The following is a 72,089-nucleotide window of genomic DNA, read 5'->3' on the forward strand; positions in this document are numbered from 1 at the left end:
TTTTTCAAAGACATTAACTCAATGTTATATAAATTGAGGGTATAATAAGGATAATTTTTTATATTTAACTATGAAATTATTATACTTCATTTGTCACATGTAATCATAAACAAGCGTAGCCAAATATTATTATATTTAGCTATGAATTTTTTTTTGTCACAAATAGTTAAATTATTTAGCTACAAATTTTAAGTCGCTGTTATTTAAACATTGCATATTTAATGACAAAACTATGTTGTCACTACAACACTCATTGATTAGATACAATACAATTATCATCACTCATTGCTTATAGTATTAGTGACAAAAACTAAGGTCACAATTAAATATAAAATTTTGTGGCTATTTCAACAATTTTTTTGTGACAAAGAGTTTCTTGTGTACAAAATTGTAACTAATTTTAAGACAAATAATAGTTTGTCACAAATTGGATACATTATTAGTGACAAAATAATTTGTAGTGACAAAATAATTTGTCACTGATAAATTAAAATTTGTCGCTAATGGTACTTAATAAATGGCGCCAAATTATAGTTTGGTGGAAAACTCTACTCGATGAATTTTTGATACAAAATTTATGTTTCGTCATTAAAAGTGTGTGGTTCATACATTTTAATACGAAATGTAATTTTTGTCACAAAACGTGAATAATTAGTGACGAATTATGTGTCGTACCTAATAATTTTGTAGCTAAATATCATGTTTGCTATAGTGACCCTAGTTTTTAAACAATTTGCCAATTTTGAAAAAAAGAGTTGAAGGGCTTCATGGAGAAAAGTGTTCCATGAATCAAGGCTCACATACATTAATTGAAGCTTCTCCCACTAATTGAAGTTGAGAAGATTGATTCTTGAGTCCTATTCTTCAAGTTTTTCTTGTTCTTCAATGAAGGAACTCTAGAGAGATAAATATTGAGAGGAGAGGATTTTGGGGAAATATTTGGGTGTTGTGAATTAATGACGAAGTCTTGTAAAATTTGACTTAAAAAAACCTATATACTTCCACTAAAAATACCCAAAACAGCCCCATATAATTGGACTAAAAAGGAAATGACCCTTAAGTCCCTCATTTAATGGTCCCCGTCAGGGACCACGAGCCACCCTTCACGAGCCGTGGTGTGAACCACCAACCGTGGTCCTGCCCATGATGGTGAGGTAGTAGCCTCCATTTTTTTGGTGACAAGGTTCATTCGCCCAAGTCATCTCAACGGGCCTCATACCGGGCAAGTCATCAGGGAAGACTTCTAGATACACTCTCACTACGGGGACCGACTCCAAAAAAGGAGTCTCGAACTTAATGTCCATAACCCTAACAATGTGATACATGCACCCCTTTGAGATCATTTTACTAGCTTTTAGACATGAAATGAAATGACCTCTAGGGATATAGTTTCCTCCTTTCCATTCTAACATAGGCTCATTAGGAAATTGAAACTCCACCACCCGGGTTCTATAATCAATGGATGCAAAACAAGCATGCAACCAATCCATCCCCGAGATGACATTAAAGTCCAACATATCTAATTCTACTAAATCAACCAATGTGACTTTATGAGACAGTGAAATGGGAAAACTCCTATAAACTCTTTTAGCTATAACCGAGTCACCCATAGGGTTCTTCTAAGACATCAGGGAGTACATCAAATTTCATAGCCACAAAAGGATTAACAAAACACAAAGTGGCACCGGGGTCTAATAAGGCATAAACATCAATTGAAAAGACTTGAAACATACCTTTTACCAAGTCCGGGGAAATCTCTTGCTCACCTTGGGATTGGAGAGCGTAGAAGCAATTCTTCTTGGGAGCATCGGGATTTGAACCACTTGGAGGAGCTTGATTACCCTCTCTTCCCTTGGACATATGGGTTGGGCAATCTTTTAATTGATACCCACTTTTTCCACATCTATAGGACATGCCCATACTGGCAAGATATTTCCTCTCATACTTCTTACCACACTTGGCACATGTATGCCTGTCCATGGAAGATCCACCCCTATTGCCTCCTTTAGGCTTAGGGATAGACAGCCTATCCTTGTTGGTCTTATGAGCACTAGAGGAGCTTTGGTTGGAAAATCTCTTCTTGAACCTTGGTCCACTGTGACCCTCAAACTTACCCTTAGAAGAATTTCCATCATCAGTCCTTTCCCTCTTTGTCTCTCTATTATTCTTCCTAAGCCTTGTCTCCTCAACTTGTTGAGCATATACCATTAACCGTGATATATCCATTTTGTCATGGAGCATTGCTGCACGACATTCTTCTTCAATGGAATCGGACACGCCCGTTACAAATCGACTCATCTAATCTCTTGGGTCACCAAAGATGGGGGCATATTTGGACAACTTAGTGAATTTAAAAGAGTATTCTTGGACACTAATTCCTACTTGATGAAGGTTTATAAATTCCTCCACTTTTGCTTCCCTCTTTTCCCATGGAAAGAACTTATCAAGGAATGCCTTTTTGAACACCTCCCAACTAATGGGACCCATTCTTATAGCCCTATTATATTTCCATTTAGTGTATCATACATTGGCCACATCCTTCAATTGATACCCGACTAGTTCGACTTTCTTAATAGAAGTCACCCCCATAGCATCCACTATCTTGTAGATCTCTTCCAGAAACTCTTGTGGGTCTTCATCCACTTTGGAACCAAAGAACATAGGAGGGTTCATTCTATTAAAGTCTCTCAACCTTGAGGCCATGGTGCTCACATTAGGATTTACCCGGGGCCCAACTTCTCGGTTGGCTTGGTCCATTATAGCTTGGGCTTGAGTGGCGACAACTTGAGTTTGAACCATCATGAGTTGAGTCAATGTTTTGAAAGCCGCCCTTATCTCCACATTACTCATAACCCCTTCATCATTAGGAACTTTAGGGTCTTAAGGAGCGTGGGGTGGAACGCTCTCATTGACATTCTCCTCTTTCACCCTCCTTGCATTAGCCCTTCTTGTATTCATTGCCTATAATCACATATCGATTAAGAAAAAGGACTCCATAGGGTTAGGACTCCAAAGCACAACTAAAGAGTAATGAAAGAAGTGAAAGTTCCTAAATACCTTATAGCCTCTCATTCATAAGTGTGGCACGCTTCACACTCATGAACAAGACTCTACTAGATGCAATTCATGAGACATCAACCTAAATATCATTCCCAAAACCTTATGCTATCATACCAAGTTTGTCATGACCCAAAGGTACCCCCTAGATGTAACAAGGAGTACTTCACCTCGGAAGGTGTCATACAAGCCCTTAGCATAATCATACACATAAATCCATAAGAATAATGCTGAAAATTTAAAACTTTTTACAATCAAAGTCAAACTTCTTTGGGAGCAACAAGTTTTTGGCACCACTGCCGGAGACTTAAAAATTAACTATTCTCCTAGGTTACACTTTTTCTTTTTATGTATTTATTTACCCTTTTTTTTCAATTAGTTTAGTTTTTCAACAATTATTATTTTTCTTTCTTTGAATAATTTGGTACTCTTATTGATATGGATCAGTGGGATAAACCGTGGTTGGGTGATGAATGTCCTTTATGTCATATATGTGGTCATCAATATATTCATTGGAATGGTTGTCCTAAATCTTCCCTTCCCCAGAACCCCTACTATGAATCTTCTATTATTTGTGATGTTGGTAGGGGCGATGAAGTGGAGAATTCAAAACCATAGACGTGTAATGGGAATTCACTTTTCGAATGTACGGACATGCTGGAAAAATTTAATTCAAAAATCACCGAGCAATTATTCGAATGCACGGAAGAGTACAAAAAAATCATGAAACTGTTAGATGAGCTTGAAGCTATTCAATTAGATATTACTATCCTAGCTAAATTAGAAGAGATTGCATCCCAACAAAGAGAAAGCTATGAAGTTGCAGAGATAGTGAGCCAATCTTGGCTACAAGAACAAACTCAACTTCTACAGTTTGAAGAGTCTATTTGTGATGGTCTGACATACATGACAACCCAACTGATCGAAGAAACAGTTGAGTTCACACAAGAAATAGATTAATTTGGCTCAGATATTCATGACTTACAGGCTCACTTGAACAAAACGATTGAGGCCTTTGAAGCCCAATTACCATTTGTTGTGGATGATGACCAACTAGTGGAGCAAAAAGAGGAATTCCAACCATTCAACTACACATTATTCTTTAATATCGATGTTAATAAAGAGTATAAAAGTGTGAATGTTGTAAATAATGATGCTTTGGAGTTGAGACAACTTGAATCTCATCCAAAACACTTTTCTGTAATATCTGAACTAATGGATGAGTGTATAAAGGAGGAACAAGGCCCCTACATTCTAATGTTTTTTATTCCACATAGACAAAACAACATTCCTCACCTAAGGGCCAAGAAATACAAGATGCGACATAAATTACTTGGTTCCTTTATCTTTATACCACCTCTCCTTGAGAGAAGAAGAAAAATAGATGCAAAGTTAGGGGTAAAATTCATAAGTTCAACGTGGAAAGAAAACTGGTGAATTTATTTCTGTCGTGCCACGACATTAAATTAAGCGCTTATTGAGAGGCAACCAAATTAATGGTGTAACTTCTTATTTTTTGTTTTATTTTTTTAGTGTTATTTTTTGTGTGGTTTTTTTACATGTTTTGGAGAAGTCTGATTATCCAAAATTTGGAGCTAAGGACCACGTTTGGGCTTAAGTGTGGGGTGCGTACAACTCTTGACGAAAATAAAGAGAACATGCTACTAGCTAGGCATAAAGTCCTCAGGGAGTTTTTCTAACCCTAGTTTTAAATTTTTTTTGATGCTTTGGGGACATAGCATCTTCTTAAGTGTGGGGTGGAAGAATAAATTCCTAGTTTTTTATTGTTTTGTTGAGTCTTTTATTTTTTTTAGGATGGGTTCTTTGGCTTTTATTTTCGGTTCTTTCCCTGAGGATAGTCCCTTTGAACCGAATGTCTTTTATTATTTTAGAAATAAGTTTATTTTTTGAGAGAAAAGAAAATACTCTTTTGAGTGGTGTGATACTTGCTATTTAGATCTAATTTTTGAGTATTACTTTCTTGTGAATGCTCGTTAAAAAAAATACAAACTCTTTGACATCTAAGCTCATAGTTGTGACTTTTTATATAACTTATTTTATTTTATAGTTTGTTATGATCCCGTCTCTCTTAGAAGTGGGATTGATCCATGTTAATTGATACTTGTTCCATGTGTGGTGAGAATTTGGTTATTCCATATTTTGCATCGTAGCCTAGAACTTGCCTTGCATGTTATTGAAGCGAAATAAAAAGTGTTGCTTTGTTTAGAAGATGATAATAGGATTTCTTTGATTTGACTGGTAATTTTAGCCTTTTTGAGCCCGTAGCCTTTAGTTGGTAGTCATATTTTACCCTTGACTATTTTGTAGAATCCCTAGTTTTTGCACCTTGCTTCTTTGAGCATTATACCATATACTTATTCTAATTAACAAGTTTGAGAAAAGGTATGATTGAGTGAAAGGTAATCAATGATAGCTACAAAATGCTTAAAAAGCCCTCTTTGAAAGAATGTGATAAAAAAATTGCTCTATTATGTTGTGCGAAAAATAAAAGTATTCTCAAACATTGCCTCTAGTCCTACCATGGCTATTGTGCACCTCAATTGAGGGTGGCTAGTGAAAACGCATATATATTTTTAAAAAAAAGAGAAAAAAAAATGGCTGAAGCATTCTTGAGATGAGGAGAATTACTTGTGAAATAATTGTTCAAGAGAGGGCTGAAAATAAAGAGAAAAAAATAATGGGTGATGAAGTCTTAAAGTGCATAGTGCTTAAGGAAGTGTAAGTCACTATTATATAGTTTTCCTACCCGCCCTCTAGCCTACATTACAACCCGTTAAAGTCCTATTTGATTATATTCAAGCATGCTTAATTAGTGGAGATGTACATAATGGGAAAACCTATGGTTCTTCGTGTATACATGTGAATTTTATTTCTGAGTGTGAGAGTTGTTCTGTGATGCTAAGTCCTTAATTTATATTCAATCTTTTGAATTGAGTGTGTGGACTATTACTTTTTGTGAGGGCACTTGTTTCAAGATAGATACGTGATTTTATTAGCTTTCTTTGATGAAAGTAGGTGAGCAAGCTTAAATTTGATGAGTTCAAAGTCTTTCTTTGAGGTTAGAGGTTTGTTTTTTAATTGGATGTCTTGCATAATGATTGAGAATTGTACCTGATGTTTTGAAATTAGTATATGGCCTAATTGTTTGTATTAAATAAAGTGATGACATTCCTAGTATGAGTATTTGAGATTAACTTTAATATGTGCTCGAGGACGAGCTAAAGTTTAAGTACGGGGTGTTGATGTGAGGCCAAAAATATATATTTTTAATCATTATTTGTCTCACATTTATTATTTATATCTATCCTTTTTGAGCATGAATTTTATGAATTGTGCTAAATGTTGTATTTTATTTATAGGAGTAAATTGATGTAAAGTTGAAGAAGTTTGAAGCTAAAACGAATTAACTATGAAAAGTTGAAGAAGAAAATCAAGCACGCAGCTTAATGGATTAAACTTTATGAAACAATATATATGTTGGTCGAAGTGAAACATTGAAATTGGAATTGGAAGGAAGTCTGCCACATGGCAATCTCTAAAGGGACTGCCCAATTGATGCAAGGCGGTGCAGAATCAAATTGTTGAAGCGGTTACACAGAATACGCGGACAGGGAGGAATCCAATTCCGTACAGTTTTGGTTCCTAATTTATTTTGGACTCAATTATTTTATTTAGGGTTTATTATATCTATAAATAGTCCATAGAAATAATTATTAGAGGAGATCAAATAAAGAGGAGATCAATCGGGCATCAAGTAGAAAGTCCTCAATACTTTTAAGGGTTCTTTTCTTACAGATTTTTGGTCAAACTCCCTTGTTCTGGGACTGTTGCTACGAATTGAATGTCGATTATTTAAGGTTTTTGAATTAATTATCGATTGTCATTATAAGTTACTTATGTATACTTGTTTTAATATTTTATGCTTGATCACCATAAGATAAATATATTGTCTAATCTTAAAATCGGGAAAGAAGAGGTTAGATAGACTAGAGAAAATAGAGAGCTCGGTCCACCCATTAGATTGAGGTTATTAGTATTATGGAGTGACGCCCGGACGAACACTTTGCTTGGTTATGAAATAGGATTAAATATAAATGCTCACCAGTTAGTCTATATATCTATGCTCAATGATGTAGTTATATAGCTAACTGTAACAGGAGACGAGAGGTGTATAGCCCGACTCATATAACTAACCCTATAAATCAGTAACCTGACAACTAAAATTAGTTCTAAGCCAATAATATGATATATGATATTCATTGTATGCTGCAGCCCTAGAATTTTCCAACGATTGTAAGTAATTTTATTATTTTGTTCTTGCATTCTTTTCTTTTGGAACTCTTAAATAAATAATTAGACCAATATAATTTAGTAAAAATAGTTCATTGACAAGTCCTTTGGGTTCGATAATCTGGTTCTTTTAAGAGCCACTATATTACTTGCGCGACCGCGTACACTTGAGTGTGCAATTGGGAGCAACAACTTACATAATATCTTTTAGGTGGATCCACTAGCTAAAGACCTATGTGGGCATATAGTTATGGGATAAGGAGATTGCTACTAGAAACACAAACTTTCTAACATAAAAAGTTTCCATCTCATGAAATAACTTACATCGGAAGCTGGACTATCTAACGTAAAACCTTCAAATTCATTTTCATATCCACTCAGTGCTAAGCATAATTCCCTTTAAAAGTCATATTAAGTATTTACTTAAGTTCATTATCATGAAAGAATGCACTAGGCACTCAAGTTAACATGGTATCATAATATCTCATGGATTCATTAGGGGAGAATGTCCTTTCAACCTTAGAATCATCAATATGTGAGTAAACCTTTCACATCATATTTATAGTGTTTCATGAGAATAGCCTTTCAATCAAATCAACCATAGTATCATAATCATAGACCTTTCATGCATAGTCATGTGTAAGGGTATAGGGGAAAGGATCTTACAACAATACCACAATTACACTATAGTCATAGGATTCTCATTATCTAAGTGAATCATGAGTTCACATACAATCTTCATCAACATGTATAAACCCTAACTAGTTTACCTTCAAGGCTATGAATCAAGATCAACCCTAACTTCTAGAATTACAACATTAGATAGAGGAATATCATGATTCAATAACTTAATCAACGGAAACATAATCAATTGTCAAGCTCCCATCATCAATCAAGCCATACCATAGTTGACAATTTAGGAAAAAGGGGGAATCATGGGTCCAAGGGAGATTTTCATCAAAATGCAACATTACTCCATTATTCCAATCATAAATCATTATAATAAATCATAATAAACCATAATTAAACAATTTAAAACGTTTTGGAGAAAGACCCATAACATAGATTGAAACCCTAGATTTTTGGAGAAATTGAAAGTCTTAAAAACATAGTTTGAAGTGGCTCTTTGGGTGATAGATACCTAAAGATGAAAATCATCCATACCTTAGGTTGATTTACACAAGAAATTGGAGAATAAAGGAGTTTTCTTGAACCTCTAGCTTAACCTTGTTCTTGCTCTTTAATGGAGTCTTAGAAAGAGAATTTTTTGAGCGAAGAGGTAGTTTCTAATTTTTGAGTTTGGAGGAATAATGAGTTGTCAGGGTATTTAATAGTCTTAAAATCCTTAAATATGTATAATAAAACCATAAAAATCTTCCCCTAACACTAACTAATCAATTTGGAATTTACTAACTTACCCCTCCAATTAGCCAAATCTAGGAGAGCTTCAGGTGTGACTCACTAAACCCCCACCCACGGACCGTGGGTGGGGTCACGCCCCATGATGGTAATCCTTCGTTTGCTTCAGAGCGTGGGAGGACCAGGGGAGGCCAATTCTTGACCCACGATCCCCACCTATAGGGTGTGGGTCCACCCACGGTTCGTGGGTACCCATCCGTAGGTCCTGCTGTTTTTGACAACTTTTTGGGCCTTCTCTAGGGTTCTCCTCAAGGACCCTTGGTAGGTCCTTGGGGGTCATTCCTTGATGTTTAGGTCTTAAAATATTAGTACTAAGTAGGGGAGTTTATTTTACGAGGGGGACCTACGCTCCATAGGGGGGTCCACGACTTGTGGATGAGTTTCATGGGGCTAAGTCCAAAGCAAAAAGATGCAGACCTCAACCCATTCCCCACAAGTACGGGCCTAGGTCAGTCCATGTCCCATAGATGGTGACCGTGGATGGGGACTGCAAGATGTCAAAGTCAGTTTAAGGGAGGGGTAGTTTGGGTAATTCATATAGTGGTTAGTATTAAGTGAGGTCATTTTGTTTAGATCTAATCCACCTATATATGTCATTATAATTCATTAATCAAACCATTCACTACATAAAATCCCAACTCCCAAATCAATAACCAATTTTCCCCCAAAATCCTCTATTTAGAACTCCAAGGAAGAAGAAGAGGAAATCTTAAGTTAGGGTTGAATAATCAAGCTTTTCTCCTCAAATTCGTGATAATTTTTCAATAAGGTATGGTACATCTTCATCCATTGGTACCCTTCACCCATGGAGCCCCTCCTAATCCCCAAATTTCAAAGCTAGAAAACCCCAAAGTTAGGGTTTGACTTCTCACAGATTCCTTTCAAATTCATTTTTAATGGCTTAATTATGTTTATTTATGGATATATTGATTATTTTACATTATTTTAAGTTGAATTCCTCAAGAATCCATGAATTACCCTATTTTCTCAAATTGGATCTTAATGTGTGGGTATAGATTGATGCAAGTAGAATGTTATAGAATTATAAATGTAATGAAACAATTAGTTGAATTATGTTATAATCCATGTATAATGTAGTAATTATAGATTTGCTGATGAATCTTGATCTATGGTCCTTGAAGGGAAATTTATGAGAATTATGCATGACTATGAGATTTATATATATGTTTTATGAACACTTTGATAGTAATGTGATTATGACTATGATGTAATTGTGGTGTTTTTGAAAGGCTATTAATACTTACACACACTTATGAAGGAAGTACAAATAAAGTTTCTATGATTATGCTAATGATGATGTGTTGATTGAAAGTCTATTCTCAATTAGACACTTGTGAATGAAGATGACATGTTGTGAAAGGTTTTCTCAAAAATTTGGGATTCTTAGGTTGAAAGGCTATTCATACCTATTGAATCTATGAGCTATATTATGAATTATGTTGGGATGAGATGGAATCCCTCACGTGAGTTGAGGCGGGATTTCTAGAAACAATCTTTTGGGATGGATGCCCTCACATGAGTTGAAACGGGGTATCTAGTAGCAATCTTCATATCCCATTTCTTCTATAATAATGAACTCAAGTGATGAAATGTTAAGTACTCCATGGGGAATAATGCTAAGCACCGAGTGCATCCTGATTTAGATGGAAACTCATATGTGAGTTGAGGCAGGGCTTCTAGTAGCAATCTCTTGAGATGGATGCCCATACGTGAGTTTAGGCGGGGTATCTAGTAGTAATCTCCTTATCCCATAACTATGTACCCACATAGGTTATTAGTTAGTGGATCCACCTAGGCTAAGTTAATGGCTTTAACTTAGGCAAGTAGGACACCCTTTTCGGTGTGGGTAACAATAGATTCCATGATTTTCTTACATGGTCTATGTTAGTTAAATCTTACCCCCACAATGAATGCTTATGAACTATGAATTCTCAAGAATGCTCTAGTTAGTGTGGATGGGAGTATGAGACTTCATCCATGCATTGCACAACTAGGCTTTGAGAGTAGTTATGATGTGTTCCTTTGATGTTATGATGGTTTATGAAATGAAGTATGCTTAATGTGTATTTTTTATATGATTTGCTTTACCGGATATGACTTAGTAAATGTTAAGGTTTCCTTGCTTATGAGTATATGGAGTCTTATCTATGCACTGCACAAGTATTTGTAGTATAGATGAGATTATGGAGTCTTATCTATGCACTGCACAAGTATAACTTAGGGATAACTATAAGATGGTTCTATTATGCTATGATGATCTATATATTGAATATACTTATGACTTGTGCTTTTACGCTAATGTGCATGATGAATCTCAAACTAGGTAAAGTGCATGCTTTTAAAGTAAATGTCCCTTTTGAGCATATTTTCAAGGTTTTTATGCATGGCTATCATACTTAGTGCACTTTTGTACTAACCCATATTTTTCTACATTTTTCTACAAGTGTAGGGTCCGGTTCTTAACGCGATCTTCTTCGGGTTTAAGCTTGGATCAACTATCCTCCTAGCTTGTGGTGAGTCTTGAAGATTCCAGGACGTATGAGTCATTTTTAGTTCCTTTCTAATTAATTCATTTTTGAACTATATTGTAAGGGTTGTGTCCCTATTTGATCCAAAGATTGTATTAGATGGCTAATTGAGACAAGTCTAGACTTCTGCTTTCTTTTATAAAAGACTTCGATTGTATGGATAAAGTTTTAAATTCTGCATCATTTCTATTATCTATGTTATGATATGCTAAGGGGATTGTATGAAACCTTTCGCAGTTGAGTACACCTTGTCCCATCTAGGGGTACTCCTGTGTTCTGACAAACTTGGTAATCAGAGCACAAGGTTTAGAATGATTCGAGGATGATGTCCCATAAGCCACGTCTAGTAGAGTCTTATTTATAGTGTGAAGCGCGACATATTTATGAATTAGAGGCTAAAAGATGATTAAGAATTCTCACTTCTTCATTCTCTAAATATGCCATAGAGTTTAACTCTATAAGGTCTTTCTCCCTATCCGATGGTCTTCATGATACAACCTGAAGGGCTCATGCTACAAGGAGCGAGGGAGAAAATTCTAGTGTGATACCAATTATTACTATGTCACTGGGTAACGCTTGATATGTTAGATTGAGATGATATCCTTTGGATGGATTGGTAGTATTATTGTTCTGCTCCTATGTGATTGTAGAACCCGTATAGTTAAATGGTTAATTACGGAGTGAGCCTATCCATGAGTGGAAGGGGAGAAAGTCTATGTCCTAAGTTTGAATTATGTTTTGTCTTAAAGTTAATTTTGAGGTTTGCATTTACTACCTAGTTAAGGTAAGGGAGAAGAGTTCAAGTGTTGACTAACTTCACAGAGTTAGTTATCTTTAAGATTGATCTTAAGTACGGTCATTTTGAGTATGGTGTTTGGATAATACTTGAATATGATTGGTTGGTAGGTCCCACCAAAGGTGATGATATGACTTGAAATAGTTTACAATCGGCTTTCTCCAACCTTAGAATTGAAAATAAATGATGGTTTGAAGAGGTCGTATAGGGTTACTCCCGAGGGGGAGATGATGTGCCTATATAGCAAGTTCGTTGAGTGTTCTTGATATTCATGATTTGGATTGGCTTCAAGTTCTCACCTTGAGAGATATAATGAGTTTGGGAAATTTAGTCCCGGTTTTATAGGGTCATATGATATCTTAAGGTTTTAGTAGGGGGCTTCCTCCCAAGAGGGAGATGGTATGCTTAGATAACAAGATTGTTGAGAGTGCAGATATCCTCATCTATTTTCTTCTATTCCAATTCTAGCTAGACAGAAAGAGTTCCTCTTGGCTTGTTTTATGATTTGCTGTCGTGTGTGTCTTAGAAATTTCCATGATCTCCTTATGTTATGCATGTTCTTGAGAAATCCATAATTAGTAAGAAAATAAGTTGAAGATTTATGTGTTCCTCATGTTGTTGTGCATTTAGTATGAATTGCCTATATGTTTAATGAGATGAATTGTCAAACATGCTTTAATATGCATTCGAAATTAATTGCATAATTTTCTTCATGTTATTGAGTTGAGAATGCTTTGAGTTGGAGAAGGTAGTTCCTCCTATGAATACGTGAAATATTGAAGTTTTCATGCATAATGGGTTGTTAGATGTAGTTCCTAGTTTCGTGTGTTGCACTGAGTATGTTGAGATGGAGTTGATGTTTCCTCCTTTGAATTGTGTATTATTTTGATGTTTCATGAAAGATGTGTTGCTAGTCTTGAGTCTATAATTCAGTAAGGTGTCTAGACCGACATTCCAGGATGAATGTTCCCAAGGGGGATATAATGTAACACCCCGGAAACTAGTAGGCTTAACTAGAGCTTGTCCTAATTCTTAGAGTCGTAAAAATTGCTTCTCATACTTAGAATGTAGGGTTTAGGGGTTAAAAGTCAAGGTAAGACCCCCCAAAAACCAACCAAGGGTCCTTGAGGAGGACCCAAAAATCCACTTTAGAAACTTCCTAAGACAGCACCCACGAGAGGACCTACTCCCCGTATGGGGTTCCACCACTCGTGGATGAGTTTCGTGGGTCTAAGGCAAAGTCAAGGAGATGCAGACTTCAACCCACGACACACTAGTATGGGTCATGGGTCAGTCCATGCCCCGTAGGTGGTGGCCATGAATGGGGCCTGCAAGTTATCCCAAAGTCGGTTTAAGGGAGGGGTAGTTTAGGTAATCTCTATAGTAGATAGTATTAAGTGAGGTAGTTTTATATAGCTTTAATACACCTCTATAAGTCTTTTTAAGTCATTAACCAACCCATTCACTTCATAAAATCTCAACTCCCAAATCAATAACCATCTTTTCCCAAAAATCCTCTCTTTAGAACTCAAAGGAAGAAGAACAAGAAGAAAGGTGAAGATAGGGTTGAAGAATCAAGTTTTTCTCCTCAAATTACTGAGAATTCTTCAATAAGGTATGTTACCTCTTCATCCATGGGTAGCCTTCACTTATGGAGCCACTCCAAAACCCCAAATTTCAAAGCTAGAAAACCCAAAAGTTAGGGTTTGACTTCAATCTCATGGATTCCTTTTAAATTCTTTTTTAATGGTTGAATTATGTTTGCTTGTGGATATATTAGTAATTCTACATGATTTTAGGTTTAATTCCTCAAGAATTCATGAATTATCCTATTTTCTCAAATTGGATCTTAAAGTGTGGGTATGGATTGATGCAAGTAGAATATTATAGAATTATAAATCTAATGGATTGATCAATTGAATTATGTTACTATCCATGTCTAATTTAGTAATTCTAGATGTGTTGATGAATCATGATCTATGGTTCTTGAAGGGAAATTTATGAGAATTATGCATGACTACGAAATTTATGTATATGCTTTATGAACACTTTGAGAGTAATGTGATTATGACTATGATGTAATTGCGGTGTTGTTGAAAGGCTATTCTCTCTAACACACACATACACTTATGAATAAAGTATGAATGAAGTCTCTATGATTATGATAATGATGATGTGCTAATTGAAAGGCTATTCTCAATTATACACGTGTGAATGAAGATGACATGTTGTGAAAGGTTTTCTCACAATATGGGGATTCTTAGGTTGAAAGGCTATTCACACCTATTGAATCTATGGTCTATCTTATAAATGATGTTGGGAGGAGACGGAATTCCTCACATGAGTTGAGGCGGGGTTTTCTACAAGCAATCTCTTGAGATGGGTGCCCTCACGTGAGTTGAGGCGGGGTATCTAGAAGAAATCTCCATATCCTATTTCTTCCATAATTATGAACTTAAGTAATGAAATATTAAGTACTCCGTGGGGAATAATGCTAAGCACCGAGTGGATATTGATGGATATGGAAACGCATATGTGAGTGGAGGCGGGGTTTCTAGTAGCAATCTTGAGATGGATGCCCATACGTGAGTTGAGGCGGGGTATCTATTAGCAACCTCCTTATCCCATAACTATGTGCCCACATAGGTTATTATCTAGTGGATCCACCAAAGCTAAGTTAATGGTTATATCTTAGGCAAGTATGACACCCTTTTCGATGTGGGTAACACCGAATTCCATGATTTAGTCACATGGTCTATGTCGGTTAAGGCTTACCCCCCACAATGAATGATTATAAACTATGGCTTCTCAAAAATGCTCGACTTAGTGTGGGTGGGGGTATGGGACTTCATTCATGCATTTCACAAGTAGTGTGTTCTTTTTATGTTATGATAGTTTATAAAATGAAGGATGCTTAATGTGGGTTGTTGCTACGAGTTGCTTTCCATGATATGACTTAGTAAATGTAAAGGTTTCCCAACTATGAGCATGAAAACAAGATGAGATCAAAGAATGGTAAGTATGATTGTGGTGGCCTCAAAGTGGTATTATGGGATCCTATCTATGCATTGCACAAGTGTACTTTAGGGTTAGTTATGAGATGGTTCAATTATGCTATGATTATCTATATATTGAATATGCTTATGACTTATGTTTTTACACTAATGTGCATGATGATTCTCAAACTTGCTAAAGTGGATGCTTTTCAACTAAAATGTTGCTTTTGAGCATGTTTTCAAAGTTTTTACACGTGGCTATCATACTTAGTGCATTTTTGTACTAACCCATATTTTCCTACATTTTTCTACAAGTGTAGGGTCCTATTCTTAAGACGATCTTCTTTTGGTTCAAGCTTAGATCGACTATTCTCCTAGCTTGTGGTGAGTCCTTAAGATTTGAGGACGTATGAGTCATTTGTAGTTCCTTTCTAGTTATTTCATTTTCGAACTATATTGTAAGGTTTGTGTCCCTATTTGATTCAAAGATTGCATTAGATGGCTACTTGAGACAAGTCTAGACATCTGCTTGCTTTTATAAAAGACTTCAATTGTATGGATAAAGTTTTAAATTCCACATCATTTCTATTTATCTTATCTTATGATAAGCTAAGGGGATTGTATGAGACCTTTTGGGGTTGAGTATACCTTGTCACATCTAGGAGGTACTCCTTGGTCGTGACATACCCAAATTGAGTCAAGCTTCCCCAAGGTCTTGGGAAGACTAACCAGGAAATTCATAGGTATCTTTTCCCACTTCCATTTAGGAATTGGCATTTGCTAAAGCAAACTTGTAGGTCATTGGTGCTCATACTTTACTTGCTGACAATTTTGGCACTTAGCCATAAACTCAGCTATGTCATTATTCATGCCAGGCCACCAATAAAGTTGTTTCAAGTGTCGGTACATTTTGTTCACTCGGAGATGAACGGAATACCGTGAACCATGGGATTCTGCCAACATCTTCTTAATAAAGTCATCTATTCGGGGAACAAAAATTCTTCCCTTAAAACTGAGCACACCACCTGCATCAAGAGCCATATGTTGTGCCTTGCCAGACACTGTCTTCTTTCTAACCTCATTCAAACTCTAATCCTCAAATAGCTTGGCCTTGATCTCCTCAATGAATGTGGTCCTAACCTCAATGAGGGCTAACACCCCAACTTTCTGTGAGATGCCCAAATGCATGAATTTAGACTCCAAGGTTTGAATCTCTATGGTCAAAGGTCGCTTGGACACCCTCAAGCAAGCTAGATTACCCATACTCATCGCCTTTCATCTTAAAGTGTCTACCCCCACGTTAGGCTTACTGGAATGATACTTGATGGTAACATCAAAATCCATGAGTAACTCCATCCACCTTCACTGTCTCAAATTAAGGTACTTTTGAGTGAATATATGTTGTAGACTACAATGATCAGTAAATACCTCACAATTAACACCATAAAAGTAATGCCTCCAGATCATGAGAGAAAATAGTACCATTTCCAACTCCAAGTCATGCGTCGGGTAGTTTCTCTCATGCACCTTAAGCTGTCGTGATGCTTAAACTATGACATTCTTATCCTGCATCAACCCAACACCCAAGCCCCGAATGTGAAGAATCACAATAAACTATGAAATCTTTACCTTCCACCGGTAGTGCCAAAATAGGTGTTGTGGTAAGAAGGGTCTAAAGCTTTTGAAAGCTCTCCTCACACTTGTCGGCCCACTCGAAAGGCACCTCCTTTTTGGTCAGACTTGTCAAATTCATGGCGATAGAAGCAAAGTTTTTCACAAACCACCGATAGTAGCTGGCGAGCCCCACGAAACTCTTAACTTCCATCACAAAGTTAGGCCGGACATAGTTCTTGATTGCTTCGATCTTTTGAGGATCTAACATTACCCCTTCCTTTGAAACCACATCCCCCAAAAAGGCCACTGAAGTCAACTAGAACTCACACATGGAAAATTTAGTATACAACTTCTATTTTCTAAGGACACCCAAAACAATACGAAGATGGTCGTCATGCTCTTCCTTACTCTTAGAATAAACCAAAATGTCATCAATAAAGATGATCACAAAAGAATATAGGAATGGTTTGAATAAACCATTCATCAAACTCATAAAGGATGTAGGAGCTTGGTCAACCCAAACGACATCACTAAGAACTCAAAGTGCCCATAACGGGTCCTAAATGCCATTTTTGGTACATCCTCATCGAGCACGAGGTTTACATAGATGACTCTTTCCCAGATAAATGGGTGTTTGCAATATCCCTCAAACATACGCCATGGTATGCAAATTTTGTAAATTACATTGTGTGTGGGTTGATGTCGGATGAGTTGACCTTTTACCAACAGAAAATATTCATGTTCCATGATAAAAAGTAATTTTGGGACGAGCCATACTTGTTCTGAGAGTATGCTGACCATGTCATCAGAAGGTGTGTTCCTGAAGAAGAACTGGTAGAAATTCTCCATGTTTGCCATATATCACTAGTAGGAGGTCACCGTGGTGGTGTTCGCACCACCGCTTAACTTCTCTATAGTGGATATTACTGGCCATCACTCTATAAGTATGCACATGAGTTTGTAAAGAAATGCTCTAACTGTCAGCAGCAAGGCGGAGTGTCTAGAAGACACGAATTACCTCTCACTCCTATTTTAGAGGTTGAGCTATTTGATATATGGGAGATAGATTTCATGAGCCCATTTTGAGCTCGTTTGGAAATAAATATATCTTGGTGGCTGTGGATTATGTTTCCAAATGGGTGGAAGCCATCGCACTTCCAAACAACGAAGGAAAAAGCATTGTCCAATTCTTGAAACGCTACATCTTCACCAGATTTGGCAATCCGAGAGCAATCATAAGCGATGGGGAATCCCACTTTTGCAATAAGTAATTCTCAATGGCACTGAGTAAATATGGGTTGAAACACAAAGTGGAAATCCCATATCATCCCCAAACAAGAGGCCAAGTCAAAGTATCGAATAGGGAAATCAAAAGCATCTTGGCCAATAAAGTAAATGTCAATAGAACTGATGGGTCTAGGGAACTCGATGATGCACTATGGGCATATCAGGCTACTTACAAAGCACCTATCGGGATGTCTCTATATAAGTTGGTTTATGGTAAGGCTTGTCATCTACCAGTTGAGTTAGAACACAAAGCATTATGGGCACTGAAAGCTTTAATTTTGGACTAGTCAAAACTTCAAGGGAGAAAACAGAGCAACTGAACAAACTAGATGAATTTAGACTCAGATCGTATGAAAGTTTAGCCATCTATAAAGAGAAGATGAAGAAATCGCATGATGCTCAGATACTCAAGCGAAACGTCAAGGTAGGAGATTGGGTTCTACTATACAACTCGCGACTTAGACACTTCCTTCGAAAGCTCAAATCCAAATGCTTTGTACTATTCGAGTAACACGAGTGTTCATCAATGGTGCCATAAAAGTTAAAGATCAGGAAGGACCTCCATTTATAGTGAACGGTCAACGTCTGAAATTGTATCTCGGAGATTGTCAAGAGATTCGTTGGTTGAAGTGGTATATTTGGAAGATGCCTGAAGGTGTTCCTGCGTCGTGCCGCGACGTTAACTAAGGCGTTGTTTGGGAGGCAACCCAAAATCCCTTTTATTACTTTACTTTTATTTTTGTTAGTACTTATTTCCCGGTAATAAAATGGTATTTTGTTTGTGCAAGTAAAAGTACTAAAATGAATGAAGGATGGAAAAACAATAAATCCCGTCGGCGAGTCATCGAAGGGGTCGGCAAATCCGACCTTATCCCTCGTTTGACTCAGAACATCGTAAACACTGAAGTCTGTTAAACTCGGTGAGATTTGGAGATTATGTATGATTCACTGACAATTTCAGCGATCTCGATGAAAACTGCCGTTTAGATCTTCACAATGACTGTAGATTCTGTAAAACTCGGCGAGACGAGTGCTCACTCAGCGAATCACCAAGATATTCAACTATTAGACCTAATATCACCAAATGAAAAAAAATAAATGAACTGATGCCATGAAAGATAGAACAAACTGCATAACCAGGATCACTTTTTCACCTCTATGTCTTATCATTCTTTATTTTGCCTCTCGAATTCCGTATTACCTGCATTTGAGGACAAATTTCTTTTTATATGTGGTGGGGTGAGGCCCACACTTTTGTGTGCTATTTATAATTCGTGTTTTGAATACATTTGGGTTGTCTGTCTATAATTGTGTTAATAACTGCTTTTCTGTGGATGTTAGAGCTCGTGGCTCCGTTTACTTTTCATTGCAAAATGATTTCGACCCTTCCAAAAATATTTGACTTTTTTGCACATTTTTTCCACCCCTCATTAGTTGAATGTGGACGTTCTTTTGCAAGAATTTAAGTCTTGATTTTGATCAATAACAATGACTTGAATAGTGTTCTCAATTGAACGAACATGAATATATGGCTACGATGAGGCCAAATGAAGTTTCATAGACAATATGTGAACTCTTTGAATCTCATTGTGATTAGCCATTTATCGAATTGATTCTCTTCTTATGACTGATGCACACTAGTGAAAATGTGTAGTCTTGCTTAACTTAAGTGTCGATGCCTTGTGTGATTAGATTTCTTTGAACCATGCATGAATAAACCTAGAATTTTCCCTGTTAGTCTGATTGATTTAGAAAGGTGTTCTCTTGAAATGATCTTAGGCAACCTTAAAGAGTGTGACCCAAATTTGACATATACCTCTTTCGTGGCCTACCCGTGAGTGTGTGAAACTCTTTTGAACACCCTTTGAGCCTTACCACTCTTTGGAAGAACCTTGATGAACCCTAGACCTTACTTGACCCACTACCTACAATCCTCTTAAGTTGTGATTTAGTAAATAGCCAACTTAGGGCAAAAGCATAAGTTGGGGGTGTGGTGAAAAGGAGAAGGAGAAGTCAAGAAGTGCAAGGAAAAGTCCCCCTCTAACCCATGGGATTGCATAAGTGGAAACCCCTTCAATACAAAAAAAAATGTGGAATAAGGTACAAAGGAAATCGGGTTTCCAAGAAATCCATGATGGTGAATAAATAGGTGACTTAGAAGCATTAGAAAAAGAATTGATAAAGGAGGAGAAGGGAATGCCTTGAGAATACCACATCTCACGAAGATAAAAGTGTACTGAGCCTAAATGACCATACCTTTTACACTCAGCCCCATTACAATCCTTAAAAAGACCTTTTTGATCTTGAGTAAGCCGAATCAAAAGTCGATTGATAAATAAGGGCAAACCTATGGGTGAAAGCATGCATTGTGTTCCTCTTTTTGAGTGTGAGCGTTGCATATGATTTCTGATCTTGAATTGATTAACCTCTGTGTGTGAATATGGAATCATTCTTCGTGTGAGGGAATTTAGATACCTTTTGTCAAGCTTGAACTCGCACAAATAGCAAGTATTACGAGCATGAGAATCTCTGGTAATGGTGCGTCACAACTTGAATCTTTGAGTATACAATTGATCTTTGCATAAGTAATTTGAATCTTGTTTTGTAGGTTCATGATTGAGTCTTGTGTAGCACTGTTTGAGACACCCGTTTTTGAATGGCTGAACTTGAATTTGATTGAGGACAAGTAAAAGTTTAAGTTGGGGGTGTTAATGAGTCCACAAATTGGACTCATTTAAGGCTTTATTTTGATAAAAATAGTGTCCTCGAATGCTTATTTTGTCTAAATATCTGATGAAAACTCTTAAGTTTCAGATATTTGAGTTTTTGGTGAAAGCATGGACACTTAGGCGCAAAAAGGAACAAAAAGCCTGAAAAGAACGAAGAAGCTGAAGCCCGAGCATCTCTAAGCACACTTGGCGATTCACAAAATGGATTTACTTTGCCCCTTTGTTCCAATACGCGAAGCCCTGCAGGAGAAGGATCAAAAAGGCGATGAAAGGAGCAGTCGGCGCTTAGTCGAATAGTTCCATGAAGTAGTACTATACCGCCCAATGGTCCAGAACATGAAGATGCGGAAGGCAAGCACGAAATGGCGATGAGACAGACGAAGGGCGAATCGCCGAAGTCATTCGACAATAACGACTAACTTCGCCGAAAGATCTGCCAGTGCTATTTTCTGAAGTCTATAAATACTGAACTTATTATTAATTTTAGAGAGTCAAATATTTATTTTAATTTCGAGAATAGAATAGTACTTTTTGGATATTTTTCTCTCAAGTTTGGAGAGCGTTTTTGGGAGACTTGAACAAAGAAGAATTTCATCTTCCCCAAGTTGGAAGTGGATCTTCTCCATTCTTCTTCCTTTTCTTAAATCAAGGTTTAATTTCTTATATCGATTTGATTTTACTATCATTTTAGGTGTATTTTGTTATTTCTTGATGTGTGGCTAAAAACCCCCATTCTTGGGGTATGATTTAGAAAATATTTGTTGATATTATTGTTGGGTCTTGCTTGCTGATAGGTTAGATGTAGTTTAATGGTGATTTCACCTAGTGGTTGTGGTTTAATCTAAAGGGTTTGTAGTTGCAAATACAAAGTCACCCATGTTTTTTCCGCTTGCCTGAGAGGGAGGTCGCGAAACCAAGACCGCTAGACTGATGGCCTAAGGAGTTAGTTGACATGAGATTCATCCCGAGAGGGTTAGTCATAGTCCCATATCCTAACACTCATATCGAGAGAGTGAGTGGGGTAAGTCGTAGGCTGGTCTTCATGCTGCTAATGGGTGTCCGAGAGGAATGCATTTGAAACGGGGTAAGGTATTTCCGAGAGGGAACTTATTTCCATTTAAAGCTTAGCCTAGTCACTATTATCTTAGAAATTTCCTTTCAAAAGCGTGTACCCAACTACTTATCTCAACTTGTATTGCGGTCACACCCCAAGAACATTTCCCCATTCTTGATTTTCTTGACAATTTTTGCTGGTTTTACTACTTGTGACAAAACCCCCAAATCGATATTTGACACGTTTGTGTCACCCCTTTAATTTACTATGTTTTTACTCGTTAATATCTTTAGCTACGACTAGTTAGAGCCTAATTTTATTTTTCTATCAATTCTCAAAACCACTCCCTTGGGACACAACCCCAACCTTTAGTTGGGTTACTATAATGTCGATGATTGTAGACACTCATACCGTAGGTTAGTGTCGTTGGTCACGATAAGCATCACCACCCTTGGTGGAGTCCACTAACTGAATGCCTATTCGAGAAAATCTATGAATATCTCAAACCAATTCTTTCTTTTCTTCTTCACTATGAGCAACAATATCCATAGATAACCGACTAAGAGAATCTGTCACCACATTTGCCTTTTTGGGGTGATAAAGAACGCTCATATCATAATCTTTCAATAACTCAAGCCACCTTCTTTGGAAAAGATTTAGATTTTTTCTGATTTAACACATATTGCAAACTCTTGTAGTTGGTAAACACATCTACATGAACACCATACAAATAATGCCTTCAAATCACTAAGGCAAAAACAACCGCCACTAGATCAAGGTCATAGGTAGGATAATTCTTTTCATGAATCTTAAATTGTATTGATGCATAGGAAATAACTTTCCCATTTTGCATAAGCACACATCCTAATCAAATTCTTGAGGCATGACAATAAACAACAAAGTCATTGGTCCCTTCTAGTAAAGTCAATAGCGGACCGAAAGCAAGTCTATCCTTCAACTCTTGGAAGCCCTTTCCATATAATTTGGACAATATGAACTTAGCCTTCTTTTGAGTCAAAGTCGTCAAAGGAGAGGCAATTGAAGAGAATCCATCAACAAACCTTCTATAGTAACCGGCTAAACCGAAGAAACTTCTAATATCAAAAGGAGTTAAAGGTCTAGGACAACTGTTGACTGTATCCGTCTTCTTAGGATCTACTTTAATAACCTTACTTGAAACAATATGACCAATAAAAGCTAAGGACCTTAACCAAAACTAACATTTGCTAAACTTTGCAAAATGTTGTTGGTCCTTAAGAATTTGCAACACGATCCTCAAATGACCAATATGCTCATTCTCACTTCTCGAATAGATAAATGTATCATCAATGAACACAATAACAAGCATGTTAAGGTATTGTCTAAACACCATATTCATCAAATACATAAACACGCCGGAGCATTAGTCAATCCAAATGACATTACCAAAAACACATAATGACCATACAGAGTTCGAAAAGTCGTCTTCGGAATATAATCTTCTTTCACGCTCAATTTGTGATAACCTAATCGAATGTTAATCTTAGACAAATAACTTGCTCCTTGAAGTTGCTCAAACAAATCATCTATACTTAGGAGAGGATATTTTTTCTTAATGGTTACCTTGTTCAATTGATGATAGTCAATACACATACAAAGAGAACCATCTTGCTTTCTAACAAATAAAACTGGAGCACACCATGGAGAGATACTCGGTCGGATGAAACCCTTATCCAACAAATCTTTCAATTGTTCTTTCAACTCCTTTAGTTTCGTCAGAGCCATTCGGTAAGAAGGAATATAAATAAGTTGCGTATCTTGGAGAAGGTGAATACATAAGTCTATTTCCCTCTCAGGAGGAATACTAGGTAAATGATCTAGGAACAGTTCTGAAAACTCATTAACAGTGGGGACCGACTTAATAGTAGGGGTTTCAGAATCCACATCCCTCACCCAAACTATATGGTAAATGAAACCCTCAGAAATCATCTTTCTAGCTTTAAGACAAGAGACAAAATTACCCTTAGGTATAGAATTTCACTCTTTCAACTCTAGGACAGGCTCATTCGGGAACTGAAACTTGACTACATGAGTTCTATAATCAATAGCAGCATAACATGAGTTCTTTCAATCCATACCAAGGTTAAAATAAAAGTATAGCATATCAAGCTCTACTAAGTCAAAAAGAGTAACTCTATGGGACAAGGAAACAAAACACTTTCTATAGACCCTCTTAGCCACAGTAGAATCACTTACAGGACTAGATACATAAAAAGAATCTAACAATACATCCAAAAGAATGTAAAATCTCATAGCCACATATGGCGTCACAAAATACAAGGTAGCACCAGGATCAAGTAAAGCATAAACATCAAGTTGGAAAAAATTCAAAGTACAGATAACCACATCGGGAGAACGTTCTTGTTTACCACAAGTCTTAAGTGCATAGAATTAGTTTTGCTTAGGAGCATTGGGGCCCGAACTTCTAGGAGGAACTTGCTTGCCCTCACTTCCTTTAACCTTAAGCATTGGGAAAACCCTCATCTTATGACCACTCTTACCACAACTAAATCAATCATCCGGGCCGGCTAGGCACTTACCCTCGTTCTTCATTCCACACCTAGTACAAGTTGAAATGGACAATAAAGATCCATTCCCATTCCATCCTTGAGGTTTAGGGTTAGACACTCTATCTTTGTTGAACTTAGGATGAGAATTGGAGGAACCTTGACCGAAAAACTTTTGTCGAAATCTAGGACAACCATGTCCATCGGAACTTGCATGAGAGAAAGTACCATCATCGGTCTTAGCCCTTTTTACCTCTCTAGACTTATCCTTCAGTTTCTCCTCTTCAATTTTTTGTGCGTGGACCATGAGACGAAACATGTCCATGTCATAAATAAGCATGGCGGTACAACACTCTTTAACCGCCATTTAGACAAACCCAAAACGAACTTACTCATCTTTGCCCTTGAATCGGCAACCATTGTTGGAGCATATTTAGACAATTATGTGAATTTTAGAGCATATTCCGTCACACTCATACATCCTTGTCAAAGGTTAATGAACTCAAGCACCTTGTCTTCCCTCATTTGAAGGGGTAATAACCTATCAAGAAAAGTAGCCTTAAACTTCTCCCAATCAAGAGGACCCGCATCTTCCGGTCTCCCTTCTTTCTATTGAATGAACCAAATTTGAACCACACTTTTTAGTTGATGAGCGGCCATCTCTGCCTTTTCCACCAGCGTCACTCCCACGATCATCAAAACCTTATAGACCTCATCAACAAACTCTTGACGATCTTCCTCAACCCTAAAACCATAAAAATCTATAGGATTCATCGTAGTGAATTCCCTCACTCTAGATGTTGTCGTACCCACATTTGGGTTCACGAAAACCTCAACCCCCTATTGGATTGGGCCGTCACAACTTGAGCCAACCCTTGGAAATTAACCCTAAACATAGCATTAGTTAATTGCTCGACAAATGGATCGACTAGAAGTTAAGGAGCTTGGGGAGGAGCTTCTTGTTCCATATTCTCCCTCACAATTCTTCTAGTACAAGCTTTTCTAGTAGCCATATCCTATAGAGCATCGAATAAGGATTAGGAGAAAGACCTTATTGAGTTAGATTCGATTGTATGAATTTAGAGTAATGAGAGAAACGGAGTTTCCTAATCATCTTGTAGACTCTAATTTATATATATGGCACACTTCACACTCATGAAGAAGATTGTACTCGACATAGCTTATGAGACATCCTAGGACCATTCTAAACCTTGTCTTCTGATTACCAAGTTTGTCATGACCCAAGGGTACCCCCTAGATGTAACATGGTGTTTAGGACCCAGAAAGTTCCTATACAAGCCACTTAGAATTCATAACATAAGAAATAAAACAATAGAAGTAAAACAATAGTCCAAGTCCAATAGTTTTATAAAAGAAAAGCGGAAGTCTAAAACATTTGTCTCAATGTAGCCATCTAGTACAATAGAATGAAATTGTTGCTATCTCATACATCATGTTGAAAAGTGAAATACAAAAATGAACATTCGTCCTCGAAGCATGAGGACTCACAAAATCTCGGGAACCTCAAAATCAACCCCTAGCCACAAAACTGAGAAACCTAACTATCCGACCCTACATTTGAGGAAATGTAGGCAAGAGTATGTGTTAGTGCAAAATAAAGTACCAAGTATAATTGGTATGTATAAAACATTTCAATCATTCTAAAAGGGACGTTTCATGAAATGCAATTGAACAACATAAAACATGATATAAAAGGGGTAGAAAACATAAGTCATAAAACCATGTTCAATGCAAGATAACATCTTTGAATCCTATGAACACATATGAGAAACTTCTTGAAGTTACCCTAGTTTATTATTAATGTGAGAATCAGCCTTAACCGACATAGAGACCATGTGGGCTACAATATGATCCACCAGTGTCTCCCACACCGAAAAGAGTTGTCCTACTTGCCAAGGTAAGACCATAAATCTAAGCTAAAGTTGATCCACTAGCTAATGTTCATCTTGAAAATCATCCAATAGGGGCAAATATATAAGGGATAAGGAGATTACTTCTAGAAATCCAACCTTTATTAACGGGAGAGCTTTAATCTGAATATCATGTCGGTGCTAAGCATAAACCCCATATAATAGTCAATTCTTACTTGTTCTTCTTATCCATGGAAAGGCACATCATCTTGCCAATCCAAGCTAAGTCATCAACCATGGAAAGGTATCTTTCAATAACAAATCCAAGCTAGGTTCATTTTTATAGCTCTTAATTTTTTATTCAATTAGGTGAGAAAAGCTTTCAACCTTAGAATCCTTTATTATGTGAGAAAACCTTTCACATCTTTCTTTAATGTGTATATGTGAAAAATCCTTTCAATAAAACATCATGATCATCATTATTGATAATTTACTCTCAATGCATTCTTAAAACATTTGCATAGATTTCATAAGAACATGCATAATTCCATAATTTACCTTTCAAAGTTCATATCCCACTTTCAATCATCAATATTTAGAAAACGTGGGTTCGATATTGATTTGATCATAAATTCATGTAAAGCTAGCAATACATGCTTAACTTCATAAAATTCTTCCGTCGTAATAAAAATCTCACATCATATAATCATAACTTGAAAACATGGGGATTATATGAATTTATGGGGAAACCATCATAAAATCATAGTACTCCATAAATTCACGCATAAGAGATCATAATTCAATCATTGAAATCACTAATCAAAAGAACCCATGAAAATTGAAGAAAACCCTAACTCAATTAGGGAATTCTAACTTTGAAAATAGAGGAATTTAGGAACTCCGTGATTGGAAGGAATCCATGGATAAAAACTATTATACCTAGAAGACAAATTGCTAATCTTTAATGGACGAATTGAGACTTGACTTGAAACCGTAGGTGGAATCCATCTTCTTCTTCAAGTTCTGGAGAGAGAAATATTTTAGAGAATTCTTCTATTAGGTGAATTTGGAGAGAATGAAGTTAATGATCAAATTTGAGTGTTGGAAACACTTATATATGGGTCTTAATTAAGGTCAAAACGACGTAGTATAGGAATAAAATAATTAGGAAAAGACCCAACTGCCCCTAAAAATAACTGCCAGCCCACCATTCACAGACCGCTGACGACAGACCATGGTCAGGACGATGGGCCATTGTGCACGACCATCGATCATGATCAGGCTACTTTTGGGTCAGTGCATGGACCAAACTATGGTCCGTGGTCCTACCTACGAGCTGTGGTTGGCCTCCGTGGCGTGAACCTCCAACTTTCCAAAATTTGCTTCATTTCCTATTTCGAATACGGGGTGTTACAATTCATAATTGGGTTCGGCTCGCTATAGTTACTAGGATTTGGAGATTCGTTGGTTTAGCAGGCTACTAAAAGTGGATTTTGGAGGGATTCTCTACCATAGTATTACCTTTGAGCCGGTTAACTCATATTAATTTACCATTTGAGTTGTCTGAGAAGTGTGAGTTCAGATTTCAGAAGCTCTATGAGTTTTTTTACTATTGATCCTATATTTAATTTTCTATTTGACAATAATGGGTTCACTTTGTATTGTGATGTATCCAACGTAGGTTTATGTTGTGCATTGATGTAGCAATGTTGGGTTATAGCTTATGCATTATGATAACTTAAGTTGCATAAGCATAACTACATACCCTACCCATGGTTTTTGCACTTAAGATTTAGAGGCACTACCTATATCGAGTCTGGTGTGTGATCTACACTTATCACATATGTATTTAGTATATAAGGAGCTAGAGAGGCCTGAATTCAAGGTAAAGTTGATGGATTGAGCTCTTGAAGAACTATGACCTCTCTATTTGTTATCATTCCGGCAAGGAAAATATGACGGTGGACTCGTTAGGCTGGAAGGTGGTGAGTACATTTAGTCTACACTTTCTATTTGCTATGGAGCGACCTTTGTCTTTGGACATTCAATCCTTAGGTAATAGGATTATTTAGCTTGATATTTCACATTCTAGGCTACATTAGCCTATGTGAGGGTTTAGTCTTCATTGCTTGAGCATGGTCGCTAGTTTGATGATGAAGCATTGGTAAATCTTTAAGATTTAGTGTTAGAGGGTGATTTCGGTCTAGCTACCTTAGATTCAGATGGGGTTTTGAGATTTGGTGCTTATACATGGGTTTCGAGAGTTGGGGACTTGATTTAGTTGAGCCTTCATGATTTGAGGCCGCATTATAGGTGGACTAGTATTAGAAGTAATATAGACTATGCGTTTTGTTACTTATGTTTCCAGATGCTAAAGGCCAAGCATTTGAGGACTAGTGGTGAGTTTCAAGGGTTAGCCATTCTAGAGAGGAAGTGGGATCGAAACACTATGGATTTGTTTGCCGGTTTGTGTTGCCAATATCTATGTAATCATCAATCGACTTACAAAGTCAGCACAATTTCCCCATATTCAGTCTTTATTCAACACCCAGGTTGTTAGTGTTCATGGTGTGCTTTGTCTATTATCTCAAATCGGGGTGATCAATTCACTTTTACCTTTTTGAGGACATTATAGGAGGAGTTTGGCACTCATATTGAAATTGCATAAATTTCCACTCATAGACCAATGGGCAGTCGAAGCATACTATTGAAGTTCTTAAGGAGATGTTACGAGCTTATGTCTTGGAGATGTAGGGGTTAGTGGGACAATTCTTTTATTTACCAGATTTTTTGTACAACAACAACTACCACTCTAGTATTCAGATGACCCTATTCGAGGACTTATATGACAGGCATTGTCTCTCTTTGGTTGGCTGGTTTGAGTCTAAAAAGCCTTGGCCTCGTGATATTGACTTGCTTTGGGAGGCCTTGGATAGAGTGAGGGTGATTTAGGATAGGCCTTGCACAAATCAAAGTAGATACTAGAGTTATGCTGATCGTAGGGATCAACCTTTGCGGTTTTCCGTTGGTGCGTTTTCCTCCGTGTTTCACCCATGAAGGGGGTGATGATATTTTGGAGGTGGAGCAAGCTTAGCTCAAATATATTGCCTTTTTGAGATAATCTACATAGTTGGTGAGGTTTTTTATGATGTAGCCCCACCTTGAGCATTTTCACCTATTCACCTTATTATTCATGTTTTAATGTTGCAACAATATTTTCATGATGAGTCTCATATGCTCCGGTATGAACCGGTAGAGTTGGATGAGCATTTGACCTTTATGGAGTAGTAGTTGCCTTTCTATTCTTAGATGGGTGACAGTTGTGTTTGACAGCCATTCCTGTCGTGACGGTCTATTGGACTCATCGTCTAGTTGAAAAGGCAACCGTGAGACTGAGCATGAGACGGGAGAGAAGTTTCTTGGTTTGTTTGAGCCTTTAGGCTGTTGTTGACACTTAATTTCATGGAAAAAATCCCTATTAGTAAGGGGTGTTGTAATGACCCTCTAGGTCATTTTTATGTTTATGCCTTCATTTCATAGCTTCAAGTGTTCCTATAGCGACTCAAATTCATTTATAACTTGAAGGGGTTGACAGTTCGATCACCTGGTTGTTCATTTTTTTTGTGAAATTCCATGTTTCAGAGATTTTGAAACTTGAATGGCTGATTTCGATACAAATTTTATGAAGAGTGCCTCAAAATACAATTCTGATGGTTCAATTAGCTCTAAAGGGGTTGGGTCATTTTAGGCTAGTGGCATAGTTAGTTCGGGTCCAGAGGCTTTTGGTTTGAGTCTATGCAATTAGGTATTTTACCATTTAAGCTTTGTCTTAAGTTTGACCTCAGTCATCATTCTTGGTAAATATGTCTGCACATGAATTTCGTCAGTGTGGTTAACTTTGAAATGTTGAGTTGTCTCTAGAATGATCCTTTGTGTAGATCTCAAGGCTTCCTGCCTAATTCCGAGCCTCTTTGTGGATTTTAGCTTAAAATGCAATTTGGGTGTGGTACCCACTTTTTCTCGAGACAAGCTCTCATGGAAGTTTTGACTACTCCATTGAGTTTGGACTGTTGAATTTGATAGATTTTTATATCTCGATTGTGTGCACAAGGATTTGAACAAATTCTGAGAACTCCATCAGAGATTTTATGTTGTCAAAAACAAGTTAATGTGCATTGGCTGGTATAATTTATATTTTCCTTCACGTGTGCAAACACTAATAAATCTGGTCATGATGTTCACGGGGCCTATGCTTCATTGGCTATGGGTTAGGTCTCTACTCTCTATATTCATGGGTCCTGGAGTGGTCGCAGGGTCTTTGTTCCTTACCCTTAGCATTGGTAGGGCCTTCATCGCGTTTGCAGATGGTTAATTGTTGATCCTCCACGTTTTCAGGCCCCTCTAGCCGCATACAGGGAGTAGGATTTTGGTCTAGTCCCTTTTTTAAAGACACGACCCGATCAATAAGGACTAATAATTTTCCTTTGCCGATTTATCTTCTAATATATCTCAGATTTGGGTTATTTGAAGTCCATTATGTTCGAAAAATGCGGGGCTACGTGGGTGTGTTATTGTGAACTATCAGAGACTCTTCTTATGTTATTTTCCTCTATTTTAGGACAACGTTAGCTTGTTAGTTATTCTTTAAAGTGTGAATTGTATCATGGTCTTGGTTCCTCTGTTCTGAGCCCCAAATTATTTTTAACCTAAAGATAGGCTAAAGCTGTCCATTCTTTAGATTGAGCTTGATTATATGAAATGCTATTTAATTTTGTGAATGGGAATGGAAACCTAGTTGATCATGTTAGTTTGTTACATATCATGTTTTGGGCATATTTTGGGTTTTTTTCATGCTGATTGTTGTATATGATCAACCTTACCTCGTGGTTATCCTCAATTTTTTTTTGTTGATTGTTTGAGCATTTTTTACCTTAGTGTAGGCTTAAGACTAATTCTAGTTGTAGTCGTGCTATATTTGGACTGGTTTGGCCTCATTCTTTTTCGACATCGTTGCAGATGGTTAACTCCTTATGCACTTGTGTAGAATATTTGAGTCTGATAGAAATGAGCCTTAGTTTAGGCGAGGACTCAAATCTCTTTCAATATATGGCCCCATGAAGTGCGTTTGGGATTTTAGGCTTAGCTTAGCAATAGGACACTAGAGTTGGTTCGAGTTTAGAGTGTTGTGTCTATTATCTACTAGTAAACATCATTCCATGGTGGTTCTATGATGATTACTTATATGAGGTCCTTTGGAAGCAATTATAATCGATGATTCAATGTTTAGTCATGTTGCCCTTTATCCTTTAAGGTGTTGATACACTCTAGCTTCAGCCTATTGCCCCTTTAGAGACCACATGCGGTTTGAGGTTCATGCTCTCTACTCCTTAGCTTTGGAAGGCTTTTATTGGTTACCCAGAGGTTATCTAAGGTTCGAGGTATGGTCTACGCCTTGTGTAGATCTTAAGTCACCATGACTCGTTCTTAGTAGATCTAGCTATTATGTACACCTGTCGGACTTATGGGGTCTGTAAATGTTTTAACTTAAAATTGCACATATGTGTACCTTTTAGGCTTATGAAGGTATGTTATGTTTATTTAGTTGAACTTAGTTCTTTTTGTTTTATTAATACACTCGTGTGCATTTCATTTAAATTCCTCTTGGACCTGTTCTTTTCATACTTAATCAGGTGTTATGGTGGTGCCTCCGTCTGGTCTACTATAGTATTTTCATCGCCGGTGGACTACTTTGGCCCACCAAATCCCACATTCACAGTAGATGGCTTGAATCCCTATTGTTGTGGTCTACACTCCCCTTATGAGTTAGTCAGCCTATGATACCTACTGAGTACATGTTGTTTTGATACTCATTCTACGCTCTGCATATGATCCGTGATGTAGGTCTGAGCACCTGCTTCCAGCATTGATCATTCAAGCCCGTTGTAGCTTCAGTTATGAAGTCAGGGAGGTACTAGGAGTCATGTACTTATTAACCTCTACCTCTATTTTGATAGCTAGTCTTTTGCTTTTTGAGACAAGCTTTTATTTTTTATCCAGTTTTGGGATTTAAAACTCTTGTGTTTAAACAAAACTGTTCTTCTGACATTTAGGTTCTAGGAGGGATCTTTTGTATGGATATCATTGTTGTTTTCTTCCGTTTGTTATTCCATTTCTATAATTGAATTAGTGTTTCTGATTTGTTTCTATCCTTATATCTATTACTCGTTGTTTTGGGTTATGGGTTGACTTATATACTTGAGGGTTGTAGTAGTTGTTATCATGACTTGAGGAATTGGGTCATGCCAGGTTTACTAGTAATAATCTATCCCATTTTTTAAAATGATGATTTTTATATATCCCATTAGCTTCGTTTTCTTTTTTTTTTTCTTTTAATTGTTAGATGCTTATTGTGATACATTAACTATGTGAACCATTTAAGTTCTAATATGACATTTCGGGATATAAAATGTAGAGAACAATTACCTAGATTCTGTAGTTAATGGTATCATGATACCTTTATGATATATGATATATGATGATTCCATCATGATATATGATGTATCATGATACCTTTCCGATACATTACATCATAATATAATTCAGACATATGATGTATCATGATACCTTTAAGATACATCGCATAATGATACCATTCAAATACATGATGTATCACAATACCTTTTTGATATATTACATAATGATTCATTTCCAATGACAAATCATGATACCTCTCCTATCTATGATGTATAATGATACATTTTCGATACAAAATATTTCATGATACAATAAATACATTAAATAAATCGCATACGTATTTTATACTTTATGTTTGGATGATTATCCTTCAACAACAATTGTCACGACCCGAGCCTAAACCCTAGATGTGGCTGGCACTCGAGAACCATTGTTGGTCCCTAAGCGAACCCTCATCTTGGTCGATTACAAGCGGAAGACTAACTCAAGCATACACAGGTATTAAGTTGAAAGAAACATTTAAAAACAGGTTACTCATTCTCAAAACTAAACTGAATATACTGATTATGGAACAAAAGTTTTAAAGAAAACATATGAATTTGAAAACTCTCCAAAACTGTCTATCTATGAAGCATTTACCATATAAAGATGAGTGTCAGGACAAGAGCCAAAATTACTAAAAATGTTACAGATACTAACAACTAATAAAATTGTTGTCCTCTGGAAGCAAGGAGGTCTTACTTAAAGTCTGACGAGTAGATGAAAGTGCTCTCAATCTTGTTGAGGATACTAAGAACATGCATCTGCCTAATTAAAAGATACATGTTGAATCTAATTTGTACAATGAATGTACCAGTATGTAATATAGATTAGTAAAAAATAACTGAAAGAAAGGATTGGAATAGATAACAATGTACTAAAGATGAATGTAAAGAATTGAAGGAGTTAAATCAGTTAAACCTTTACAAAATATTTTCTCATCTCTGAACTAAACATAATAAGTGATATATAAAAATACACTTTAACTTTATTGGGAGATTCTCTAACCAACAACCATCACAATGAGCTACGTGATGATATAGCGTGTCGTCCACACTGCTAGAACTGTCCTTTACCTTGCCGGGGTATAGAATATCTCAACTAACTGGATCCACCAGGCTATTCTTAAAAAGGAATAAGGAATCATCTAAAATGTATGACTTTTTACCCATCTTGGCATACATGGTTTATGGTGCCTCTAAGTTTTTTGAACTCTCCCCTATATCGGTGCTCAATACTACTCCTAATAATATATACTCATGCTCATATGTTTAATAACATAACTCTTTCTCTGGTTTGAGATAATTGCTCAAACTACCCTCTTAAAAGAGGTAACTTCTCTCGAAATATCTTTTGAACTCATAACTCTTTTAGAAATCTTAAGTTCTCTTATATCAATATAAAAATTGATGCCTATGGTAATACATAGTCATCCAATACTCTTACAAATTCATACTTGAAAACTCTTTCTCAAAAACATATCAAAATCATATTTTAATATTATCATTCATGACTCGGGAAGTCATACTACATAAACATTGATGGTATATCTAGATACCATACTACTACTACATTGATGGAATACTCTATTATCATCCTAATCATGATTTAGAAACTCTTTTCTCAAAACTACTATTTACTTTTTCAAAACTCAGTTTAAGAACTCAAGTGTTGTTTTTAAAATGCTTTTAAAAATGTATAACTCACACCATAGGGTTCATGCTGAATTATGGACATGAACAACTCAACTCAAGAATGTTAATGCATAACATATAACAATTCAATTATTATTAGTAGAATTTCAAAAAGAAATAGGAACTCGAGAATTCAAAATTAACTGATCTCAAAAATACTCAAATCTAGGGGTAGAATCCTAGATTACTCTTTTACTGATTTGAAAGTAGATGTAGGGCGTGAGGACGAACTAGTCCAACAATATGATAGCCTTATAGGCCTGAAAGAACAAGGTTTTTGAATAATCATGAAGAGTCTTGAAAAAGAACTTGGTTAGGAGCCTTGAAAACCTATCTTGAAGGAGCACAATCAAGAAAACCTTTCTTGATATTCTTGAATTACTTTCTTTGAAATCTCTATGGCCAAGAATTGTGATTTTCATTAGTGATTCAAAATTCTTGGAGAAAGACTTACCTTGAAGCAGAATCATGAAAAATATTGAAAAAATCTTGAATGGAGTCTTGTACTTTGATTAATCCTTATGGTTTTGCCTTAGGGTTTGACAGAGAGGAGAATGATGAATTAAGACATAAAAATCTGATTGTTTTTGGTCTTTAATTAGTCAAGAAATTCATTTTAGGTTTTCTTAGAAGGAAAAAGACAAAAGGGCCCTTTTTAATGTTTTCTCGTAGTTAATTCGTCACTTCATTGTATCATGTTACTAAAATGGTCATAACATTTTACTCAACATTTGATTGCTGCGAAATTGGTGGTTTTGGAAAGAAGATTCAAATAACCTTAATTTAATAGGTTATGGGCCACACAACTCTTTATATTTTAAGAGATATGGTCATTTGAAAATGACCCAAGTAGAATTTTACATCAAAACTTAATCGATAAGGAAACATTCAACTCTTCTTTGTGCTAGGAATTTGTAATGACCTTAATTGATATCCAAAATCAATCCCACACTAAATAATTTACTTTTACTGTAACACCCGACTTTTAAAAACGTTTAATTTAACTCGTATCTTTGTGGAAAGACAAGGAGGGTGAGTAATAAATTAAAAATGATGTGTTATGTGATATTTAAGTGTTCAAGTGTGGTATCTCATGTTTTGAAGTTAGGTAAGTGACAAAATAAAGGTTGGCGAAAGTTAACGTAAATTCCTTTTTAAAGATTTATCTGAAATTTGAGTCAAATATCTCGGACGTTTACTCCCAATCTCTTATAAGTTATGGTCCCTGCGAGATATGAAATCGAAGGTCTACGAGTCTAGTTTCCAACGCATCAAACCATTAATTCATATAACTTTAGAATAGAGAGATATTCACATTTTCATGGGACTACGCAAGCAGGCACGTGAGGTGGGGCCCTAAGTCAGTGGAATGTTACATATATCTTCTCCTTCAACTTTTTTCAACATTTTAAGCTAAAAAAACATAAAAATTAGAGAAACCCATTACTAGGATCAAGTGAAATATAGATTTTTTCGACTTAAGTCCTGGACGAAAGTTGTTCTACGCGTTAGGCTCATCATCGTGGTATAATTTGTTTTATCGATTGTGTAGCATATCACACTTTAGTTTTGGGACAACAAGGGTTTGGATATATTTGAAGCTTTTGAACCGTATTATGACCTTAAGACCGAGGTAAGACCCATCTTTCATCGACTCTACCTTTTATAAGCAGCAAATAGCAATTTGCGACGGAAATACATATATTTTATCGTATTGTCATGGTAGCGTTTATTTTTGTGTATTGATTATGGTCCTACCTTGTTGTAGTATCGAGGAAGTATTGAGTAAAACTTATTAGGCCACGTGAATTTAGTGAAAAAGGTATATTAAGGCTATTCCCTACTTACGACATGTTTCGTTAAAGCTTAGAAGCAATGTATTTTGGTTGTTACCCTCGATATACTTGTAGCCGTGATTGTTGATTGTTTGCTGCTCGAGTTGATATAATTCTCCCTTGTCGGGATTCTTATAACTAAATTGCTCGCTTTTAGCGGTTGGATTGTTATTATTGCCGTTGAGGCTATTGTGGTTAGCTGCAAGAATGTGATCTATGCCTAGAAGGGCTATCTTCTACCTACAGGGCTATATGGATGCCTAATAGGGCTATGAGTTTCCTATAGGGCTATATTGATGTCTAAGAAGGCTATGTGCTTCATACAGGGCCATTTTGTTGCCTAAGAGGGCTATGAGTTGTCTATAAGCTACGTTGATGCCTAAGATGGCTATGTGACTGTCTACGGGGCTAGGGGACTACTGATAGGGGTATATAGGCTGATTGGCACCTTCCGGGCTTATGGGGGCCTAAGTATGTGGTCTTGTGTGCTATTTGTACCTGCCGAGCTTATGGGGGCTTGGTTAGGTTGTTGTTTTATTTTTTTTGATAAGTTTAGATTTAGGAGCAAGTCAGTACACTTATCTTAGCCTTGATTTATTTATTGGATTATTCCAGTATATCAGGATACCTCATCTTAGTCTATTGCTTTTCATATTCTGTACATTATTTTGTATTGACGCCCCATGGCCTTGGGGGCGCTGCATTCATGCATGCAGGTCCTGACAGACGACTGAGTTGACCTCCTCAGCAGCAAGATTGACTTTTACCCGGTTGGCTAGCCCCTATCCTCCGTAACTGCCAGAGTTGGGAGGTTTTTTACCTTTTGTTGTATATATCTTTATGGGTAGGTTGGGACCCTGTCCCACCAATCTTTACTACTATTAGAGTCTTGCAGACTAGTGTGTGGGGTTTATATCTACGTTATGGCCATGTTGGCCTATGTTGTTGGTTTGCGGAAGCTTGTGAGCTGTTTGATGTATTATATTGATATATACCTGCTTTTAGTTTTGGTATAGATATCATGGTGGCCTCGATGGCCCAATCAAGACTTCTGTGCTAGTTGACTATTTATTTATATGGTCTCCTTGGAGTAGCTGTTTCTTTTATAGATCAGTTGACAGGGGCCTTGCCGACCGATGATTTAGTTTTAAGTCGAGATATACTTGTTTGATTTCTTGATTGAGTGTGGCTACCATGCGCTAGTAGCAAATGGTTCAGCAGGGTCGGCTCGGGCCTGAGTTTTGGCATTAGGAGCCAGTTGCGCCCCTTGAGTTTGGGGCGTGACAAAAGTTGGTATCAGAGCAACGTCGTATCCTAGGGAGTCTGCAAGCCATGTCTAGTAGAGTCTTGTTTATAAATGTGTTGTGGACCACATTCGATAAGCAAGAAGCTTTCATAGATCACTATTTGCCTCAAGAGATTAGGGATAGACGGTTGGACTAGTTTCTAAACCTTTGGCAAGGTGGCATGAGTATTCGAGAGTACGGGCTGAGATTTGAATCATTGGCTAGATATGCACCAACATTTGTTGATACGATGCATGACAGGGTACGTAGATTTGTGGCAGAGCTTAACTCAAAGTATATCGAGGCTTGTTCTACCACTGCGCTAAATGATAATATAGATATTTTGCAGATTCAGGCCTTCGCACAAGGTATAGAGGATCGTCGACATCTACAGTATATGAGTGAGAGGGTCGAGAGAGAGAGACAGAAGAGGGCTAGGCCCGCCGATTCGCAGGGAGCTTTTCAGGGTGGTCCCAGACCTTGATATTTTATTAGGCCACCTAAACCTTTACCACAACAGTTCTAGGGTAGTAGATTTGATCATCAGGAATAGTCAGGCTCAGGTGAGGGTTCACGAGCATCAGGCTTGCAGTAGCAGAAGGGTTCAGGCAAGGCTAGGACATCCCCGCTGCGTTGCATTACCTATGGTAGGATGCATTTTGGGAGGTGCAGACAAGGTTCCACAAGTTGTTATTCTTGTGGACAGGAGGGGCATGGGTGGAGAAACTGCCCTACCATAGGTCAGGGTGGTACAGGTCAGTCGACCAGGTCAGCAGTAGGTTCCTCCTCATCAGCACAGTCTATAGGCATGGACCCCACACTTCAGCACGTAGGGGTAGAGGCGGAGGCAGAGAGGGCGCATCTAGTTCTGGTAGTGGACAGAACCGTACATATTAATTAACCGGGCGACAAGATTCAGAGTCATCACCAGATGTTGTGACAGGTACATTGACTGTTTGCTCCCATTGTGTTTATGCTTTGATAGATGTTGGATATACTTTGTTATATGTTACTCCATTTATTGCGGGGAGGTTATGTATAGTAGCAATCATTAGATCGACCCTTTAATGTATCTACACCAGTTGGTGAGTCTACTATTGCCAAGAGAGTCTATCAAGGTTGCATGGTCGAAATTATCGACCGTGAGACCTCTATAGGCCTGGTAGAATTAGAGATGTTGATTTTGAAATCATTATGGGTATGGACTGGTTAGCATCTTGTTATACTAATGTTGAGTACTGGACAAAGACTGTTAGATTCCACTTTCCAGGAGAGGCAGTTTGGGAATGGAAAGGCGATACAACAATGCCGAAAAGTAGGTTTATTTCCGATCTTAATGAAAGGAGGATGATTACCAAGGGTTGTATTTATCATCTTGTTCACGTTCATGATATAGATGAAGAGCCACCGACTCTTCAATCTATTCTGGTAGTTAATGAGTTTCTAGATGTATTTCCAAACGAACTCCCTAGTATCCCTCCAGAATGGGAAATTGATTTTGCTATTGATCTGTTACCAAGTACACAATCCATATCTATCCCTCCTTATAGAATGACTCCGGCTGAGCTAAAGAAGTTGAAGGACCAGCTGAAACACTTGCTGGATAAAGGCTTTATTAGGCCTAGTGCTTTACCATGGGGTGCACCAATGTAGTTCGTAAGGAAGAAAGATGGCTCACTAAGAATGTGTATCGATTACCGACAACTGAATAAGACAACTATAAAGAATAAGTATCCCTTTACAAGGATAGATGACATGTTTGATCAGTTACAAAGTGCTAAGTGTTTCTCAAAGATTGATTTAAGATCAGGGTACTACCAGATAGAGTTCGGGAGAAAGACGTTCCAAACACAACTTTTCGAACTAGATATGGACACTTTGAGTTCTTGGTAGTGTCTTTTGGATTAACTAATGCCCCAGCAGTGTTCATGGACCTGATAAATAGTATATTCAGGCGGTATCTAGACTTGTTTGTGATTGTATTTATTGATGATATTTTGGTGTATTCACGTTCAAAAGATGAGCATGCAAATCATCTGCGAGCAATCCTTCAGGTTCTTCGAGAGCAAGAACTTTATGCAAAGTTTTCTAAGTGTGAGTTCTTGTTAGACTCTGTAGCTTTCTTAGGCCATATTATATCAGATGCAGGCATTGCGGTTGGTACACAAAAGATTGAGGCCGTAAAGACTTAGCCCAGACCCATGACTCTGATTGAGGTTCGTAGTTTCTTAAGGTTAGCTGGGTACTACAAAAGGTTTATAGAGCGATTTTCTTCAATTTCAGGCCCATTAACGAAGCTGACTCAAAAAGCAGCTAAGTTACAGTGGACTGAGGCTTGCGAGCATAGTTTCCAGGAGCTGAAGGACAGGTTGACATCAGCACCAGTTCTTGCATTACAAAACGGTTCAGAAGGCTATGTGGTGTATTATGATGCTTATAGTTTTGGGTTGGGGTGTGTTCTAATGCAACATGGTAAGGTTATCTCATATGCTTCAAGACAGTTGAGAAAGCATGAGAAGAACTATCCGACCCACGATTTTGAGTTGGATGCAGTTGTGCATGCGTTAAAGATCTAGAGACACTATTTATATGGCGTTCATGTTGATATCTTCATGGATCATAAGAGCCTTCAATATATATTTAGACAGAAGGAGTTAAATTTGCGACAGCATTGATGGCTTGAGTTACCGAAAGACTACGACGTTGATATTTTATATCATCCAGAAATGGCGAATGTGGTAGGTGATGCCCTCAGTCGAAAATCTATGGGTAGTTAATCCCACTTAAGTGTTGAGAAGCGGGAGCTAGCGCGAGAGCTTCATTAGTTAGCTAGCTTTGGAGCCAGATTGTTAGACGCAGACGATAGTGGGGTCACAATTCAGGATACAGTCATATCATCTCTAGTTGTAGAAGTAAAATCACGGCAACAAGAGGATCCTAGCTTAGAGAAGCTTAGAGCCAAGGCTCAGTATCCACAGTCTTTAGCATTTGATATAGTAGACGATGGAGTCCTCAAATATAGCGGTCAATTGTGTTTTCCAAATGTTGCAGGGCTTCGACATGGAATTATGGAAGAGGCATATCATTCTCGTTATTCTATTTACCCTGGTTCGACAAAGATGTTCCATGATATTAATGAAATCTATTGGTGGCATGGGATGAAGAAAGACGTTGCTTAATTTGTGGCACAGTGTCCTAACTGCCAACAGGTGAATGTTAAGTACCAAAAGCCCGCTGGGCTAGTTCAGGACATAGCCATTTCTTTGTGGAAGTGGGAAGCAATTAATTTGGATTTTATTACTGGATTACCTCAATCGCGTCGCAAGTTTGACTCTATTTGGGTAATTGTTGATAGACTAACAAAATTAGCCCACTTTTTACCAGTCAGGGCTACTTTTTCAGCCGAGGACTATGCAAGGTTCCATATTAGAGAGATTTTTAGGCTACATGGTTTCCCAGTATCTATTATCTCGATAGAGGCGCACAACTTACCACCAACTTCTGGAAGTCATTCCAGAAAGGACTAGGGACACACATTAATCTTAGTACTGCCTTTCACCCTCAGACAAATGGCTAGGCTGAGCGCACAATTTTGACAGTCGAAGATATGTTACGGGCGTGTGCGCTAGACTTCAAGGGGAGTTGGGATGACCACTTACGTCTTATAGAGTTCGCATACAATAATAGTTATCATTCCAGTTTCGGGATGGCACCTTATGAGGCTTTGTATGGGAGAATATGTAGATCCCTGATTGGATGGTTTGAGGTAGGTGAGTCAGGGTTGATTGGACCCGACCTAGTCCAGCAGACAGTGGATAAAGTTAAGCTTAATCGGGAGAGGCTGTTAACAGCTTAAAGCCGACAGAAGTCATACTCATGTGCGACGAAGGGACTTAGAGTTTTGCGTCAATGACGGGGTATTCTTAAAAGTCCCACCTATTGAAGGTATTATGCTATTTGGAAAAAAGGGAAAGCTTAGTCCAAGAATTATTGGGCCATACCAAATCCTTCGAAGGGTAGGACAAGTGGCGTATGAGTTAGTATTGCCTTTTGTGCTAAAATCTGTTCATCCATTTTTCCATGTATTGATACTACGGAAGTGTGTAGGAGACTCTTTTTGGGTTGTCCCAGTTGAGGATGTTCAAATCACAGAGGAGTTTTCCTAAGAGGAAACTCCAGTTGCTATATTAGATCGGTAGGTCCATAAATTGAGGACCGAAGAGGTGGCTTCGGTTAAAGTATTGTGGAGGAACAAAAATAGAGAAGGGGTGACCTGCGAAGCTGAGGATGGCATGAGGTCCAAATATCCTCACTTGTTTCATATCCCAGGGTGATGTCATATTAGTTTATATTGGGGCAGTAAGGTAAGATACCTATATTTATATATATATATATAGATCTATATATACTGTTGCTTATTATTATTATTGTGGTTATCATTGTATATCTACTCGCACTGTTGTAGTGGAGCTATAACGCTTAGCTCTTTATGTTGTCATATGAGATGCCTAGATTAGAAATTTTACATTTCATGTTCCTGGATAGTGACATTTACAAAGGATACACTGCCTAAATTTTGGCAACTCCTAAGAATTGAACAGCATGACTCAGATTTTTCATTCGAGGACGAATGTTTCTAAGAGGGGAAGGATGTAACACCCCGACTTTTAAAAACGTCTAAATTAAGTCGTATCTTCGTGGTAAGACAAGGAGGGTGAGTAATAAATTAAAAATGATGTGTTATGTGATATTTTAAGTTTTCAAGTGTGGTATCTCAAGTTTTGAAGTTAGGTAAGTGACAAAATAAAGGTTGGTGAAAGTTACCATAAATTCCTTTTTAAATATTTATCTGAAATTTGAGTCAAATGTCTTGGATATTTTCTCCTAATCTATTAAGTGTTATGGACCCCGTAAGCTATTAAATCGAAGGTCTACGAGTCTAGTTTCCAACGCATCAAACTATTCGTTCATACGACTTTAGAGTAGAGAGATATTTACATTTTCGTGGGACTGCGCATGGAAGCACGTGAGGTGGGGCCCTAAGTCGGTGGAATGTTACATATATCTTCTCCTTCGACTTTTTTTACCATTTTAAGCTAAAAAAACAGAGAAATTAGAGTAACCCATTTTTAGGATCAAGCAAAATATAGATTTTCTCGACTTATGTCCTTGACGAAAGTTGTTTTACGCGTTGGTCTTATCATCGTAGTATAATTTGTTTTACCGATTGCGCAGCATATCACACTTTAGTGTTGGGACATGAAGGGTTTGGATATATTTGAAGGTTTTCAAGCGTATTACGCCCTTAAGACCGAGGCAAGACGCTTCTTTCATCGACTCTAGCTTTTATAAGAAGCAAATAGCAATTTGCGACGGAAATACATATATTTTATTGTATTGTCATGGTATCTTTTATTTTTGTGTGTTGATTATGGTACTACCTTGTTGTAGTATCGAGGGAGTATTGAGTAAAAGTCATTAGGCCACGTGAATTTAGCGAAAAAGGTATGTTAAAGTTATTCCCTACTTACGACATGTTTCCTTAAAGCTTAGAAGCAATGTATTTGGGTTGTCATCCTCAATATACTTGTATCCCTGATTGTTGATTGTTGGCTGCTCGAGTTGATATAATCCTCCCTTGTCGGGATTCTTATTCAGTTAGTAGCGTCACTATGTTGGACATGACGTAGAGGCTATTTGTATAGGTTGCTTATAACTAAATTGTTCGATTTAAGCGGTTGGATTGTTATTATTGTCATTGGGGCTATTGTGGTTATCTGCAAGAATGTGATCTATGCCTAGAAAGGCTATGTTCTGCCTACAGGGCGATATGTATGCCTAACAGGGCTATGAGTTGCCTACATGGCTATATTGACGCCTAAGAAGGGTATGTTCTTCATACAGGGCCATATTGTTGCCTAAGAGGGCTATGAGTTGTCTATAAGCTGTGTTGATGCCTAAGAGGGCTATGTGACTGCCTACGGGGCTAGGGGACTACTGATAGATAGGGGTATATAGGCTGATTGGCACCTTCCGGGCTTATGGGGCCTGAGTAGGTCGTTTTGTGTGCTATTTCTACCTGCTGAGCTTATGGGGGCTTGATTAGGTTGTTGTTTTATTATTTTTGATAAGTTTAGATTTAGGAGCAGGTCAGTACACTTATCTTAGCCTTGATTTGTTTATTTGATTATTCGAGTATATCAGGATACCTCATCATCGTCTATTGCCTTTCACACTCTGTACATTATTTTGTATTGATGCCCCATGGCCTTGGTGGCGCTGCATTCATGCATGTAGGTCCTGACAGATGACTTAGTAGACCTCCTCGGTAACTGGATTGACTTTTATCTGGTTGGCTAGCCCCTTTCCTCCGAAGCTGCCAGTGTTGGGAGGTTTCTTACCTTTTGTTGTATATATCTTTATGGGTAGGCTGGGGACCTGTCCCTCCAATCTTTACTACTCTTAGAGGCTTCCAGACTAGTATGTAAGGTTTATAGCTACATTTTGGCCATGCTGGCTTATATTGTTGGTTTGCGGAGGCTTGTGAGCTTTTTGATGTATTGTATTGATATATACCTGATTTTAGTTTTGGTATGGATATCATGGTGGCCTCGACGGCCCAATCTGGACGTCTGTGCTAGTTCACTATTTATATATATGATCTCCTGGGAGTAGCTATTTATTTTACAGATCATTTGACAGTGGCCTTGCTGGTTGATTGCTTAGTTTTAAGCCGAGATATACTTGTTTGATTTCTTGATTGCGTGTGGCTGCCAGGCGCTAGTAGCAAATGGTTCAGGAGGGTCGATTCCGGCCTGAGTTTTGGAATTAGGAGCCAGTTGCGCCCCTCGAGTTTGGGGAGTGACAAAACTTGGTATCAAAGCAACGTCGTATCGTAGGGAGTCTTCAAGCCATGTCTAGTAGAGTCTTATTTATAACTGTGTTGTGCACCACATTCGATAAGCAAGAAACTGTCAGACATGTTAGAATGACTATCCTTCATTTGCTCACCTCGTGCTATAGAGCGGTGTCTTAAGGGTTGAGGTTTCTGGCTTATAATTGATTATTGTATGCAGATAGAGATGGCTGACACTAGACAGGCCACAACTAGCCCGGGGCTAGATACAACTGCAAGCGAGGGTACCGACAAAGTACCAAAGGTGGAGGTGGCCCATTGTGAGACCCAGGGGGAGACATCTTGTCGGCCCCTTATAGCTTCTCCATAGCTTCAGGAGCCTCCGAGGGCCACAGGACTTCCGGCTCCACCAACAGTACCACCTCTTGTACCTCCTATTCCATCGGATCAGGATTTCAAGAGTCCAATATATATGTTTAACACAGTTAGTAGCTGCACAGTGCCAACCAGTTGCGCCAGATATTGCCGGACCATCTGAAGGGCCCGGAAGTTCGAGAGTTCGTAAATTTCTTGCCTTAAATCCTCCACGATTTACAGTGACTGATCGCAGAGAAGACCCTCAACACTTTGTTGATCAGCTTCATAGGATCTTCAGAGTCATGCATGCCTCAGGGACTGAGTCAGTTGAGTTAGTAGCATTTCCATTGCGTGATGTTGTTGTTTTGTGGTATGAAAGGTGGAAGAGATCTAGGTAAGAAGATACATCTCTACCCACTTGGGATAGCTTTACAGAAGCTTTCATAGATCACTATTTGCCTCGAGATATTAGGGATGGCCAGGTGGACCAATTTCTAAACATTCGACAAGGTGGCATGAGTGTCTGAGAGTACGGGCTGAGATTTGATTCGTTGGCTAGATATGCACCAGTGTTTGTTGATACGAAGCATGACAGGGTACGTAGATTTGTGGGAAGGCTTAACGCAGACTATATCTAGGCTTGTTCTACCATTGTGCTAAATGATAATATGGATATCTGGCGGATTCAGGCGTTCGCACAGGGCATAGAGGATCGCCGACATCTATATTATACGAGTGAGAGGGTCTAGAGAGAGAGACATTAGAGAGCTAGGCCCACCGGTTCGCATGGAGATTTTCTGGGTGGTCCCAGACCCCAATATTTTATTAGGCCACCTAGACCTCCCCCATAGCAGTTCCAGGGTAGTAGATTTGATCATCAGGAACGTTGAGGCTCAGGTAAGGGTTCACGAGCATCAAGCTTGCAGCAGCAGAGGGTTTTAGGCCAGGCTAGGACATTCCGCCACGTTGCATTACCTGCGGTAGGATGCATTTCGGGAGGTGCAGACAAGGTTCCACAAGTTGTTATTCTTGTGGACAGGAGGGGCATGGGTGGAGAAACTGCCCTACCATAGGTCAGGGTGGTACAGGTCAGTCGGCCAGGTCAGCAGTAGGTTCCTCCTCATCAGCACAGTCTACAGGGCATGGACCCCATAGTTCAGCAAGTAGGGGTAGAGACGGAGGCAAAAAGGGAGCATCTAGTTCTGGTTGTGGACAGAACCATACCTATTCATTAACCGGCCGACAAAACTTAGAGTCATCACCATATGTTGTAACAGGTACATTGATTGTTTGCTCCCATTGTGTTTATGCTTTGATAGATCCTGGATCTACTTTGTCTTATGTTACTCCATTTATTGCAGGGAGGTTATGTATAGTAGCAGAGTCATTAGATCGACCCTTTATTGTATCTACACCAGTTGGTGAGTCTACTATTGCCAGGAGAGTCTATCGAGGTTGCACGATAGAAATTATCGACTGTCAGCCCTCTGTAGACCTGGTAGAATTAGATATGGTTGATTTTGACGTCATTATGGGTATGGACTGGTTTGCATTTTGTTATGCTAATGTTGAGTGTCGGACAAAGAATGTTAGATTCCACTTTCCAGGAGAGGGAGTTCGGGAATGGAAAGGCTATACAACAACGCCGAAAGGTAGGTTTATTTCCTATTTTAAAGCAAAGAGGATGATTACCAAGGGTTGTATTTATCATATTGTTCACGTTGATGATATAGATGAAGAACCACTGACTCTTCAGTCTATTCCGGTAGTTAATGAGTTTCTAGATGTATTTCCAGACGAACTCCCTGGTATCCCTCCAGAATGGGAAATTGATTTTTCTATCGATCTATTACCACGAACACAACCCATGTATATCCCTCCTTATTGAATGGCTCATGTTGAGCTAAATGAGTTGAAGGGTCAGCTGAAAGACTTGCTGGATAAAGGCTTTATTAGGCCTAGTGCTTCACCATGGGGTGCACCAGTGTAGTTCGTAAGAAAGAAAGATGGCTCACTAAGAATGTGTATCGATTATCGAAAACTGAATAAGGCAACTATAAAGAATAAGTATCCTCTTCCGAGGATAGATGACTTGTTTGATTAGTTAGAAGTTGCCAAGTGTTTCTCAAAGATTGATTTAAAATCAGGGTACCACCAAATACGAGATCGGGAGAAAGACGGTCCAAAGACAGCTTTTAGAACTATATATGGACACTTTGAGTTCTTGGTAATGTCTTTTTGATTAACTAATGCCCCAGAAGTGTTCATGGACCTGATGAATAGTATATTCAGGCCGTATCTAGAATTGTTTGTGATTGTATTTATTGATCATATTGGTGTATTCACGTTCAAAAGACGAGCATGCAAATCATCTGCGAGCAATCCTTCAGGTTCTTCGAGAGCGAGAACTTTATGAAATGTTTTCTAAGTGTGAGTTTTGGTAAGACTCTGTGGCTTTCTTAGGCCATATTATATCAGATGCAGGCATTGTGGTATATACACAAATGATTGAGGCTGTAAAGACTTGGCCCAGACCCATGACTCCGACTGCGGTTTGTAGTTTCTTAGGGTTAGATGGGTACTACAGAAGGTTTGTAGAGGGTTTTTCTTCAATTTCAGGCCCATTAAAGAACCTGAATCAAAAAGCAGCTAAGTTCTAGTAGACTGAGGTTTGCGAGCACAGTTTCGAGGAGCTGAAGGACAGGTTGACATCAGCACCAATCTTGCATTACCAGACGGTTCAAAAGGCTATGTGGTGTATTGTGATGCTTCTGGTGTTGGGTTGGGATGTGTTCTAATGCAACATGGTAAGGTAATCGCATATGCTTCAAGGCAGTTGAGGAAGCATGAGAAGAACTATCCGACCCACGATTCAGAGTTGGCTACAGTTGTGCAAGCGTTAAAGATCTGGAGACACTATTTGTATGGCATTCATGTTGACATCTTCACAGATCATAAGAGCCTTCAATATATATTTAGAAAGAAGGAGTTAAATTTGCGACAACGTCGATGGGTTTAGTTACTGAAAGACTACGATGTGGATATTTTATATCATCCAGGAAAGGAGAATGTGGTAGTTGATACCCTCAGTCAAAAATCTATGGGTAGTTTATCCCACTTAGGTGTTGAGAAGCAGGAGCTAGCGCGAGAGCTTCATCATTTAGCTATCTTGGGAGTCAGATTGTTAGAGGCAGACGATAGGGGGTCACAATTCAGGATACAGCCGTAACATCTCTAGTTGTAGAAGTAAAATCACTGCAACAAGAGGATCCTAGCTTAGAGAAGCTTAGAGCCAAGGTTCAGTATCAACAGTCTTTAGCATTTGATATAGTAGAAGATGGAGTCCTCAGATATAGCGGTTGATTGTGTTTTCCAAATGTTGCAGGGTTTCGACATCGAATTATGGAAGAGGCACATCATTCCTGTTATTCTTTCACCCTGGTTCAACGAAGATGTACCATGATATTAAGGATATCTATTGGTGGTATGGGATGAAGAAGGACGTTGCTGAATTTGTGGCACAGTGTCCTAACTTCCAACAGGTGAAGGTTGAACACCAAAAGCCCACTGGGCTAGTTTTGGAGATAGCCATTCCTTTGTGGAAGTGCGAAGCAATTAATATGGATTTTATTACAGGGTTACCTCAATCGCGTCGGAAGTTTGACTCTATTTGGGTAATTGTTGATAGACTAACAAAATCAGCCCACTTTATACCAGTCAGGACTAATTTTTTGGCCGAAGACTATGCAGGGCTTTATATTATAGAGATTTTTAGGCTGCACAGTGTCCCAGTATCTATTATCTCTGATAGAGGCGCACAATTTACCGCCAACTTCTGGAAGTCCTTCTAGAAAGGACTAGGGACACATGTTAATCTTAGTACTGCCTTTCACCCTCAGACAGATGGCTAGGCTCATCGCACAATTTTGACACTCAAAGATATGTTACAAGCGTGCGCGCTAGACTTCAAGGGGAGTTGGGATGACCACTTACCTCTTATAGAGTTCGCATACAATAATAGTTATCATTCCAACATCGGGATGGCACCTTATGAGGCTTTGTATGGGAGAAAATGTGGATCCCCCATTGGATGGTTCGAGATAGGTGAGTCAGGGTTGATTGGATCGACTTAGTCCGGCAGACAGTGGATAAAGTTAAGCTCATTCGGGAGAGGCTACTAAGAGCTCAAAGCCGACAGAAGTCATACTTAGAAGTGCGATGAAGGGACTTAGAGTTTTGCGTCAATGACTGGGTATTCTTAAAAGTCTCACCTATGAAAGGTGTTATGTGATCTGGCAAAAATGGAAAGCTTAGTCCAAGATTCATTGGGTCATACCGAATCCTTCGAAGAGTAGGACGAGTGGCATATGAGTTAGAATTGCCTTCGGAGCTAAAATTTGTTCATCCAGTTTTCCATGTATCGATGCTACGAAAGTGTGTAGGAAAACCCTTCTCAGGTGGTCCCAGTTGAGGATGTTCAAATCACAGAGGAGTTGTCCTACGAGGAAACTCCAGTTGCTATATTAGATCGGCAGGTCCGTAAATTGAAGACCAAAGAGGTGGCTTCGGTTAAAGTATTGTGGAGGAACAAAAATAGAGAAGAGGTGACCTGGGAAGCTGAGGATGGCATGAGGTCTAAATATCCTCACTTGTTTCATACCCTAGGGTGATGCCAGATTCGTTTATATTAGGGCAGTAAGGTAAGATATATGTATACTATTGCTTATTATTATTGTGGTTATCATTGTATATCTGCTCACACTTTTGTGGTAGAGCTATAACGCTTAGCTATTTATGTTGTCATATGAGACGCCTAGGTTAGAAATTTTACATTTCAGGGTCCTGGATATTGACATTTACAAAGGATACACTGCCTAAATTTTGGCTACTCCTAAGAACTAAACAGCGTGACTAAGATTTTTAATTCAAGGATGAATGTTTCTAAGGGGGGAAGGATGTAACACCCTGACTTTTAAAAACGTCTAAATTAACTCGTATCTTCGTGGAAAGACAAGGAGTGTGAGTAATAAATTAAAAATTATGTGTTATGTGATATTTTAAGTGTTCAAGTGTGGTATCTCAAGTTTTGAAGGTAGGTAAATGACAAAAATAAAGGTTGGCGAAAGTTACCATAAATTCCTTTTTCTAGATTTGTCTGAAATTTGAGTGAAATGTGTCGGACGTTTTCTGCCAATCTATTAGGAGTTATGGTCTCCGCGAGCTATGAAATTGAAGGTCTATGAGTCTATTTTTCAACGCATCAAACCATTCATTCATACGACTTTAGAATAGAGATATTCATATTTTTGTGGGACTGCACAAGCAGGAACGTCGGTGGAATGTTACATATATCTTCTCCTTCGACTTTTTTCACCATTTTAAGCTAAAAAATCATAGAAATTAGAGAAACCCATTTCTAGGATCAAGTGAAATATAGATCTTCTCAACTTATGTCCTTGACGAAAGTTGTTCAATGCGTTGGGCTCATAATCGTGGTATAATTTGTTTTATCGATTGCGTAGCATATCAAACTTTAGTGTTGGGACAGGAAGGGTTTGGATATATTTGAAGGTTTTGAAGTGTATTACGATAATAAGACAGAGGTAAGATCCTTCTTTCATCGACTCTAGCTTTTATAAGCAGCAAATAGCAATTTACGACGGAAATACATATATTTTATCGTATTGTCATGGTATCTTTTATTTTTGTGTGTTGATTATAGTCCTACCTTGTTGTACTATCGAGGGAGTATTGAGTAAAAGTCATTAGGCCACGTAAATTTAGAGAAAAAGGTATGTTAAGGCTATTCCCTACTGATGACATGTTTCCTTAAAGCTTAGAAGCAATGTATTTGGGTTGTTATCCTCGATATACTTGTAGCTGTGATTGTTGATTGTTGGCTGCTCGAGTTGATATAATCCTCCCTTGTCTGGATTCTTATTCAGTTAGTAGCGTCCCTATGTTGGACATGACTTAGTAGCTATTTGTATAGGTTGCTTATAACTAAATTGCTCGCTTTTAGCGGTTGGATTGTTATTATTGCCGTTGGGGCTATTGTGGTTAGCTGCAGGAATGTGATCTATATCTAGAAGGGCTATGTTCTTCCTACAGGGCTATATGGATGCCTAATAGGGCTATGAGTTGCCTATAGGGTTATATTGACGCCTAAGAAGGCTATGTGCTTCCTATAGGGCCATATTGTTGCCTAAGAGGGTTATGAGTTGTCTATAAGCTACGTTGATGCCGAAGAGAGCTATGTGACTGCCTACGGGGCTATGTGATAGGGGTATATAGGTTGATTGGCACCTTCCGGGCTTATGGGGGCCTAAGTGGGTGGGCTTGTGTGTTGTTTGTACCTGCCGAGCTTATGGGGTCTTGGTTAGGTTGTTGTTTTATTATTTTTGATAAGTTTTGATTTAGGAGCAAGTCAATACATTTATCTTAGCCTTGATTAATTTATTGGATTATTCTAGTATATCAGGATACCTCATTATAGTCTATTGCCTTTCATACTCTGTTGATTATTTTTTACCGACGCCCCATGGCCTTGGGGGCGCTGCATTCATGCATACAGGTCCTAAAAGACGGCTGAGTAGACCTCTTAAGCAGCAGGATTGACTTTTATCCAGTTGGCTAGCCCCTTTCCTCCGGAGCTGCCAGAGTTGGGAGGTTTGTTACCTTTTGGTGTATATATCTTTATGGTTAGGCTAGGGCCCTGTCCCAACAATCTTTACTACTCTTAGAATCTTGTAGACTAGTGTGTGGGGTTTATAGCTATGTTATGGCCATGCTGGCCCATGTTGTTGGTTTGCAAAAGCTTGTGAGTTGTTTGATGTATTGTATAGATATATACCTGCTTTTAGTTTTGGTATAGATATCATGGTGGCCTCGACGGCCCAATCAGGACTTCTGTACTAGTTGACTATTTATTTATATGATCTTATGGGAGTAGCTGTTTCTTTTATAGATCAGTTGACAGGGGTCTTGCCGGCCGATGGCTTAGTTTTAAGCCGAGATATACTTGTTTGATTTCTTAATTGCGTGTGGCTGCCATGCGCTAGTAGCAAATGGTTCAGTAGGGTCGGCTCGGGCCTGAGTTTTTGCATTAGAAGCCAGTTGTGCTCCTCGAGTTGGGGCGTGACATTTACATATATAGAAAAGTTAAGAATCACCTGATAGACCCTACATGTAAATGAATAATGGTTCGAGTCTTAACTTAAAAATTTTCTGGGTGTTATAATATATCCCCCTTGGATCATTTGTTCTCGAATGATGGCTCGAATGAGAATGGAAAGTAGTTAATATTTCTATATTCAAGTCGAACTCAACTCACAAAGTATTTAACATAGGGTGATTATTCTGATCTAACTCACAAGATTCCGGTCCTATACCTCTATAGGAAATCTCATCCCAAGAACACTACATTCAAGCCTAGTACTATAACAACTCCATGAACTCCTACTAACCCTTTCATATAAGAATTCCTCATCTTCTAATCCTCTCTACTGACTGAACATTCATGCATTTCCCCCAGGAAGCAGACTTAGTACTCATCGTAAAACCTTATCTCATTTTTCCTCCACATTTATAACCTTAGATGGAATAACCATACCAACACTATCACAATAAGAAAATAACAGTCCCCTTCTCTATCATCACACAACTATAAACAACACAACTCTCAAAACTAAAAACAATCACTGAGAGACATTTACGGTGAAAGATCATAAGCACGATTCATTCGAGATGTCTGATATAAGAATATGCATGACATAACATTATGTTGCTAGCCATTGCTATCAAATCATAATTTGTGATACTAAGCATACTAGGAGACATGAATGCTTATATAAATAGGCTCATATCATGAGGTTGATATCCATATCTTTACGGACTAAGATTGAGATCAGTAGGCTAAAGTCTTTGACCCTCATTCTGGAAATTGAGCTTAGATGTGAATCTATCTGAAGTGTCTGAGCATAGGTTATGAACACAATTCTGATATAAAAAACATTATCAAGATGTTGTAATAACTAAAATTTGAGGAATACTCTATAGTCTGAATGGATTGATAAATAACTATAACTATTTCTAAGCACATCAATATATTCTTCTTAACACTTGACTTGGTTTCTCATCTTATCATCTCCCCTTTTAGATATAACACTATAACTATTTCTAAGTACATCAATATATGATTCTTAAAACTTGACTTGGTTTCTCATCTTTTCATCTCCCCTTTAGGTCTAAAGTTGATACCTTAAAGTTATGGATCTATTCATTTATCTCTAAAATGGTCTACATTTTCTTTACTCTAATACTCGAGAAATTCTACTCTCATGAATACCTAACTCTTCACATAAAGGTACTAAGATTCCTTGTAAGAGCTCTTTCTGAGATGCATCTCTTAACCTCTCCGCATTGCCTTATAAGGTTGCTTAATTTAACTTTTAAGTAGAAAAAAAATAATGTTTCCCTCAACCTATTTCACATTGGTAGCTCAAATATACTATATAGGCACAAAAGGAAAATCATTAACTTAATTGGAACCTCCTCCTATTACCTACAATCTCGGTACAACTCTTAATGCTCTTGTAACTCTTATGACATAGCCACACTTCACTGCCCTTATCCAAAGGTAGGATCTCTCACTTGTACCACTCGTATTCATTGCAGCTAACATCTCAATTCCTCATCTACTCTATGTCAAGTCTACCAGATTAGATCTCAATACTAACACCATCACCCTCATGTTGGCATTCATTTGATCACGACACTCATCTCAATTCAAGCTTAGTGTTTATTACTAAACCCGTATATTAATATGATTGCTCGCTTACTATAACAACTTTTAACTTCTACATAAAATGAAGAAACACTCGCCCACTAAGATCTCATCACAAGTAGTTATTCGTTATCTCTCGGTCTTCAAACTTAAAATTTACCGTCACCCTTCCATTCACAACTTAAGTACTATTTACTCATTTGCTATATATCATTGCCTATTTATTTTTGTAACACTCTTAGTATTATGGGCTTCCCCTTAGAATCATAAGCCTTCTTTAAAGTTATCACCTCATGAACACTCTACTCTTTTATTCCACACAGATACTTGGCCTTCACTAACATAGTAACATTGACATAAACTCCCTTCTAGTAATTGTCTACTCTGACTCATCCATACTAGTAACTCCTTCTATACCTTCTATCATGAAATTTACACAAACTCATCACTTCTTAGTCTACCCTTAAGGGAAAACTCCTCATTAATAACTTACAAGGTCCATGACTGCGATAACACAAATTTCCTCATCATTATCTCCCTTTCATAGATTACTCAATCGCTGCATCCATTATTCTAACTTTGGGCGCTTTTACTACTACTGCTTCTAATTTCATAACTCATACTATCTTTTTAGGGGAAATTACTACCCAAGATCTAAAACACACTTCCTCGTAAGGGTCTCAACTGAAACAAGGTTTAGAGAAAAGAGTGTAGCAATACATCTTGCTTTTAGCTCGAATGCACAATTCATATGAATAAGTGTGCATTATTTTTAATTTCAACACTTAAGCTCAATCACAGTCTTTTCTCATGCCCCTTTCAAGTATCATGACTTTCTCTAGAGTTGTGCTAAGAGTAACTCATCGATAATGTAACACCTCAGATTTTTAGAAGACAGAAAAAATGCAGCTTTCTAGGACCTGGTGCCAGAACCACGGAATTCACCAACGGTCCATGGTATGACACATGGTCCGTAGGTGGGGGTCAGTCATTGGGCACCAAATGTTGATGGTCTCTAATCCGACCTACGGTTGACTAGGACGGTTCGTGCTTGGACCTACGGACCATAGGTGAGAGTCAACAACCAATTTGAGGAAATGGGTGTTTGGTTAACTTCTATCGATCATAAATTTATCACATGATGAATTAGATGGCCTATGATCTATCAAATTAAAGATAATTGAATCATATTTCCAACACCACTAATTTTGCTGATATGTAAAGTCCCATATTTTGCATATACTAGTTTAATGTGAGTAGTGAGGGTTTGAAATAGGTTTGACAATATTCGAAACAGGTTTGAGGCTAAATATAGTAAGTAAAGTATAATTTGTCATAGTTATCAACCTACTTGCTTAAGCTACTGATTCAGATATCTTACGTAATTAAGTTACTTACGTACATGTGTAGCTTATGTAGAAAGGATGACATAGGTTCTTAATGGTAGATTAACTGCTGACCTACTTAAATAAGTGGTAAGTAGGTGATGCACCTACTTAGGAAATATGTGCACTGCATTTTAAAAAAAAAGGGCAACTAGGTGATGCAGCTACTTAAACAACTTGTGGCAGAAATTAAGGGAGTGATGTACCTGCTTACTTAAAGTGAGAGGCTAGATATTTCTACATATTTCATAATGTAAAAACGTCCATAAAGGACCCTTAAGAGAATGCAATTCATTTCATATATCTCTCACTTGTTCCACAGCAATTTACTCCCAAAAAGAAACCCTAGAAGCTCCAAAGTGCTGGCCTGCAAGTTCACCATTAAAAATCTGAGAAAACCCTTTATTTTTCAAGTACAAGTTGGTGTAACATCTCCCATCTTAAGAAATTCAAGAGGAGGAACTGATTTCACCTTAAGATAATTGGGAAAAGACAACCTAAACCTTAAAGTTAGCAAGTGAGATTGCTGTCCAACAAGGTGAGTTACTGAAATTTTCATCCCTCTTTTGTGCTTGAATCGGTTAGGGGATTTGGTATGTGTTAATGAGCTAAGAATTGTTACTTTTACATGGTGTGAGATTGGGGAATGTTCTAGTTGATTGTGTATGTTGGGACAGCCATGGAGGGGAGTCCCCTTTAACTCAATTGTTAGCCAATTTGAGCATTTTAAATGTAATGTTAGTTGGATGCTCAAGGGACAGTGGTCGGAAACCGTGAGTTCATATTGCTACTGCCACATTCTGATGTTTAGAAACTGATTTGTGTATAGTAACAGAAGGAGGCATGTGCAGAAGTCATGAGAACTTGTTAAAGGATAAAACGGTATAGGGTGTAGTAACGTACCATCTAATTGGGCGTTGCGTGAGCTTGCTTCCTGCAACCCCTTTGTATACTGTTTTGCATATGTTATAAAGCCCGAGGAGTTTCAGGGGACCTTATTAGAAGGTCGTATTGTATATGACGTTATTAAAAGAGAAGGGGTAGAATGCATACCATCGGTTTGATAAATTAATAATCGAAAAGGAAGGAGGTTAATTCGTTGTACTATCTGAGTGGTACAGCAAGGTATGTAAGGCTATTCGATTCTATATTCTTTGGCATGAACTCTGCTTCTGTCACTACCAACAAGTGAGCTTCCTAAGTGCTCTTTCAAGTAAAAGACACATAGTGGCAGCGTACAATCACAAACACAGCTAACAATATTTCCCCTCTTCTTAGAGTGTCGAATTGCTTCAATATATGTGCACTTTTACTTTTCCAAGTATTGGCATAAGAAAAGGGTAATTTCAGCAGTAGCTTTGTGATTCCTCCTGTCAATCAAATGAAGTCCATTGTGTCATTTGAGCTCTTATGTAATTCATTAGTGTTACATTTCCATTTTGTGTTATTATTACTGCCCTAAGTGCATATTCACATGTTTCCTACTACTGATCCACAATTCTGATGTTCAAAAATAATTATGACCACCAAAATAACAATCTCAAAGATTAAAGAAACTATCTGAAGCGGTATATGTGTGAGGGTGGCAGCCCAGGGGAAAAAGCCTAGCATGGGTCGATCCCAATTTGTGTATAACGGTGGCAGTCTAGGGGCGGAAGCCTAGCATGGGTCGATCCCAAATTTATCTATTTGAGGACAGAATCTCAGGGGTTAAAATGCCTAGCATGGGTCATCCTCTTTTACCACTGATCAGTTGGTTATTTGTATCACATGCTTTACAGAGATCGCAATGTAAAAAAAATTACAGAAAAGAATATAATGTACATGGTCCCACAACAACAACAAGGGTGGTCTTTAATCTAATCTATGCATTTACGTATTGATACTTGATTTCAATTGAGCTCTTGTGGACATATGTTATTGCCTTACATATTCAGTACATTCTTCGTACTGACGTCCCTCTCGGGGGACGCTGCATTTCATGCTGCTGCCACAGGTACTTCAGCTAGTAGACCTCCCAGTAGGAGCACAGGACACTCAGCTGCTATTGGTGAGCTCCAAGTTGATTCGGGGCTTAATCGAGTCTTTGGCATGTATTTTGTTACCGTATAGTAGTTAAGGGTAAGGCGGGGCCTTGTCCCGACCTAAAGTAAGGTTGTCTATCTTGTAGAGGCTTTGTACACTAATGTATAAAGTTTCGTTGTGTCTTGTCTCTTAACAATTGTGGCCTCAACGGCCAAGTGTTGTACATAAGTTTTGGGCCTGTCTATGTCGGTCTTTTATCACTACAGGGCATATAAGCTTGTCATAGCTTCATAGTTATCATAGTTAAATGTATGGTAAGTGCAGGTTGTAAGTTGGTTCTCCCGGGCCATTTAGACATCGGGTGCCTGTTCGTGTTAATCAGATCTGAGGCGTGACATGATATCCCAACTTGGAGTAAAAAGTTATGACTATTTTAGTGAAGCCCTGTCGGGTAGATCTTGATTGACGAATCCTAACGACGGTTGGTAGGTCAAACAACGGCGCATCAGTCCTGTAGTAGATGGCACTCATCAGATTTAAGTCAGGGTCGTTTTGGTCCTTTGTGTTATGCATTGGGCACTTAAACTACGTTCCTGAACTACGTTGTTCTACTCTGTTTAAGCCTAACAACTTAGTCAAACATCTACAGAACCCAATTTTCCAAAAATCATCCAAACTTGGAGCAAAAAGAAGAGGAAAAGTCGACCAAACCTCCCAAGAAAAAGCAACAGTGTTCTTCACTCCGTAGATGAGTGTATTGGGACTTAATATCGGCCTTGGCCTCCCATGTATCACCCTCAACTATGTGATTCCTCCATAGAACCTTAACGGAGGCTACTGCTTTATTTCTCGACCTCTTTACTTGCCGGTCCAAAATCTCAATCGAGACTTCTTCATAAGAAAGGTTCTCACAACTCCTAAACCCTCTAAAGGAAGGATGGACACCGGATCACCAATGCACTTCTTGAGCATGGAGACATGAAACACTGGGTGAACCGGAGCCAAGTCACTTGGCAAATCTAATTCATATGCCACATTTCCAACACATTTCAAGATTTGGTACGGCCCCACATACCGGGGACTAAGTTTCCCCTTTTTGCCAAACCTCATCACACATTTCATAGGTGAGATTTTCAAGTCGAGCCAATCACCAAACTCAAATTCAAGATCCCTCCTCCTAATATCGACATAGGATTGTTGCCGACTTTGAGCTATTTTTAACCTTTCTCTAACAAGTTGAACTTTTTCAATGGCATCATAAACTAGTTCGGGACAAATTAGAGCAAACTCACCTACTTCAAACCGACCAACCAGAGATCTACACCTCCTACCATATAGTTCTTCAAAAGGAGCCATGGCAATGCTAGAATGGTAACTCTTATTGTAGGTACATTCGATCAATGGGATATGATCATCTCAATTACCATTGAAATCGATCACACACACCCTCAACATGTCCTCTATGTTATGAATGGTGAGTTAGGCTTGACCATCCGCTTGAGGGTGGAATGTGGTACTGTGTTTAACATTGGTACCAAGCCCTTGTTGGAAAGAATTCCAAAAACATGAAGTAAATTGAGTACCTCGATCCAATATGATAGACAAAGAAACCCCATGCAACTTCACTACTTCCTTGATATACAAATTCGCATAGTCTTCCGCCGAAAAAGTAACCTTAACGAGAATGAAATGGGCTGATTTCATCATCCTATCAAAAATTACCCAAATAGAATCATGTTGCCTTCGAGTACAAGGCAAACCCACAGCAAAGTACATATTCACCTTCTCCCACTTTGAAGTGAGAATATTCACATCTTGGAAAAAACCTCCCAATTTTAGGTGTTCGGGCTTGAATTGTTGACAATTTGGACATTTGGCCACAAAACCCGCTATATTCTTTTTCATGTCATTCCACCAATAGACTTCATGTAGATCATGGTACATCTTGGAGGCTCCCGGATGAATAGAATATCGTGAACCATGAGCCTCTTCCAAAATTCGCTCCCTTAGGCCATCAACATCCGGTACACATAACCTACCTTGGTACCTAAGCACCCCATCACCCCTTGGGAGAAAACCTCAACGGACTTGTTGAGAACAGATTCTTTAAACTCCATAAATATAGGGTCAAGGTGTTGCTTAGACTTCACATCAACCACAAAGGACGATTCAAAACTATGATGAACCATGAATCCACCCTTGGTGGAATCCACTAGTTGAACCGCTAATCGGGCCAATCTATGCACATCACAAACCAATTCCTTCTTCTAATCTTCTACCTAAGCCACACTACCCATGGACAATCTACTTAGGGAATCCGCAACTATATTAGCTTTGTCGGAGTGGTAAAGGACACTTATGTCATAATCCTTCTAAAGTTCTAACAACCCTCTTTGTCAAAGATTCAAGTCTTTTTGGCTAACACATATTGAAGACTGTTGTGGTCGGTGAATACATCTACATGGTCCCCACATAGGTAGTGCCTCAAAATTTTCAAGGCAAACACAAATGCCTCTAGTTCGAGGTCATAAGTTGGATAATTCTTTTTATGAAACTTCAGTTGCCTTGAAGCATATGCAATCACCTTACCATGTTGCATGAGAACACATCCCAAACCCACTCGAGATGCATGACAATATACTACAAACTCGTCGGTACCCTCCGGTAAGGTCAGCACCGGAGCAGATGTGAGTCAATCCTTCAATTCTTCGAAGTTCTTCTCACAAGCCTCTGACCAATCAAATTTGGACTTCTTTTGGGTCAAGGTTGTTAATGGAGAAGCCATAGTGGAGACACCCTCAACTAACATCCTATAATAACCAACAAAACCCAAAAAGCTTCGAATGTCGGTGGGACTTAGGGGTCTAGGCCAACTCCTAACCACTTCCATCTTCTTAGGATCAACATCTACACCCATGCTCAATACAATATGGCTGAGGAAAGCAACCGACCTTTGCCAAAACTCACACTTGCTAAACTGAGCATACAATTGTTTTTCTTTAAGGACTTGCAGAACTATGCTCAAATGCTTCATGTCATCATCATCACTCTTAGAGTAGATCAAAATATCGTCAATAAAAACAATCACAAATGAATTAGGATATCGCATAAACACCCTATTCATTAGGTCCATAAAGGTCGCCGCGACGTTGGTCAAACCTTTTGTAATGTCAACCCCTCTTATCCTTAGTTAATGATAGCCCGACCTTAGGTCAATCTTCGAAAAGTAACTCGCCCCTTGGAGTTGGTTTAACAAACCGTTAATCCTAGAGAGAGGGTATTTATTCTTGATAGTGACCGTGTTCAATTGGCGGTAGTCTATACACATCTTAAGGGACCCATCTTTCTTCTGCACAAACAATATTGGTGCACCCCATGGAGATATGTTTGGTTGTATTAAACCGTTGTCTAGCAAATCTCTAAGTTGTGCATTCAATTCTTTCAATTCAGCTGGTGCCATCCGGTAAGGGGGAATGGATATAGGTTGAGTATCTGGCAAAAGATCAATGTCGAAATCTATTTCACGTTTGGGAGGAATATCAGCAAGTCATCAGGGAAGACTTCCAAATATTCTCTCACTACGGGGACCGACTCCAAAGGAGGAGCCTCAGACTCAATGTCCATAACTCTAACAATGTGATACAATCACCCCTCTGAGATAGTTTTTCTAGGTTTTATACATGAAATGAAACGACCTCTAGGTGTAGATTTCCCCTCTTTCCATTCTAGAGTAGGCTCATTAGGAAATTAAAACTTCACTACCCGGGTTCTACAATCAATGGATGCAAAAAAAGCATGCAACCAATCCATGCCCAATATAACATCAAAGTCAACAATATCTAATTCTACTAAATCAACCAATGTGGCTTTATGAGACAAAGAGATGGGACAACTCCTATAAACTCTTTTAGCTATAACCTAGTCACCGATCGGGGTAGAAACCGAAAAGGGTTCTTCTAAGACATCGGGGAGTACATTAAATTTCATAGCCACAAAAGGAGTAACAAAAGACAAAGTGGCCCCATTGCTTAATATTGTGTAAACATCAATTGAAAATACTTGCAACATACCGGTAACAACGTCAGGAGATCCCTCTTGATCACTTTGGGATGTGAGGGCATAAAAGCGGTTCTTCTTGTGAGCATCAAAATTTGAGCCATTTGGAGGGACTTGCTTGTCCTCTCTCCCTTGAACCTTTAGCATGGGACAATCTCTCACCATATGACCACTCTTTTCACAATGAAAGCAACCATTTGTTCCAATAAGACACTTGCCCTCATGTCTTTTGCCACACTTTGCATATGTAGGCCTTGTCATGGAAGATCCAGCACCATTACCTCATTGAGGCTTAGGGTTAGGCACTTTATCTCTCTTGACTCTTTGAGGATCAGAGGGACCTTGGTTGGAAAACCTTCTCTTGAACCTTGGTTGCCCTTGACCCTTGAAACTGCCCTTTGAAGAATTTCTATCATTAGTCCTAGGCCTCTTCACATCTCTATTCATTTCTTGGAGTTTTTCATCCTCCATTTGCATAGCATACACCATAAGATGGGATATATCCATGTTGTCATGAAGAAGAGTCGAACGACATTATTTCCTCAACAATTTTGACACACCTGCTACATACCTACTCATCTCATCTCATCTCTTGGCTCCGCTACCATGGATGAAGCATACTTGGACAATTCGGTAAACTTATCAGAGTATTCTTCAACACCCATACTTCCTTGGCGAATGTTGATGAATTCCTCCACCTTGGCCTCCCTCTTTACATGGGGAAATTACGTATCAAGGAGCTCCTTTTTTAATACATCCCAGCTTATGGGACCTGCTCCTTCCGACCTCTTTGTCTTCCATTGAGTGTGCCATACTTGGGCCACACCTTTCAATTGATACCTGGCTAGCTCCGCCTTCTCTCTAGAGGTTACCCCCATAGCATCCACTATCTTATATATCACCTCCTCAAATTCTTAAGGCTCTTCACCCACTTTAGATCAAAAGAACTTTTGAGGGTTCATCCTCGTGAAGTCTCTTAACCTTGAGGCCATAGTGCTCTCATTGGGGTTCCCATGAGCTCTAGCATCCCTAGTGACTTCAACCGTAAGAACATGGGTCAAGGTTTGGAGAGCCGATCTAATCTCCACGTTAGACATAGTCCCTTCATCTTGAGGATCTTGGGGACCTTGATGATCTTGGGGAGGAACTCCCTCATTACCAATCTCTCTTTCCACTCTTCTTTTGGCCGCTCACCATGTATTCATATTCCTTTATGCACAAGAAAAAGGTTGTGAAAAGGACTTCATACAGATAAAACTCTAAGGTATGACTAAATAGTAATCAAAGAAGTGAGAGTTCTTAAACATCTTATATCCCCTCTTTCATAATTGTGGCGCGCTTTATACTCATGAACAAGACTACTAGAGGTGGTTCATGAAACATCACCCTAAATATCGTCCCAAAACCTTATGCTCTGATACCAAGTTTTTCATGACCCAGGGGTACCCCTACATGTAACACGACATACTTGACCCCAAAGAGGTGTGATAAAAACCCTTAGCATAATCATAACAAAATAACATGGCAATGATGTGGAAAATTTAAAACTTTTACAATAGAAGTTAAACTTTATTTTCATAAATGAAAATCATAAGAGTCTAGACCTTGACTCATACCCTATCTAAAACATTTAGAATACAAAGTTTGGGACTTAGCCCTTTACATCAATATAGTCTCAATATACGGAATACAATAAAAACTAAGAAATGGATAATTCGTCCTCGAACTTGAGGACTCACCAAGCTCAGAGAATAGTCAACCCAAGCTTCACTTTAAAAGGAGATAATGACCTTAACGACTGGAACCTACACTTATAAGAAAATATAGAGAAAATGGGTTAGTACAATTAATTGTACTAAGTATGGAAGCATGCATAAAATCCTTAAATCATGCAAAAAGGGACATTTAGTTAAAATCAAGCATGTATCAAGTTTAAAAATAATTATGCACATTTAGAGTAATCACAAAGTCAAACCATACCGTAAGCCACCTTAGGCTATCATAGTCATGCATAACTTACCTTAACCTCATCCAAGCTAACAATCATAGACAAGGAACACATCCGGTTCGTGGTTCATAATAAGAAAGTCATTCCAAACACCAACTAATATCATGCATACATGGATTCATACATATTTATATCACAAGTAAACCACACTAGAACCCCTTCATAGGTCTACTTGTGCAATGTAAAGTGAAGTCCCATACCCCGACTCATACAAAGAAAAGCCTATTAAGAAGTCATTGATATAGCTCATGTTCATGTTCATATTCATATTCATGGTTCATGTTCATATTCATGGTTCATGTTCATACGTAGCATACATTAACTTCATAAAGCATCATCCTGTCAATCATATACCAGAATCACTCTCCAAGCTCACTTGTGCAATGTATAAGTGAAGTCACATACCCCCAATCATACTAAGCAAGACCCATCAAGTAATCATAGCACAAGATTCATGTTTGTGTTCTTAGTTCATGTTCTTGTTCATGTCATTTCATGGATATTGTTTTTATCATGTAGGGAAGTATAGCCTTAACCGACATAGACCATGTGAGCTACATGCAATTTGGTGTCATGAACCCACACCGAAAAGAGGTGTTCTACTTGCCTAAGGTAGAACTAACACGTTTAGCTTATAGGTGGATCCAGTAGCTAAGGACATATGTGGGCACATACTTATGGGATAGGGAGATTGCTACTAGAAACCCGGACTAACTAAGGTAAAAGGTTTCCATCTCTAATTCCTATCCTTTCGGTGCTAAGGTTAATCCATTTAATAATCATGTTAGGTCTTTACATTATCACCATGTTCATAGAAGAATACCTAACACTCAACCATCATGATATTATGGTAGCTCATGGATTCTTTAGGTGAGGATAGTTTTTCACCCTTAGAATCCTTAGAATGTGAGTAAATCTTTCACATCACGTTCATGGTGTTTTTTCATGAGAGAATCCTTTCAACTACACAACATTCATATCATAATCATAGTCCTTTCATGCATAGATAAGTGTAAGGGTATAGGGGAGGAAGATCTTGCATCAATACTACCAATACACAATAATCATAAGGTCATCATTTCATAGGGATATCATAAGTTCATATAAAACCTTCATCAACATATATAAACCCTGGCAATTTACCCCCTTTTTATGGTCATGAATCATGTTTCACAATTACACCTAAAGATACCACAATAGTCATGAATAAACAGAATTCAATAACTATATTAACCTATATACACCTCATAGTAATCATCTTGCATCAATATACCCATCACAATTCATGAAGTTGGGGTCATGGGGTATTTCATGGATTCATGGGGAATTTTACAATAAAAATCACCATTAAACATCAATTCATCCATAATATAAGACAATTAACATAATGAATTTGGTTTTAGGAAGAACCCATGGCGAGAATGAAAACCCTAGTTTTTTACCAAATCACAACTTTTGAAATTAAGAGTTAAAGGGCATCATGGAGAAAAGTGTTCCATGAATCAAGTCTCCCATACCTTGATTGATGATTTCCTCACGAAATTTGAGTGAAAAGGATGGATCTTGAATCCCTATCTTGAGCTTCTTCTTTGTTCTTCAATGGAGTTTAGAGAGAGAATATTTTGAGAGTGAAGTGGGTTTGAGTTTGGGTCTTGTGAGTTATGTGAAGTTAAGTGAAGTTTAATGACTTTAAACTATTTATATGGGTCTAAAATAGATAATAATAACCGTCCCCCACCCTTCCTTAATTAATTAGAATTTATTAAAAGAGTTGACCGTTGGCCGAGATCCTTGACATCATTGCAGACCTCAACCACGAGCCCCCATCTATGGGGCATGGAATGATCCACAAACTGTATTGTTCACTCATGGATTGGGTCTGAGGATGGTCTTTTGGCCTTGGTCCAAGACTGATCCATGAGCCCCCATCTACGGGGCGTGGTATGGTCCACGGACCGTACTGTGCAAGTGTGGAATGGGACTGAGACTAGAAGATTTTGAGGGATCTTTGAGGAAGCTAATTCTTGAGTCACGACTTCCATCCACAGGGCGTGTGTCAATCCTTGACTCTTGGATTCCCCTTTGTGGATTGAAGCTATTCTTAGACAGCTTTTGAGCAGCCCCTTGGCAATCATCAAGGACCCACCATTGGGGGATCCTTGGAAGGGGCCATGCCTTGATGTTTAAGGTCTAAAACACTAGTGGTAACCTTGGGAAGTCATTTTACGACTCTTACATTGACGTTAACCCTTTTTAGGACTCTAGACTACACATTAGGCTCTAGCTTAGGTCATTAGATTTCCGGGTTGTTACTAAAAAATGTGGAAATTTAAATTTTTTTTTTATAGTCGAAGTCTTTTATGAAATGAGAGAGTAAATAATACGATGTCTCAAACCATCTATAATACTTGGATTAAAACTCTTGAATACAGTCTTAGGAACATAGTCCTTACATAAGTCTAAAACATGAAAAAAAGACATAAAGAACATATGGTTGATGTTTGACGTAATCAAAGACACGAAATTCAATTCAGGTGTCAACAATCGTGTGCAGTAATATAACCCAACCAAATGGGTTGGGGTCGAGTCCCAAGTGAGTGGTTGCAAGAATTAATAGAAAAGTAAAATTTTTTTTCTAATCAATCATAGGTATAAATATTAACGAGTAAAAACATGATAAATCAATGGGTGACACGAATGTCAATTATCAATAGGGGGGTTTGTGTTCACTTAATAACTAAAAACAGCAAAAATAAAAAGATACGAGAGAAGGAGACGGGATTCTTGGGATGTGATACGAATATGTGATAAAATATTCTATTAGATAAATACTATTGATAGTAAATCGCTGAACATTTGTAACTAGGCTAGACTTTAGTGGGGATAAATTCTCTCTCGAGCAACTTACCCCAAATCAACTTAGTTTCTCTCATACATAGAGTTGCCACAATTAAGCACAGCCTTCGCCTTATCCCATTCACTCTCTCAAGCTGAATGTGTGGGAAAAGGCCTACGATTCACTCTCTCGAGCTGAACCCATGACGACCCAATAACCATCGGCTATCGATCTAGTAGTCTTAGTTTTAAAACCTCTCTCGAGAGCAAGCCAAAAACACTAAGATGAACTCGTATTCGTAACTACAATCCCATTAAGTTCAAATATAACTACTAAGAGAAATCATATTTAAACAACAAATAGACTAACAATAAGCAATACCCAATGGGAAATTTAACCCATATTCAGAAAATCACACCCCAAAAATTGAGGTTTTAGCTAGACATAGAAAATGGGAAGAAAATGATACCAAATCGAATTAACATCAACTGGGTATGATTTATTTTCACTTCCAAGGAGTCTAGAATGAAAAATCTCCAACACCCACTTCCAATTTCTTGGAGTTGGAAGTCCTCAAATCTTCAAGCTCAAGAACAATGTCTCCTAAAAATTCTAAGAATTAAAAACTGGAAATATTCTAAGTCTCAAAATTCTCTACAAAAATTGATTGTTTATCTGATACTAAGCTACAGAATGAAATGGGTATTTATAGATTTTGAAAATTTGTGTTTTCAAGGACCACTTGGCGTAGTTAGTCAGGATTGTCGATGCATTCGGCGATCCGTCCTTTGGTATGCTTCATCGCCTTTCAGCTTTTGCCTCCAGCATCTTCGCGTTTTAGATCATTGGGCGATACAGTACTGCTTTGCGGAACTATTCGGCGACGTGCCGACTGCTTCTTCTCACCAACGACTTGATATTTTCGTTCAAGGCTCAGCTCACTGGAACTTTGGGCGAGGTTACGGCCATTCGACGGTTCACCTAATGCATTAGGCGATCCTCAGGCCCTCATTTCTTCGTTCTTTCAGCCGCCTTGTTCCTTTTTAGCTTGATAGTGTCCATTCTTTGTCTGTCAACTCAAATACCTGAAACTTAAGGATTTACATCAGTTATTGGGACAAAATATACCTTTGAGGACACTAAATCTATCAAACTAAAGTGCTAAATGAGTCCAAATCGTGGACTCATCAACACCCCCAACTTAAAATTTTGCTTGTCCTCAAGTAAAACTCAAGTTTAGCAGTTCAAAAAGGATGTCTCAAACAGTGCTACACAAGACTCAATCATGAATGTACAAACAAGACTCAACTTACTCATCCAAGGATCAATTGTGTACTCAAAGACTCAAGTGGTGACACACCATTACCAAAGATTCTCAATCTCACAATACTTGTTTCAAATGCAAGTTCAAGCTCAACTAAGGTATTCAAATGCCCTCACACAATGAATGATTCCATATTCACACACAATGGTTTAATCATTTAAAGTTCTGGAATAAAATGCAACACTCACACTCACAAAGAAGAACTCTATGCATGCTTTCACCCATAGGTTTGACGTATTTTCCAATTGACAATTGTTTCAAGTAACTCAAGATCAAAAAGGTCTTTTCAAGGTTTGTAATGGGGCTGAGTGCAAAGGTATGGTCATTTAGGCTCAGTGACTTTCATCCTTGTGAAATGTGGTGTTCACAACACTTCCTTCTCTTTTCCTCCTCAAATTCATTCGTACTCAGAAGTCATCCCATTATTCACTTTCCATGGTTTGTTGGAGACCCCATTTCTTTTTGCATTTTCATATTTTATTCCACAATTTCTTTCTTTTTCTTTTTCATCTCTTTTTTTTGTATGGAGGGGTTCCATTTTTCTTAACACATGGATAGAAGGGAATTTTCTTGCACTTCTTTACTTGCCTTCTCTTTTCATCCCACCCCAACTTAGGCTTTTGGCCTAAGTTGGCTATTCAATCAACCACAAATCAAAAGGATTATATGTAGTGGATTAAGAAAGGTCATGTTTTCATCAAGTTTCTTCCAAAGAAGGATAAGACTCAAAGGGTGTTCAAAAGCGGTTAACAAGCACTCATAAGGTAGGCCACAAAAGCGGCATATGTTAAATTGGCTCACACTCTTCGAAGTTGTCTAAGATCATATCAAGAGATAGACTTACATGGTCGATCGGACTAACCGGGAAAATTCTTGGTGTTATCATGCCTAGTTCACAGTAAGCTCATCACACAAGGCATCGACATCAAAGTCAAACAAGACTCCACACTTTCGTTAGTGTGCAATGTTCATCACAAGAGAGTCAATTTGATAATTGGTTAGTCATAATGAGATGCAAAGAGTTCACATATAGTGTATGCAACTTCAATTGGCCTCGTTGTAGTTGTGCATTCATGTGTGTTCGATTATGAGCACTATTTGAGTTATCGATATTGCTCAAAACCAAGACTCAAATTTGGAACATAACAGCCACATTCAACAGATACAAGAGGTGGCAAAAAAATTTCGGAAGTAAAAAATTATTTACAATTAAAAACAAGGAGACACAAGCTCAAACATCCGCGAAAAACAGTGCAAAACACAATTATAAGCATAACGACCCAATTATATAAACAAAACATCGAACATCAATATTCACACAAAAAGTGGGCCTCACCCCACCACAAATAAAAAATCATTTTTTCTCAAATGCAAATGAAGTAAACTATGCAAAATGTGAAAGAAAGTAAGACAGAGAGGAAGGTAAAGAAGGGATCATATCTATGTTGTCTCTCTATCTGTCTGGGCCTCAGTGCTAGGTGCAGCAGTCTGGAGTTGGGCATCAGTGCTCAGAATCACCTCATAACAAACAACTCCACTAGAGACAGCCATGGGGTCTCTGCCAGTGATGTCTGCACAATCGTCCCTGCAACGTCTGGCAAATCTCTTAATATGGTCTCATCCTGTACCCCAATCTACTCCTCGTTAGTTTCAGCACCCGACTCCTCAAGTACAGACTCATCCCGGTGTGCATCGCTGGTAGTATTCGGAGGAATCCTTGAAGTCTCAGGAGCATCCATGTCATCTGCAGCCTGAATCAATGAAGTGAAGTCGGTAGACTTCAATTAGTAGACATCTTTCCTCAACTCTGTTACCTCGTCTTTCAAAACCAAAACCTCAGAGGTCCCCCTTTGTATGCTCTCACAAGCCTCAACTCTCGTAGTGAGAGTGTCAATAGAAGTCTGAAGACGGGTCAGTGTAGCTAGAATTGAAACCTCAATCATTAATGGAATATCTCTCTCTAGTCGGGTAGCTCTCACATTAGTTGACTGAGCGAGATGCCCCATCTTCAGGATCATTGCCCAAGTGATTTTGATTTGCTTGGAGGAAGAGGATGTACCTAGGCCTGTGAGGAGGAAGAAAGAGCAGAAGTACCTGAAGGCTCGGAGGCCGGAGTAGGCAAAGACGCCTCTGCAGGTATAGAGTGGACATCCACCTCTGGAGAAGTATCTGTCGGGCCTTCTCTCCTCCTGTTAGCCTCCTCTCTTGTGTACTTGTCCTTAATACGCCAGATATCAGTGGAGGAGGAAAGGATAATATCAATATCTCTCGTATAATCCCGTGGTACTCCTACTCGCCCGCATAGTGATACGCTCAAATTACACCTCTTCAGAAGCATAAGCGATTGTTATCACGTAAAGAACCCAACTTGTAGGTTGGGGTCGATCCCACAACGAATATGGTTTAGACATAAGTTCAATAACGATTATATTCATTTAGCCAATGTATTTTCGAGAAAAAAAAAGTTAAAGGGGGGAGGGGGGGATTTGTGTAACAAATTTTGGAAATTATGAAAGTAGTTAGTAAGCAAGATTCAAACTTATGTTGTTTTCAAATTGAGAAGGAAACTAGGGCATTCGTGTTCCTCATAGGCTCATAACTCCTTAATCCTAGTAATAGAAATCCCTTCCTAGTGTATTACATGCAAAGCGATAAGTTATGTATCTCTAAATCCTTGGTCCGGCATCTAGAGATTTTCACCCCGCAACTTGGTCCGGCTACATGTGTATAATTTACTAACCCTTACCATTACCTCATATTAGACGTCACATCGATGTATGGCTTAATTTTCACCCTCGCACCAATCGACATTAATTCTATTAGATAGTGTCACACTAAATCTATGTTGATAATTCTTTTCTTATTCACTACCTCCTTGGTCCGGGAAGTAGCAGCAAGGCAAGTTCTAACATTGCACACTGTTAAAAAGACTTCTAGACGAAAGAATTATCAATGCATGCAAAACACTATTCGAGAATTACTTAGTTACTATTCATACTTCGTTAATCACTCATGGTTCCTAGAACCCTAGTTGTGGATTTAGTTATCCATATTAGCAAGATAGCAATTCATAATGTTTGAAGAATAAATCATGAACTTACGTAGTAGAGTAGAATAATCCCACAATTTCAACTTGAATTTAAAAGTAAAAATCACCAAAACATGCTCAGGAAATTAAGAATTGCTAAAGTTGCATGTTAATCTTCCAAGCCAAAAACTAGAACAAAAATATTAATGTTTAACCTCCAAAAACAAGGTTTACATACCCTATATATGGAAAAATAAGTCCTAACTAAAAAGGAAACGAAATAAGGAAATAAAGTTGCAGGACGCGTCTTCATTCTATGAGACTGACCTATGGTCCGTAAGTCGATCTACGATCCGTAGGTCCCTTCCATGGCTCAGGACTTAGGCAATTTTTCTTTTTTCAAGATCTGCAAAATCTTGATCACAATCGACGATTCAACAGTACGGACTATAAGTATATCTATGGTCCGTAACTCTTCTCAATAATGCCACACTTAGATTTTTTAAGCATCAGGCACTGGAACCAATATATGAATAATTTGACGGAGCAACAATACGGTCCGTAGATTAATCTACGGTCCGTAAGTCACAATCGTGGTTCCACACTTGGTTAAGAATTCCTTGATCTTCAGAAATGCCTTTCCTGTCGTTCTAAGACTATCATCTACGGGGCGTAACTGGACCTACGGTACGTAAGTTGCTTCCATAGATGCCCTTTTCTTCACTTCTTTCAGACGTGTCTTCAAGTTTCCGCGCCTGAACCTATTACCTGCAAACATGAGAAAACAACATATAAACTAATATAAAATAGCCCTAGACACACACAACTCTCAAGTGAAATGTATCAAAAACACCGTAAACTCATGGTACATCAACAACCTCAACTTAAAATAGTTGTTTGTCCTCAAGCGACACACTAAGATTCTAAACGACACTTGTATAGAAGCAAGAAATTTAAGTACAAGCAATCATATGGCTCTCTATCCCAACACTCTCTTCCGGTGCAAAATTTGTTCTCTTAGACTCAACAAGCAAATTTGTGCGTATCAAAATATGACACATATCAACCAATCAACTCACCACATACATTGTTCTACTATTGCCAAGGTACCAACTTTCCAACAATGTCACCAGTGCCCTTACTTCAAACGAAATCCCTTTTTTTCACACAATAAATATGATTTTAAGTATAAGGATTCATTCAACACTCACGCTCAGAAGTAACTTCAATTACAAGTAGTACTCAATACCATAGGCTTGCCCTTATTTTCACTGCTTAGACTCTCCAATTAGGTTCTAGGATCACTATACGACTTTCTTCGCTTGTCACGTAGGCTCAGGGTCAGGTGTGGAACATTTGGGTACTTTTAGTGACTTTCTGCCCTCCTTGACATTACATTAGGATTTTCCACCTCTTTTTGCCCTATTTTTGACATCCTATCTTTTTCTCCTCTTTCCCTTGATTCTTTTCCATCATTGATGTGACTTTCGACTTTGTAGCTCTTTTATTATTCCCTTTTTTTCTTTTCTTTAGTTTTGCTCACTTTCTTTCGCACAAAGTCACATCCCCTTTTATTTCTTTTCTTTTTCAATACCAAATTCTTTTCATACCCATTTTTCTTTAGATTTCCCCTTTCATAGCCACCCTCAACTTAAGGAATTTCCGTTAGTTGAGGTGCACAATACCCGATGTCGAATCAGGCCCAAGATTGAGGTCACTTTTTTCATTAGCCACCCTCAACTTAGGCTTTTGGCCTAAGTTGAGGTGCACATGTCCAAGGAGGGACCGGGGCCAAAACAATAGATTATGGGAAGGTGAATTACCGGGTTTAGAATTAAATGGTCTCTTTTAGGCTCAAAGCATTTGTATCAA

At 38.2% G+C, this 72,089-nt stretch overlaps 1 pseudogene; it reads right to left on the reverse strand.

Moving 5' to 3' along the window:
- Nucleotides 1–8,804: 8,804 nt before the first annotated feature.
- Nucleotides 8,805–58,846, reverse strand: LOC125863879 (uncharacterized; annotated as a pseudogene).
- Nucleotides 58,847–72,089: the final 13,243 nt, after the last annotated feature.

Source organism: Solanum stenotomum, chromosome 5 (genome assembly GCF_019186545.1).
Source record: "Solanum stenotomum isolate F172 chromosome 5, ASM1918654v1, whole genome shotgun sequence".
Lineage (NCBI taxonomy): Eukaryota > Viridiplantae > Streptophyta > Magnoliopsida > Solanales > Solanaceae > Solanum > Solanum stenotomum.